This window comes from Galeopterus variegatus, unplaced genomic scaffold (assembly GCF_000696425.1).
Source record: "Galeopterus variegatus unplaced genomic scaffold, G_variegatus-3.0.2 Scaffold1367, whole genome shotgun sequence".
Classification (NCBI taxonomy): domain Eukaryota; kingdom Metazoa; phylum Chordata; class Mammalia; order Dermoptera; family Cynocephalidae; genus Galeopterus; species Galeopterus variegatus.
In genome coordinates, this window is record NW_007727478.1 from 17,726 (window position 1) to 70,862 (window position 53,137).

Below are 53,137 nucleotides of genomic sequence, written 5' to 3' on the forward strand. Positions count from 1 at the left end.
TGTGGAGCTAGGTATGGGGGTTCCAGTAACATAGCTTCACTGACCCCTGGCCCCAGCATGCAGTCACCGTCTTCCTACCAGAACAACTGTGGGTTCAACATGACCAGCCCCCCTCATGGGAGTTCTGGTCTTGGCTCCAATCAGCAGAATATCATGGTTTCTCCCCATGATCACGGGAGTCCAAAGACGGCCTCACATCGGTTTTCTCCTGCTGCAAATGTGCACTCTCCCATGGGATCTTCTGGTTACCAGCAGAATGGAACCTATGAGTCCAAACTCCATGGGAAGACCAGGAGGAGATTACAATGCTTCTTTACCCAGACCTGCAATGGGTGGCTCTAAGCCCTCCTTGCCTCTTCAGTCTAATGGCATACCAGGTGCAAGACAATATTGCAGCAGCAGCAACAGCAGCAGCAGATGCTTCAAAGGAGGCCTGGTGAGATTCCCATGTGAATGAGGGTCAATCCCTATGGCCAAGCAGCACCATCTAACCAACCAGGCTCCTGGCCAGATGCTGTCTATGGAACAAGGCCCTCATGGAACTCAAAATAGGCCCCTTCTTAGGAATTCTCTGAATGATCTCCTCGGGCCACCTTTGAACCTGGAAAGACAGAGTGATGAGAGAGCATTATTGGACCACGTGCACACTCTCCTGAGCAATACAGATGCGACAGGCTTGGAAGAAGTTGACAGACCTTTGGGAATCCCTGAACTTGTAAATCGGGAACAAGCTTTGGAGCCCAAATAGGATGCTTTCCAAGGCCAAGAATCAGCAGTAATGATGAATCAGAAGGCAGCATTGTATGGACAGATATACCCAGCACTAGGGCCTCCAATGCAAGGCAGCCTTAATCTTCAGCAACAATCACCATCTTTTAACTCTATGATGAATCAGATGAGCCAGCAAAGCAATTTTTCTCTCCAACAACTGCACCTTATGGCCAACATCATTAGACCGCAGACAGATACCCCCAAGTGCCTTAGGATGCAGCTTCAGCAGAGAAGGCAGGGCCAGCAGTTTTTGAATCCAAGCCGGCAGGCACTTGAAATGAAAATGGAAACCCCACTGCTGGCAGTGCTGCAGTGATGAGGCCCATGATGCGGCCCCAGGAGAGCTCCCAACAGGGATTTCTTAATGCCCAGATGGTTGCCCATCACAGCAGAGAGCTGCTAAGTCATCACTTCCGACAGCAGAGGGTAGCAATGATGATGGAGCAGCAGCAGCAGCCCCAGGCCTCAGCTCACCCCCTTATGTGACCGTGTCCCCCAGCATGGATGGGGTTTTGGAAGGACCTGCAATGCCACAAGCTCCAGCACAGCAATTTCCATATCCACCAAATTAAGGAATAGGACAACAACCAGATCCAGCCTTTGGTCGAGTGTCTAGTCCTCCTAATGCAATGATGTCATCAAGAATGGGTCCCTCCCAGAACCCCACGATGCAACACCCTCAAACTGTACCCACGTAGGGCCGGCCCGGTGGCGCACTGGAGAGTGTGCCACTTGGGAGCATGGTGGCGCTCCCGCCGAGGGTTCAGATCCCATGTGGAGACCGGTTCCCGCTCACTGGCTGAGCGCGGTGCGGGCGCAACACCGAGGGTTGTGATCCCGTTACCGGTCAGTAAAAAAGACAAAAAGGAAAAAAAAAACTGTACCCATGTAGCAGTCAGCAGAAATGAAGGGCTGGCCATCAGGAAACTTGGCCAGGAACAGCTCCTTTTCCCAGCGGCAGTTTGCCCACCAGGGAAATCCTGCAGCATATAGTATGGTGCACATGAATGGCAGCAGTGGTCACATGGGACAGATGAACATGAACTCCGTGCCCATGTCTGGCATGTCTATGGGTCCTAATCATAAATACTGCTGACATGTCTACACCAGAACCTCTAAGGAAATCAGTGTATAAATGACACTGCACTAGGATTTGGGGGAGGTAAAGAATCATTGTTCCAGGCATCCAGCTTTAAAGAAAGGACCAGCTTCGATCTAAGACAAGGGTATTCCAAGTGATGTTATTTGAACAGGACTGGATTTTAAGCTGAAACACAATATCTACCTGTTTTTTCTCCCTCCCGTGTATCATGGTGTTTAGAACAGTTCAAAAATATTTTCAGCATTCCACTTCCTCGGGATGTGTTTTTGGAGGTATGGAGTGTTACTGGTCACAAAACTCTTCTGTGTCACTTTTTTCTGCCTTGATAGCCAAAGTCCTTCAAATTAATGTAGGTGGGCCAGAGAACAGTGGAGAAATCAACAGATTAGAACGTCTGGTTTCTCCAGTTGCAGAACTGGACCAAGAGCATAGTCCCACCCTTCAAGTGTTTTTGGCACTACCAAGTAGTTCTCTGCTGACCCTTTGTCCAGTAGAACTGGCATTTCTGAGTTCTTGTCCTTTACTGATGGTGTTGAGTTGCTCTGTCCCTATTCTTTGTTGTCCTAGGCTTTCTCCTAATGAAGATTTTCATTTGTCCCTACTGTCCTGTAATACTTCACCTCCAGGAATTGTCATTGATGTCAAATGGCTTTACAGAAGGGAAAATGAGATGACAGGATTTAATTGCAGCAGTAGCAAATTTTTAATATGCTGATATGCAGCCAAATGCACTTTATTTAAAAAGTAATGGAAAAATGCAGTATTCTTGAGGTCTTGAGGAATGGTGAATCACATTACTGGTTTTTTTCTACACTAATCTGTTGGACAAAAACTATGATTTTTTTTTTTTAAGTACTGGTGTCACCCTTTGCCTATATGGTAGAGTAATAACAATTTTTGAAAGTAATCTTCTGCAAACCCAAGGCCAGTTACTGAATTCTGAATCAGAATTTTGCAGTGCTTCTGTAAATAATTTTTTTTTGTAAATATGACCTTTAAGATATGGTATTAGGTAAAATATGTACATACATTTTTTATACGTCACAACAACTCATTTCCATAGAGTTTATGAAGCTAAATATTCAACATTGCTGATTTCAGTAAGCTCAGTGTGAGGAGGCTACAACAGAAGAGACATCCCCTGAATTTTGTGGCCTGGGGGGAGGGACAGAGCTTCTTCTCCCCCAGCCTTAGATAGATGCCTCACTCTTTTCAATCTCTTAATCTAAATACTTTTAAACAAGATCATTTGTTTAGATGTAGGCACTTTTTTTTTTTTTTTTTCTCTACCAGAACTAAGCACTTTGTTAATTTGTGGGCAAAGAACAGGTATGGAGAAAAAACTTAAAAAAAAAAAGATACAAGGAATTTTTAAAAAATCAAACAATTTAATTAAAAACAAAAACTTTGGGATTTTAAGCAGTCCATAATTAAACAGTAGCAATTCGTGTTTTATTTTGCTTTTAAGTTGAGTATGAGCACATCCATTTAGGAGTGCTCTAAGATTTTGGTTGCTAGGACCTGAATCCCGCACTGAGATCTCAGTAGAATCCTTGCTGTGTGACTTCTGGAATGTGCTCAGCAGTCTTGTTATTCTGCTAATAAGATTTTTCACTGTGTCCCTGTGAGTTAGGACAGGAGCCTGGTACCCAGAACAGCCAGTTGTAATGCGGTTCAGAGCCATAGCCTGAGCACCTTTGCTCCCCTTCCTTCTGTCCCCTGCCACTTTCTGCTGTTACCTCTCCTCGACACCTGTTCTAGCCAGTTGGGAGTAGGGGGAAAAATCAAATTTAATTCCCTTTATCTGGGTTACTTTATTAGGTTCAAACTAATAAATGAATGAAATTGGGTTTTTGCAATATCTATGAATTTCAAATGTCTCTGCTAGCCTTCGTGTCATTTTCTAGCAATAACCAATAGTCAGTTACTTTTTTTTTTATTTCACACATTTAGCCAATCTTTCTAGATGTCTCTGAAGGTTATGTCATCTCATTTCTTTGACATGTTTATGAATAAGTGAAGCCTGATATTTCCAGAACCACCACTAGAGTGGATTTTATTTTCCTAACAGTGTATAGACCATTTTGTGTTTGTCCCTCTTACTGCATCCCCTTCACCCTCCCCCCACCCCATGTTCGAAATAAATCTAAGACTGTAAATCTGTAAACTTCCATCGTAGTGTCCTGTACTCTTCAGGTAACGTAGTTCGTTTAGAGACAGAGGCGCAGCTGAGTAAGTCTCTGTCTTTCTCAACTCAGTTGTGTCAAGTGCTCTGAGCCTTCCTTGTTTAAGCTGTGAGTATGGGGAGAAACAGAACGGTGCTCTTACCCTTCTTGACTTTTAAAAATTATTAAAAGCAAAACAAAAAATTAAGTTTTTTGATTCTTTCCTCAGTCCTGACTCCAGGCTAACTGGAAAGCAGCATCCCTTTTTTATGCGGAAAAAATGTTTTTATGTTTTCTACTCGTTCATTTTATTGGTGCAAACTCAAGATTTTGACTTCCTTTTAATAGATGCAGTCTTTGAGGTAATTTGTTGTTTTTACATTTATTGTCCTCTTTTCCCTTTTTTTTTTCATTTTTTTAGATAATTATCTTTCTATTCCCACTGCCTACCTCTCCCCTCACCCACCCATTGCCCCCATTTTATAAACTTTGGTATCTGTTGGGTGAATAGTATAAGTAAACATTTCATCTGCTTTTAGAATGCGGTATATTTCCAGGACTTACTTTTTTGCTGAATCCAAAGATTTATAAATACAAAAATATATATTTTATAAAGATCAAATGATACAAAGGAGATACATATTTATTCCTTCAAAAAATAAATAGAAGTTGCATTGTTAATGTTCATATTATGATGGCACTTTTCTAAATTGTGCATCTGGATATAGAAGTGTAACTATCAATACTCAGTTTATCAGTATGTAATGTCTAAGGTGAATTGGGGGTATAGAAGGGTGGGGTACTACAGAAGATAATTGGCTTGATGTCTTACAAGTTTTCTGATTCAGAGATAGATGCTGCTGGAAAGTGAACAGAATGGACTGCCAGTTAGTTACTCATATGCCTCTAGTTCCCTCTTTATTTGCAGAAGCCGTGAGTTTTATCCACAAGTAGGAAATTCACAGGAGAAAAACCTCCAGGATGGATGAAATTCTCCCCCAGCTGCAAAGGAACAAGGGTTGTTTTCAACCCTAAGGCAAACTATCTAATAATGAGCAGGGTGTTTTTTCTTTCCTCCTTTCTCTCTTTCTCCAATATACAGAATTCTGAAGAGGGCAGAAATGTCATTCTGAGAGCAATATTTAAATTCTCAGGAATTGACTTATAGTATTGAGAATGTATTCAATTTCAATCACATTTACACTAAATGTTGCATTAAAAATCAAAACCATTCTTTACACAGCAAAGAGTCAAAACCATGTGGGGTGACATGAGATGGGGATGGTGAGCTATGACTGCTTTGCTGACTGTTCTGGACATCATTGTAAATAAAGTTTTCTATTTTAAAGAAGAAAATTGATCTAGTAACATGTTGCATGTGGCTTACTCTGGATATATCTAAGCCCTTCTGCATGTCTAAACTTAGATGGAGTTGGTCAAATGAGGGAACATCAGGTTTATGCCTTTTTTTAAGCTAGTTTTATTTAGAAACTGTCAGCATGTTTGTTGTTGAAGTGTGGAGTTGTAACTCTGCATGGACTGTGGACAGTCAACAATATGTACTTAAAAGCTGTACTATTGCAAAACAGGGGTATTATCCAGGTACTTGTACACTACTTTTTTCATACTGTTGGTTCAGTACCAGAAACATTTTCTTTTATTTTTACTTACTTTTTAAACTTTGTTTAGCCACTTAAAGAAAATCTGCTTATGGCACAATTTGCCTCAAATCCATTCCAAGTTGTACGTTTGTTTTCCAATAAAAATAATTACAAATAAAAAGAAAAAAGAAATGAAAGAGGAGACATTATAACTGATACCACAAAAAATACAAAGGATTGTAGGAGACTACTATGAACAATTATATGCCAAAAAAATTGGGTATCCTAGAAGAACTGGATAAAATCCCAGAAATATGCAATTTACCAAGACTGAATCACAAAGAAAGAGAAATTCTGACCAGACCAATAATGAGAAAGAAGATTGAATATGGAATAAAAAGTCTCCCATCAAAGAAAAGCCCAGGACCTGATGGTTTTACTGCTGAATTCTACCAAACATTTAAAGAACTAATACCAATCCTTCTCAAGATCTTCCAAAAATTGAAGAGGAGGAAATATTTCCAAACTCATTTTATGAAGCCAACATTACCTGATACCAAAGCCAGACAAGGACACTACAAGAAAAGAAAATTAGAAAATTATAGGCCAATATCCCTGATGAACATAGAAGCAAAAATCCTCAACAAAATACAATCAAACCAAATTCAATAGCACATTAAAAGGATTAATAGTCATTATCAAGTGGGATTTATCCCTGGGATGCAAGGATGTTTCAACATATGCAAATCAATAAAGGGCAAACAGAATAAAGGGCAAAAAACATATGAGAATCTCAATAGATGCAGAAAAAGCATTTGACAAAATTCAACATTCTTTTGTGATAAAAAAAAACTCTCAACAAATTAAGTATAGGAAGAAGGTACCCCAACATGATAAAGGCTATATATATAACAAGCCCACAGCTAACATCATACTCAACGGTGAAAAGCTGAAAGCTTTTCCTGTAAGATCAGGAACAAGACAAAAATGCCCACTGTTACCACTTCTATTCCACAGTACTGTAAGTCCTAACCAGAGAAATTAGGCAAGGGAAAGAAATAAAAGACATCCAAGTTGGAAAGGAAGAAGTTAAATTGTCCTTGTTTGCAGATGACATGACCTTATATATAAGAAACCCTAAAGGCTACACTACAAACCTGCTAAAACTAATAAACAAATTCAACATACAAAAATCACTATTGTTTCTATACATCAACAATAAACTATCTGGAAAAAAAAATCAAGAAAACAATCCCATTTACAATAGCTACCCTGAAAATTAAATACTTAGTTAAAAAATTTAACCAAGGATGTGAAAGATCTGCACACTGTAAACTATAAAACACTGATGATAGAAATTGAAGACAACCCAAATAAATAGGAAAATACCCCATGTCCACGAATTGATAGAATTGTTATTAAAATCCAAAGTGTTCTACAGATTCAATGCAATCCCTATCAACATTCCAATGGTATTTTTCACAGAAATAGAAAAAACAATCCTAAAATTCATATGGAATAATAAAAGACCCCAAATAGCCAAAGCAATCTTGAGCAAAAAAAAAAAAAAGCTGGAGGCATCACACTACCTATTTCAAAATATACTATAAAGCTATAGCATTTAAAATAGCATGGTACTGGATAGAAACAGACACACAGACCAGTGGAACAGAATAGAGAGCCCAGAAATAAACCTGTGCATTTACAGTCAATTAATTTTCAACAAAAATGCCAAAAACACACAATGGGGGAAAGGACAGTCTTTTCAATAAATAGTCTTTGGAAAACTGGATATCCACATACAGAGAAGAATGAAATTTTATAAACACTTACCTCATACCATATACAAAAATTAACTCAAAATGGATTATATACTTAAACATAAGACCTAAAACTGTAAAACTGCTAGAAGAACACATCGGGGAAAAAGCTCCATGGTATTGGTCTGGGCAATGATTTTTTTGGATATGATCCCAAAAGCATAGGCAACAAGATCAAAATTAGACAAATGGGAATACATCAAACTAAAAAGCTTCTGCACAGCAAAGGAAACAATAAAAAAAAAGTGAAGAGACAACCTATAGGATAGGAGAAAATACTTGAAAACCATACATCTGATAAGGGGTTAATATCTAAAATATATAAGGAACTCAAACAACTCAATACCAAGAAAACAAATAATCCATTTAAAAAATGGCCCAGGACCTGAATAGACATTTCTCAAAAGAAGACATATAAATGACCAACAGATACATGAAAAAATGTTCAACATCACTAATAATTAGGAAAATGCAAATTAAAACTACAATGACATACTGGCCAGCCGCCAAAAATAAAGAATAAAACCGCAATAAGATATTACCTCACACCTGTTAGATGGCTATCATCAAAAACATGAAAGATAACAATGTTGGCAAGGATGTGGGGAAAAGGGAATGCTTGCACACCGTTGGTGGGAACATAAATTAGTACAGCCATACGGAAAACAGTATGGAGGTTTCTCAAAAAATTAAAAATAGAACTACCATATGAAAAGGAGGAATTGGTAAAGGGACACGAAAATCAACTACATTGCATATTGGTAAATTAAAATCTAAAAAAAAAAATTTTAAAAAGAACTATCATATGATCCAGCAATCCCACTACTGAGTTTATGTCCAAAGGAAATGAAGTCGGTATGATGAAGAGACATCTGCACTCCCATGTTCATTGCAGCAATACTCACAACTGCCAAGATATGGAATGAACGTAGGTGTCCATCAGTGGATGAATGGATAAAGAAAATGTGGTATAGATACACAGTGGAATACTATTCGGCCTTTAATGAGAAGGAAAACCTGACATTTGCAACAACATGGATGAATCTGGAGGACATTAATTGAAATAAACCAGGCACAGAAAGACAAGTACCATATGATCTCACTTACATTTGGAATCTAAAAAAGTCATAGAAACAGAGTAGAATGGTGGTGACTGAAGGCGGCAAAGGGTGGGAATGGGGAGAGGGGAGGGACTGGGGATATGTTGGTCAAGGATTTCAGCTAGAGAGGAGGAGTAAGTTCAAGAGATCTATCGCACAACATGCGGAATATAATTAATAACAATGCATTGTACACTCGAAAATTGCTAAAAGCAGATTTTAAGTGTTCTCGCCACAAAAAAATGTGAGTAGTGCATGTGTTTAATTAGCCTAATGTAGCCATTCCACAATGTATACATATTTCAAAATATGTTGTACATCATAAACATATATAACTCTTCTTTGCCAATTAACAATAAATGAATATTGCACTGTTGCTTATTATTAAAAAGAGAGAAAAATAAGTAAATAAATAAAAAGTTAGAAATTTTTAAAGTATAAAAATAGAAAGAATATGAAACAGCATTTTAGTCCTACCTATGAGGAATTAAACTTCTGTCTACCAGCAAAATAGAAGATATCATCAGTAACAAGATGGATGCACTTGAATAGGCAAAAATAAAAACTTTATGTATATGGAGTATGATAAAGTAAATATTTAAAAAACACCAAGAGCTTAATTTCAATCTAATCATGAGATAACAGCAGACAAATCCAGATTGTAGGACATTTACAAAACACCTGACCAGTACTCTTCCAGGTATCAAGGTCATAAAAGACAATGAAAGACTGAGGAACTATACCATTTGGTGTAGACCGGACAACTAAACGCCATTGTGGGATCCCGGATTGAATCCTGAGCCTGAAAAAGGACATTAGTGAGAAAACTGGCAAAACTCAATGTGCAATAAAGCATGAACTCAGCAGTATTTTAAACCATGCACATTCCAAAGAAAGGACTGGCCCTTGACAGCTCTTGGGGGATAACCTCTAAGTTCCTGGAGTATCCTGCCCGAAAAGAGTGCCTTTGTATACCTGGGGCTTTTGGCCACCCCAGGCAGTTTATATGGACAATGTTATTTACAGTGGGTGCTTGGGCCACGCTATATCAATTTGGCCTCTGGAGGGCCTGGAGACTGAATAACTCAGGTCAGCCACACCAGCCTCCCATGCCTCTGTGACAGACCATAATGACTCTGGACACCAAGGCTCAGATGAGCTTCCCTGGTTGTCAGTACTTCAAGTGTGTTGTCACACGTCACTGCTGAGAGCATTAAATGCTGTCCATACCACTCCACTGGGAGGAGACAACTGGAAGCTCTGGCCTTCTCTCTCCTGGACTCCACAGTATGCCCCTCTTTCCTTTCCTGATTTTAATCTGTGTTCTCTTGCTGTAATAAACCATAGCCACTAGTACAACAGTTTCTGAGTTCTGTGAGTCTTTCCAGCAAATCATTGTACCTGAGGTCAATCTTGGAGACCCTCTGATACACTCAAGTAAGTTCTGAAGGTAAATTAATAGAATTTCTTGGTTTCACAACTATGCCATGGTTCTGTAAGATGTTAACATGAGACAAAGCTGAGCAAAGGGTATACAGGAATTCTGTACAATTTTTTGCAACTTTCTGAAAGTCTAAAGTTATTTCAAAATAAAAAGTTAAAAACAAAGAACAAGGAGACATGAGATGATAATTATTAAAGCTGGGTGTTAGGTACATGTGGGTTCACTACATTGTTCTCTCCACTTCTGGACAGGTTTGAAACTTTTCGTAATAAAAAAAAAAAACCTTCTTAAGCCACAGAATTCAATAGTTCAGTGCAACAAATCAAGATGATCACATCCAAAGCACACAGAGCAAAGCCAGTTCCAAAGTTCATGAAGAAGCTACTTAAACATGGGAGTTTGTTAAGATGTGGAAACTACAGCAAAGAGAAATTAGTTGGTCAGTGATCCTGGCAGAGGCCAGATTGGAAGCCAGAATGTCCACCTCCAAACAGAGGGGTCAGGGCCACCTTCCCTGAAGCCACCACCCTGTGTAGCCACTGCCAACAGCAATAGGGGTTGCCAGGAGTCCAGGCCCCACGATCCCAGCAGGACCTGCTAGATGATGTCTCAAAGTCTACGTCACAGGTTCTGCCTCTTCATGCAGACAGAAGCTAGACACTACCTTGAGGACATGGTGCGGAGCTGCAAGGCCCCTTAGTGAGCAAACACCCCATATCACAGATGCGAAGGTTGAGGCCCAGAAGGGGAGGACACCTGCCCAGAGTCACCACATCTGAGAAGTCCTGCCAAGACAGGAGCCCCAGTCTCCTACCAGGCTGTGAACATCTCCTGATTTCTTTCCCCATCTTGCACAGATGGGTTAGGAGCCCATGTTTTTCATTAAAGACCTGGTTCATATTCCAGCTCTGTAACCTACTTATTGTGCAAACCCAGGCAAGTACCACCACCTCCCTGAGGCTGTTTCCTCACCTTTAAAGTGGGGAGCTGCACCCTACTTCCCAGCGTTGTTATGCATTTCATCACTCAGTATCCTCTGAGCATCCCATCCCACTCACCAAGACCTGCTCCCTGCTTGTCCTCCCCAGCACGATGCCCAGCGCACCACAGGCGCTCTACAAATACTCGTCCAAGGAATGTCAGGGAGGGCCATATGAATACTAACGCTAAGCAGAAACACAGGGAGGGAGAAAAATCATCCACCTTACAGAGCAATCTTTTCACACAAGGGCCATCTGAGGGGAGCCTTTGAAGCTCCTGTGCTATTAACAGCTTGAGTCCCTATATGGTAGGAGCCCTCAGGAAAGACCAGGAAAGGCAACGAAGACAGCATTTCACTTTGGGAACACAGCCGGGTACACAGCTTTTTGGTTTACAAGTAGTCTCAAAAAAATCCCACTCTGAGGTTGGAGGGCTGTATCCTTGCAGCACTCCTCCCTGGGCAGCCCCAGCACCTGGCAGGGCACTTCACAGCAGCTCAGGGGGGACAGGGTGGGGGAGAGACTCCCCAAGCGGGTCAGCTGAGAGCACGCACAGCCGCGCCTGTGGCTTCCATGTCCCTCCCCGCAGGGAGGAGGAAGGGGCTGGGCCACGCGGGGAGAGGCTCTGGCTCGCAGGCAGGGGAGGCCGGGCCTGCAGTGCCTGCGGGGGACACAGGTGAGTCTGGTGGCAGGAGGGGGCAGGGGAGGGACTGGGAGACCCCTGAGGATCCAGTGCTGACGCTCAGGGCAGCTGCTAAGGACTCTGAGTACTTTCTTCTACTCACACTTATTTACTGGGCACCTCCTGTAGGTCAGGCCCTGCACTAAGTGTTATTGTCACAGCATGAAGGGGACAAGGATCATCCCTGCCCACTTGCACTTTACATTGAGTAACACGTTTTAGTGCAGGGTCGGGGGTGGGGGGAGACAGCAACAAACAAAACCATAGCAAGTGAGTAAATGACCTTGTATGTGAGAAGGTGATAAGTGAAAAGAGAAAAGCAGAGCAGAGTGAAGGGGATTGGGAACGGCCAGGAGGGAGCTTGGGACTTTAAAGAGGGAGTCACTGAGAGGTGGGCCTCGCTGAGAGGTGACACTGAGGTGAAGTGAACGGAGCCGTGGTGACAGCAGAGGATAGGGTGTTCTGAGCAGAGGGCACAGCACCAGCAAAAGCTGGCAGTGCGGAGAAGCCTGGAGTGTTCAGGAACAGCGAGGAGACAGGGCAGCTGGAGTGGAGGGGCAAAGGGCAGAGAAGCGACGGGGCAGGGAGAGAGGAACTGGGCTAGGTGCCTTGCAGGAAGCCAGAGGGCAGACAATGGGGGCTCCTGCAATGTGTCCGGCCCCTTGCCAGCACCCCCACAGCCCTGCTGGGGTATTGGTTTGGAAGCCTGAGGATGAATCCCACTTGCTGCCTGTGGATGCGTGACCTTACAAAGTCGCCTCCCTTCCCAAGGCTCATGTCCTCTCTACAGAACCCTAATAATAGTAGCACATCCCTAGGATTGAGGAGAGGAAGAAGGAGAATCGAAAGAATGGCAGCCTGCAGACCAGATCTGCAGCATGCCTATTACAAGCTAGGCTCCTGGGACCCAAAAAACATGCAGAGCCAGCCTCAGCCCAGCCACTCACTGCCTGGGGGGAGGGACATGTGAGTAAATAAGAACTTGTCCCTAACACTAGTGGTACCCAGTGGGGCACCCAAGAGGTGCTCAGTTCTCCCAGGGGCACTGCTGTCAGGAGGGCTTCCTGCAGGAGGGGTTCCGGGAAGCTGGGGCTCACTAGAACACCAGGGAGCTGATGGTGGCCAGAGGAGACAGCGAGGGCAAAGGGCAGGAAGAGACTGAGAGGGTTGGGATGGGGGGAGAAGGCTGATATAGGAGACGTGCAAGAGCGGGGTGGGGAGGGGGAACGGCAGGGACTCCATTCCACACACAGTAGGCACCAAGGGGCAAACTCCAGGCAGGGGAGGAAAACGATGTGATGTGCAGGTTAAAGAGCTTATCCTGGCAGCAGGGAGAACAGACAGAGAGACACTGAGGCCAGGTGAGAGACAACAGTGGCCTGGAGTGGTAGCCAAGGAGATGGCAAGGAGCAAATGGATTTGAGAGACTCAAGAAGTAGGACGGGCCACACCTGGAAGCTGCCTCACTGTGGAGAAACGGGGGCTTCTAAAAGGCCGAGGGTTTGCCATCAGGAGGCAGGGTCCACTCTGGCTATGGTGGACATGCAACAGATGGAGCATGAACTTCATGGTCAGACCCTGTCCAAATCTCACCTGACGCGTATGGAACTAGCATGCACTGAGCAGTGACTGCATACAATGCCTAGGCAGTGCCCAGTCCACAGACAGTGCCTACAGGGTGTGGAGTGGCATGCAGACACTCGAGGGAGGGCTACTTCTCCTCCACCAAGCAGCCCCTGGCTGATGCTCAGCCCTGGGCAGTTCCTCCTGCACACAGGTTCTTTGTACTGTCCAACGCTCAGAGTAGACCATCAGAGCAGCCAGGCCAGAAGTGACTCTGCTCAGACATCAGGCTGGTCCAAGGGAGGATGGGCAGCCCAGTGCACCGAGTGTCACTGGGGGATACCTGGAGCAGGCAAGTGCACCCCGACATAGAGAGCGAGAGGAATGCACCGTCCTTTGACGTGGAACGGCTCACCCACATCCTTGATGGAGGTGCCGAGAACTCTGCACTCCGCAGGAAAGTAGGTAAGAGGAGGCTGGGGAATGGAGCGCCTGCTTTGTGCTACACATGCTTTCTTGGAAGAAGAGCTCTACACTAGCAGTCCCACCTTCAAATAACAAACTTTCCCCTCAAAATTCCACTGTCAGAGAGAGATTTATTCCTTTGGGCTATGAAGGCACTTTTAATGTGCCGATATTCCCTGAGCCCATCTGAGGGAGAGAAGAGTCCTAGGCAGCAGAATATCTGAATACTGGTCCTAATTCTGCCACTGATAGCTTTGTAACCTTGGGCAAGTCACTTTTCCCACCTCTGGGCCTCAGTTTTCCCATCTGTTAAATGGAAATAATGTCTGACTTCTTTTCCAAGTCCATGATGCAAGTCGGTGGGAAGATTTGAAGGTGACAGAACCTTCACCCAGGTCCCTAAGCCCTCTGTTCTCTATCCCCTGCAGAGAGGATCATCCACAGTGACCCAGAGTTTAGCTGTCAGGACAATTATTTCATGACCCAGAATGAGCGTTATGAAGCTGCCATGCGGAAGAGATTCCACATCCAGATGATAGCACAGCGCCTGGGATGGCTGGAAGGTGGTCGTGAATTACTCTACGCTTACAGGTGCTCACTCCTGGGGTAGCCCCACCAGAGAGGAATCTACCTAGGATCACTTGGAAATCCCCCAGCCCCATGAGCCATTTTCCCCAACAAGGAAGCCAGGATGCCAGGTGCCCCTTCCTTCCTGCACTCTGCCCAGGCTGAGGGTATCAGGACCCCTGTCTCCAACAGGCTACTCACCCACAGCATTTCTCCCCCACAGAGCCGTTTCTGGAGACCTGGCATTAAGTTTACACTACATCTTCATGAACGCTCTCAAAAGCCTGGGCTCAGAGGAGCAGATTGCCAAATGGGAACCACTCTGCAAAGAGTTCCAGATCATCACAACATATGCCCAAACAGAACTGGGACATGGTGAGCCAGGGCTGTTGCTTGCAGTATTCAGGTTACGCACTGCACAACTCCAGAGGGCCCATTCACATCTCAGTGTCATAGATTTATATATTTAATATAAAAATATTCCAGCAGATGACAGTCAAGAATCTTGAGGAAGGGGTGCCTTTTTTTCTAATTTGCACAAACATATTGTACCATCTCCTACTTGCCTATGGGGCAAGTCATTCCTTCTCAAAACAACAGCATCTGCCCCTTGTCATAGACTGGCTACAGGGGACTGTGTGTCCCCCATGCAGCCCATGGATGAAAGGGGAGAAATTCCTGTGAGTACAGCTGGGAGCTGACCCCCACTCCATACTGGATTGCTGACCACCCTAGAAGCTGCTCCCCAGATAAGAACCCTGATGTGGCCCAATGTCTAATACTTGTCCTTGATCCCAAGGGACATACCTTCAGGGCCTGGAGACTGAAGCCACCTATGATGCAGCCACCCAGGAGTTTGTGATTCACAGCCCCACAGTGACTGCCACCAAATGGTGGCCTGGGGACCGTGAGTATCCATGCAACCACCTTTACTATCTCTCCCCAGGGAGAACAAAGTTGGAGGGCACAGTAGCACTGGCTTTGAAGTCCACCAGACCTCAGATTGATTTCCTGTTCTAGATGGTGACCTTGGGCAAGTCAATTCACCTCCCTGAGCCTCAGGCTCTTACTCTCTCTATAAAGTAGGTGAGATGTTAAAAATTTCATTAGCAAGTGGCTGGGAGGTCCCCAAGGGAACTTTATTTTTTTTTAAATTAATTAATTAATTTATTTATTTCAAATATTCATGAGATACAAAACTGATTGTCCCCCCTCCTGCCCATGATGTAGGGGCCAGATTCATATTGGAGACATACCCATTACCAGAAATTGCTTTTGTACCCTTGGTCCCCTTCCAATTATCCCCAACCTCTCTCCTCTTCCCCCTCTCCCCTCAACTTCAATTTGTAGCCCTAGGACTGTTCCCTCCCTCTGTTGGATCATGGGACTACTGTGGTCTTTCTTTCCTGCCTTCCTTTCTCTCTTAGCTCCCACAAATGAGTGAGCACATGAGATATTTATCCCTCTATCCTTTGCTTGTTTCACTCAACATAAGTTTCTCCAAGTTCATCCAGGCTGTTGCAAATGGGAATATTTCATTCTTTTTTATGGCAGAGTAGTAGTCCACAGTATATATATACCACACTTTCCTTATCCAATCATCCATTGATGGACATTTAGGTTGGTTCCATATCTTGGCTATTGTAAACAGAGCTGCGATAAACATGGGAGTGCAGGTATCTCTTCAACATGATGATTTCCATCCCTCTGGATATATACCCAGAAGAGGGATTGCTGGATCATATGGAAGATCTATCTGTAGTTGTTTGAGAAACCTCCAAATTGTTTTCCAAAGTGGTTGTACTAATTTACATTCCCACCAACAGTGCAGTAGTGTTCCCTTCTCTCCACACCACTTTAAAGTAGAGAGGAAATTGACCCAGCCTTTGGGGGAGGAAGGACAAGACCTCACACTCACACACTGCCCCCACACAGACACATGTGTGTGTGTACACAACACATGCACACATACGCACTTGGCCTAGTCCCAGGCACTTTCCACAACCCCAGTTTCTCTCTCCTCCCGAGTTAATGATTAAGCTTGCCACCAGCCAGAGCACAGGCCCTGTGGTTACACAGTTAGTGACAAAAACACCCCTCCCTGCCACTGCTACAGTCACCCAGAAAGGTGCACACCCACCACCAGCACCAATCAGACCACCTACGCCGTACCTCCCCCTGTGACCACCAGGTGGCGGCCACACCAAGCATCCCCAATGCTCAGTGATTTGCCAAGCCATAAGGAGGGGGTCCCATCAAGGCCCCCTTCTTCGTACTTGAGAATTCACCTTGGAGGACACACCTGTGGCACTTGGGGACCTAGTCAGTGAATGACTTTGTGTAGGAAAAAAACAAAACAAATATGAGGTGTCCAACTAAAGCAGAAGGAAAGTGACAGAGAGGGAGATTTAGAGAGGGAAAGACAAGTGAGAGAGAGACCACTGTCAAGACTGTAGGGAAATGAAACCAGCCTTTAAGATAGGGCAGACCAAGGTTCAAATCCCAGCTCTGCCTCCTCCAGGCCAGTGACCTTCAGCATGTCACTCCACTGTAAGCCTCAGTTTCCTTATCTGGAAAATGCGACTTATCATACCACACTGAAGAACTAGAAAAGCATCAGCAGAGGGTCTGGCACCACCTGGATTTTGATAATTGGTAACTATCTGTATTCATTATTATGAAGTTGATGACAGAGTGATTCATTAATAGTTTGGGGGGCAAAAATTAAAAAAAAATAAAAGCTTGCTCATTTCACAGTGCCTTTGCTGAGTCACTGCTGGGTTTGTTAGGTTCTTTGGGGGCAATTCCCCCTCTCTGTAATCAGTGACTTTTCAGGCCCCAAAGGTGCCCATCAGCAACCCCAGCCCCAGGACACTGGGTTGGGGAGCAGCAAGGAAGATCTGTGCCTCATCTCTCATCTCTCTGCCCTCAGTGGGACGGTCCACCACTCACGCCCTAGTCCAGGCCCAACTAATCTGCTCAGGGGCGCGGCGGGGCATGCACGCCTTTATCGTGCCCATCCGGAGCCTCCAGGACCACACCCCACTGCCAGGTAAGCCCATGCTGCTCCTTCAAGGACCTCTACCAGGAGGAGATCCCCCCCCTCACCGAAGGCCTCCCTGTCCTGAGGCCCCAGAGGTCCATGGGAGAAGCTGGGACAAGACTCCCTTGGGCAGGGAGGGATATAGTTGGACAGACTTGGTGCTAACTTGCTTGTTGACCTTAAGCAAGATTCAGCATCTATCTGACCTCAAAACAGGTGTAATAACTCCAGTGTCACGGGCTTCTGTGAGCTGGAATGTGTGCGTGGTACCGGGCACACAGCCAACACTTGACCAATGGACATTCTCATCTCCATCTCCTTCTAGGAATCACTGTTGGGGACATTGGGCCCAAGATGGACTTTGAACACATAGACAATGGCTTCCTGAGACTAGACCACGTGCGGGTCCCCAGGGAGAACATGCTGAGTCGCTTTGCACAGGTCGAGGGCCTGGGGAGGCTACAGAAATGTACTGCCTGCAGGAGGGACCTGTGCTTTGCACAGGCTGCTGCTGACTCTGGGTCCTTCTCCACTGAGCTAAGTTTGGGCCACACAGACCCACAGAGAGGCTCTGGGGTCCCACAGATAAGGGTAAAAACCCCCAGCTTAGGAGCAGTGTGATCTCAGGCAAGTCACTTTGCCTCTCTGAGCCTCAGATTTCTCATGTGTAAATGCTCATCACACGGGGTGCACAGCAATCTCAGGAGAGGGATGGGGCTGAGGGTGATATACTTAACAATTACCCAGTGAGGCCTGGACACAACTAATCACTGAACAGAGGCCAGCTGGGGTGCTGGCGGAAGTGTGGGAGTCCCCGTCTTGCCAGCCTTACCGCTTTAGTTGTGGTTGGGGGAGGTCCGGGCTGTCCCAGGAGAGGAGCTGTGAGCCAGGCCACTTGGGGAAGTGGCTAGTTAGCAGTGAGCACAAGCGTTCTGGTATTTTCACACACACGTGGCCACACCAGCGTGTTTCAGTGGGGAATCTGCTCCAGAGGAGAGGTGGAGGCCCACAGTCCAGGGGTCAAGGAGGAGGGAAGGCTGGGGAGCCTGGGCTCGGAGCCAGAGCCTGTGCTTGTTCCACACAGGTCTTGCCAGATGGCACCTACATCAAGCTGGGGATGGCACAGAGCAACTATCTGGCCATGGTGGTATCGCGGGTGCACGTGGTCCAGGGCGAGGTCCTGCAACTGCTGCAGAAGGCTTGCGTGATCGCCGTGCGCTACTCGGTCATCCGCCGCCAATCCCGGCTCCGGCCCAGGCAAGAGCATCCGGGGCTGATGGCCTCGGACACAGCTACCTCTCAGTCCCACAGTGCCCCAGACACCTCCCCACTGTCAGAGCCAGGGCACGGGGAGCAGGCATCACCCGCCACCCACCCACCCACCCTTCTACCTGCCCACACACACAAAATCTGCCCAGACCCAGCCCCAGCTGGCCGTATTGGTGGACTCTCTCCGGCTCCCTCTAACCTGGCTAACCACTGGCCCAACCTGTGTCTGCCCAGCCCCATCGGGTAGGGCTCTGTGTGATCGGATGTCTTTGGCCCTGTACCACCAGATCTAACTCAGTGTGTGTCTGTCTGAGTCCGACTGTGTTCTATACAGCTGTGACTGGCTGAGTGAGTCTGTGTTAGCCAGTGGCCAAGCCACATCTGACAGTGTCTGGCAAAGCCCAGTTGTCACATCAGATTGTATGTGGCTGACTCCTTCTGTCTGGCTGTGACTGTCAGCATTTGATTATGGTATGTCTAAGTCTGGGTCCCTTTTGTTGAACCTGGTTGTGTCTGGCTACCGTTCCCTCCACTCCAGGGCTCAGAACAGCAAGGGCTGACTGCTCCCTCTGTTTTAACCTGTGTACACACACACACACAGGGTTTCCACATATGGGATGCCCAGTTAGGTTTGAATTTGGGGTAAACAACGAATAGTTTTTTAGAATAAACATGTCCCAAATATCAGGATGCAGCAAAATGGATGACAGCAGAAATAGAGTGCAGAGTTGATCACAGTACAACTGAACTGTGGCACTGAGGAACAGGCTTCAGCTGGCAGTTCTCATCCCAGCTTTACTGACTGACCCCCTCTAGGCCTCAGTTTTCTCACCTGTAAGATAGAGTGAGATCACCAGGACTGAAACTTGAGAACCTGCAGCCCTAGAATCTAGTGGTGTTTCATGACATGGGCTCAGGTCCAGAATGAGTCTGATGCAAAATGGACTGAGGGTTGGATGCCAGGCAGACCTGGGTGCCACACTCAGCTCAGCCACTTCACCTCTTTGTCCCTCAGCTTCCAAAATGGGTGTGAGAGGAGCAGTCTTTCAGGGTGGTGTTGAGGGTGAAATCCAGTCAGGAATGCCAGGACCTCGTCCCGGGGTCCTTTCCTCTGGCAAACCCAGGGCTCCCTCAGTCAGCCTGGGCTTCAGAATCCTGGGCTGAGAGAGTGTTCTCTGGAGGACAGGGGTGCTGGGAGGAAGCTTCTGCTACTGTGAATGTCCTGCCCACAGCCCATTTATCTGGGTTGCAGAAGTGTCCCAAGGATGGTTACAAGAAGTACATGTCAGGTGAGACGCTGCTGCCACAGAGAGGAGACCCCAGGTTCCTGCCAGCTATGGGAGGCTTCTCATAATCACACCCTCTTTCAATCCCATTATTGCAGCCCCTACATGCTGGACACAGCCTTGGGCACTGAGGACATAGCAATGGATGAGGCAGATGCAGTCCCTTCCTCAGGTTTCATGGGACCCGAGTTCACATCCTAAGAGTCACTGTTTAGGCTCCAGCATTTCCCAGTACTTGGCAAGTGCTTGTGGGCAGTGAAAGGTCACAGGTGCAAATCACCAGTGGTGCAGGGGCACAACCCTTCACCCGAAATCTGAGGACCAGACATGTTGGAATTCAGAACTTTTCAGATTTTGACATATGGTGTGTATGCTGCAATTTTGTAAACCTCCCTCCACAAGGGCAGTACCCACAAACACATCAATATTTCTGCAGGGGAATGTATGGATTTTCATGTTAGATGGGGTCTTAAAAGATTATTAATAGCTTCATGTCAGTTCTAATCAAGTTTTGTAATGAGTTATAAAAAACTGTTTTTGAGGCTCTTATGATGTTGAGAATGTGGACATGGTACATAGCAATCTTCTAGATCCCCCACTTCTTTTCCCCTCAGTGACCAAGAGGCAAAAGTCCTGGACTACCAGACGCAGCAGCAGAAACTCTTTCCTCCACTGGCCATGAGTTATGCCTTCCATTTCCTGGCATTGAGCCTCTTGGAATTCTTCCAGCACTCCTACGATGCCATTCTGGACAGAGACTTCAGCCTCCTGCCTGAGGTACCTGCTGTCTGCTGGGGGCAGGTGCTGGGATGGCGGCTAGGATTATTCTACCCACTGGGTGTCAGCCACAGCGCCACTCCCATGGCCTTCCCCCCCTCTCCCTAGCCTTCCAACATCTACATAAATTCACCCAGACCTGGCCCTCAGAGAGCTCCAAAAATGTCAGAGGAAATAACCACACATAGTAGAGAACACTGGTCCACAATCCCCTTTGAAACCCAAAAAGCTCTGAGAACCAAAAGTCATTTGGAACACATTTGGTGGCACAGTTTATCCTGAACTGACTTGATTTATCCCACTGAGCTTGAATACTTTCTGTAGCCAAATATTAATGTGTTGAATCATTAAGCCTGCCCCAAACCTCACTGGGGGGTACCATCTGTAATATACTTTAAATGCCCTGCTTTACCTTTCTAAAATCCAGAAATTATTCTGATTCTATCTGGCCCAAGAGTCTCAGATAAAGCACCATGTATATCCCAATTTTACAGGTGAGGGAACTTCAGCACAGGGAAGTGAAGTCACATAACCTTCCTCCCAAGTACTTGAAAGCTCGAGAAATGGGTATAGGGGCTTTCAAGAGCCAAAATCTCAAACCAGGCCTGCTGCCTGGCAGTCCCTCTGTCTGAGTCTGCATGGGCTGCTGTAACAAAATACCGTAAACTGGGTGGCTCGTAAGCAACAGAAATTGATTTCTAACAGTTCTGGAGGTTGGGAAGTCCAAGATCAAGGCACTAGCAGATTTGGTGTCTGGTGAGGGCCCATGTCCTAGTTCATGGATGGCTTCTTACTGTGTCCTCATATGGTAGAAGGGACGGGGGGTCTCTCTCGGGGTCCATTTATTATAATCCCCCTAATGAGGGCTCCACCCTCATGACCTAGTCACTTCCCCAAGGCCCCACCTCCTAATATCACTCTAACCTCCCAAATAACACTGGGGGGTTAGAATTTTGACATATGAATTTTCAGGGGACACAAACATTCAGACCATAGGACCCTCCTACAACCCAGGAAGTGGGTTGACAGTGGACACCCATCCTCACAGGCCAGCTTTCCAAAACCTCTCCCTGTCAGCAAAATCCATAACTCCTGGAGGATGGTGGGCAATCCAGGCAGCACCTCCTAAGATCCTGGAGACACTAGCTGAGACAGGTTTTCCTTTGCTCTTCTTGCCCCTGCAGCCACATTGTGTAATTGTGTGATTTGGGTGAGTCACATAACCTCTCTTAGTCTCAGCCTTCTCATTCATAAGCTCAGTGAAATCCTTCTTTCCTCGCCGAGATGTGCTCAGCATGCAGTAAATGTTCATTTAGTGGGAAGCATGGCCCTTACACAACCTGAGCCCCAATTCCTGTTCTCCCAGCTCCACGCACTGAGCTCAGGTATGAAGGCCCTGGTGACGGACTTCTGCACCCAGGGAGCCGAGCTGTGCCGCAGGGCCTGTGGAGGACATGGCTACTCAAAGCTGAGTGGCCTGCCATCACTGGTCACCAAAGTGACAGGCTCCTGCACCTATGAGGGCGAGAACACAGTGCTGTACTTACAGGTGGCCAGGTAAGGTCCGGACTGGCCCAGGCTTCTCCCAACCCCTCGGGGACCCTCCAAGCTTCTGCTTGAGCTGAGGCTTCTGTCTGATGCCCACAAAGGGAGTAGGCTTTGGGAAACACCATTTGGGGGCTGTTCAATTCCGACAATACGACTCTAAGCCATCCACTTCTCCCCAGATCCACCGCAGCTCCCAGCCAGGCCACCGTCTTCTCTCACCTAGACAACAGCACCAGTCTCCTCACTGGGCTCCTGTCTACCATGCCCCACTTCTCCACAGGCAGTCAGAGGGATCTTGTCAAACCTAGAGAAGACCACATCTTTCTCTTGCTTAAAATTCTTCACTGGCTTCTTACGGCTCATAGGAAAACGCCACACTCCATGCTATGGCCTACGGACTCCTTACGACCCAGCCCCTGCCTCCCTGTCCTCCCTGTCCTCACAGCTCCCTGCTTCTGCTCACTTATACCAGCCACAGACTTCCTTTCCACCACAGGCCTCCGCTCTTGCTTTGCTCCCACGCCGCACTGCCTTGTTTCCTTGGAGCAGTTGTTATAATCTATCATTGCCTCATCTGGGTTTGTTTACTTTTTTAGCCCTGTGCCCCAACTAGACCAGGAGCTCCTTGAGGGCAGGGACTACCCCTGCCTTGCTCCCTGCGGAATCACGCAGGCTTTGCACAGAGCCTGCATGTAAGAGGTTCCAACCTGACAGGCAGGAAGGAACAGCCAAGTCTGCTGCCTCCTCTGTTTCCTTTCATTCCTCTCATGTCTGCAGGGCCTCATGGCTGGTCATGTCTCTCACACTCCCCTATTCTCAGGTGACTAAGCAAGGCAAATTCTTCCCTATGCCCAGAGAAAGGGGTTCACTGGCAAATGGGATATATGACATTTATGGGATTTTTTTTTTTCCTTTTTGTCTTTTTTCGTGTCCGGCAACGGATCGCAACCCTCAGTGTCGCGCCCGTACCGGACCGGGACCGGCAACGGGATCGCAACCCTCGGCGTCGCGCCCGCACCTCGCTCGGCCAGTGAGCGGGAACCGGTCTGTATGTGGGATCCGAACCCTTGGCGGGAGCGCCACCAGTGCGCCACCAGGCCGGCCCGGGATTTTTAAAAAATATATAACGTTAAGATTTTTTTTCAAATTATGAAAGGAATATAATAGCATGTTCTAGACACTCTGCACTCAGCACTGTGCCAAGCCTTCATGAACACTGTCTCATTCCGTTTCCACAACCCCCTATCAGCTGAGTATTATCATCTCCATCTAGAGGTGGAGAAACTGAGGCTTAGGGAATGAAGCTACTTCTGCAGTGTCACACAGGTCTCGGTGAAGCCGCTTGTGAATCCAGGGTTGTCTGAGCCCAGAACCTATAACCGCTGGATTATCATAAGCAAGCGGCTAAGAGTCACCTGTAATCCCATCGCTCATGTCAGCATTCTTGCATCTTTTTTCAGCTAAGAAAATTTAATTTCCACATAGTCACTGTACAAGTAATTACAAATCCCCAAATCGGAAGATCCTGACAGAAAAGATTCTGTTTGCTCAGATCTCAGAAAGGTTTATGTGCAGGATCTCAGCGTCTGCCCCAGCTCCACCACCCCCTTTCATTGTTGAAGAAACTATAGCCTCAGGGTGCGCCTCACTGAGGGCCTGGCAGGAGGATGGCATGCAGGGGGCTCTGGAGGAGGGGCACCGATCAGGAGCGAGGCTGGGCCCAGCGTAAGAGTGCGTGTCTCTGGGAAGGAGTGCTGGGCTGTCCCACAGAGTCCCTCACCATCTCACCTGTCTCCAACTCCACCCTCCAGGTTTCTGGTGAAGAGCTACCTGCAGACTCAGGTGTCCCCAGGCTCCACATTGCAGAAGTCTCTCCCTCAGTCTGTCGCATATCTCGCCAAGCCTGATCTGGCCAGGTGCCCAGCCCAGAGGGCAGCCGACTTCCTCTGCCCAGAGCTCTACACTACAGCCTGGGCACACGTGGCAGCCAGGTGAGCCAGCACTGAGAAAGCAGTCATCCCACCTGGGGATAAGCTCCTTCCCACACAATGGCCTTTGGATTGGTCAGTTGAACATTCGTGGATACACTTCTAAAAGCCACCCCCATCCCTAGCCTCCCTAAGTCCTCTCAGCTCCTGCCACCGTGGGCACAGAGAAGAGAAAGTCCCATACATCAGCCATGGACCACTGTCATTTCCCCATCCTGGTCATGGCATCTCTCTGGCCAATGAGAAGAATTTTTAAAATATTTAGGTTCCTATGGTGATTTATAATACAATGAATGTACCCATATGTAAATATAGTCATCCATCACTTAACAAAGGGAATACATTCTGAGGTTAGGCAATTTCATTATTGTGGGACCATCAGAGTGTAACCTAGATGGTCTAGCCTACTGCACACCTAGGCTATATGGTATAGCCTATGGCCCCCAGGTACAAACCTGTACAGCATGTTACTGTACTGAATACTGTAGGCAACTGTAACACAATGGTATCTGTGTATCTAAATATATCTAAACACAGAAAAGATACAGTAAAAATATGGTATAAAGGATAAAAAATGGTACACCTGCCATAGTGGATTGAATTATGTTCCCCCAAAACTCACTGAAGCTTGAATTGTGTCCCCCACATTTTATGTATCAGAAACTTAGCCCCCACTGTGACTGTTAAGAGGGTGGGAAATCCTATTACAGTGACTGAAAGGTGGAGCCTTGAAGTGGTGATTGGATTGTAGGGCCGTGCAGTAGTGAATGGATTAGAAATGGTGGTCAGGGGTGTGGTTCCGAGGGCTTCAAAAGAAGAGGAGAGTCTGTCTGTCTGCTCTCTCTGCTCCGCCATTTTCACAATGTGATACCCTGCCATCTCTGAAGTCATCACCAAAGAAAGCCTTCACCAGCTGTGTTCCCTGGACCCTGAACTTCCCAGCCTCTGAAACTGTAAGCAATAAGTTTGTTTTCTTATAAATTACCCAGTTCCAGGTATTTTGTTATAAGCAACAGAAACAGACTAATACACCTGTGCAGGACACTTACCGTGCATGGGGCTTGCAGGACTGGCAGGTGCTGTGTGTGAGGCAGTGAGTGGGTGGTGAGTGAGTGTGAATATCTAGCACATCATTGTGCACTGCTGTAAACTTTATACACACTCATCACTTAGGCTATGCTAAATTTATTTTTAAAAATTTCTTCTTCAATAATAAATTAACCTTAGCTTACTATAACGTGTTTACTTTATAAACTTTAAACTTTTAAAAATTTTGTGACTCTTATAACACTTAGCTTAAAACACACATCACATTGTACAGCTGTATAAAATATGTTCTTTCTTTATATCCTTTTTCTATTTCTAAAGTTTTTATTTTTATTTTTTTACATTTTAAACTTTTTTGTTAAAAACTAAGATACAAACACACACATTTGCCTAGGCCTATGCAGGATCAGGTTCATGAATATTACTGTCTTCCACCTCTAAATCTTGTCACACTAGAAGGTCTTCAGGGACAATAACACACATGGAACTATCATCTCCTATGATAACAGTGTCTTCTTCTGGAATGCTTCCTGAAGAACCTGCCTGAGGTTGTTTTACAGTAAACTTTTTTTATGTATAAGTAGAAGTACACCCTACAATAACAAAAGTACAGTAAATACATAAAACAGTAACATAGTCATTTATTATCAAGTATTACCTACTGTACATAATTATGTGCTACATGTTTACATGACTCACAGCACATTAGGTTTACACCAGCATCCCCACAACCACCTGAGTGATGCATTGCACCAGGACATTACGAGGGCTACAACATCACTAGGTGACAGGGATTTCTCAGCTCCACATAATATGGGGACCACGTCATATATGCTGTCCCACATTGACTGAAATGTTATAAGGCACGTAACTGTACTACAAATGTATTGGTATGCAAATACCAATAAATAAAGCAATATCCATATTTTTGAAATATCTCATAATCTAAAAAGAATTTTCAAAAATATGACTATACCAAGGGATAGAATTAGTTTATTTCCAGGGTCTAGTAGGCTCCAGGGAACGTGAGCAAAAGCAAGGACTCATCCATTCTGTCATTCAATAACTATTGTCAGATACTGGATTAATCCATTGTCTGTTGCTTATAACAGAATATCTGAAACTGGGTAATTTATTAAAAACTAAAATTTATTTCTTACAGTTTTGGAGGCTGGGAAGTCCAAGGTCCCAGGAGCCTTCTTGGTGAGGACTCTGGAGTCCCGCAGCAATGCAGGGCATCACGTGTTTAAAGGGGGAAGAGCACCTGTTAATGTGCTCACTTGCTTTCCTTATGAAACCATCAGTCCACACCCATGATAACCCATTAAACCATTAGCTCATTGACCCATGAATGGATTAATTCTTTTCATGAAAGCATAGTCCTCCCTATCCAGTCACCTCTTAAAGGCCCCACCTTTCAACACTGCCACACTGGAAATCAAGCTTCCACATGAGATGTGGCGGGGACAAACATTCAATCCATATGAGGCACCTGCTATGTGTCAGGAATGACCAAACATGCTAGGGCTGGGAGTAAAGAGAGGTGCTGGCCAGACACAGACACCAACACAGAAAAGACGGAGAGATTTAACTACCCAGAAAAGAAACTTTCTGAACCCTGCCCCAAATTAAACACCAAAAACAAACTGGAAAAAAGCATTTTCAGTATATAATAAGAAGTCTTATATCCCAGCCTGTGGTCCCAGGAATAGTTAATAGTTATTTCAAGATTACAAGCAACTTGGGACATTCATTATTTATCCCACGAATACTTACTAAGTACTTACAGTATGCCAGGCACTGTTCTAGATACTGGGGATCTATCAATAATCCAGTCTGATAAAAAGCCCCGGGCCTCACAGAGATAACATTTCAGTTGGGGGAATTGAGCAGGGGAAAATAAGGCTGCTCAGGGTAATTAAAATGCCATTATATTTCTCTTTGCTTGGAACTCAAATGTGACATCTGCTTAACTATTCCCTGACAAAGCAAAGTAAATATTGCTTAATAAACAGTTTGCTTTACACGAAAATGCCAAGGGTCATGGGTAGACTGGCAAGGAACAGAAAATAAAAGGAGATTAAAGGTTAACAAAATGACAAATGACTAATTTAGTGGTTTGGAAGGCAAAGGTTGATTTTCCGTTTTTGTTTTTAGGTCCTTCAGGTAGAACTTGCTGGGTAAAACAGTTGTCTTTGCTCTGGTCATAGGAAGTCAGGCAACAAAATGGCCCGAAAACACCAGTACTGGGATGGAATCTGCATTAGAAAGCGGGGTCAGGCCATGGTCTGTGGCCCTGAGGCCTTACAACATGGTGGTTAAGGACAAGTCCAACTCCTGACTCTACTCCTTACTAGCTGCGTGAGCAGGACAAGTTCATTAACCTCTCTGGGACTCAGTTTCCCCCACCGTAAATAGGGAATGCCCACCCTTAAAAGGATTAAAGATAATGTATTTCCAGCATTTAGCTTTATGACACGTAAGTGGTCAAAAAACAGAAATTATTTCCACTTCTGAGGGAGCCCAGGCAGTCCATCAGACATCTTTTCCATGCAGTTAGGAAGCTAATCCTTTTTTTTTTTTCCCTCAGGCTCATAAAGGACTCAGTGCATCATTTGCAGACCTTGATGCAATCCGGGGCTGACCAGCATGAGGCCTGGAACCAGACCACTGTCATACACCTCCAGGCTGCAAAGGTGAGCTGCTGTCAGCTGAAGCTGAAAGGGACCCATTTTGTTTCCCAGGCAGGCTACCCTGCTGGGAAATTCTGAGCTCTGCCATTATTCCCCAGCCCTGCTCGGCGGCTGCCCTCATTTCACTTCCACGGCTTTAGTCCAGGGTATTTTAATTAAAGGACTTAACTCCAAAGCAATCTTGCTGGCAGCTCTTAAGGGAAAAGGTAATGAGGCAATGTTATTGGATTTGCTTCAGGTTGTTCAAATATTTCCTCCCAGACAGAAAAGCAGGTCAAGTCTCCCCTTAGCCCACAGGCAGTCGTTGGATGTCTGATTCAATTTCCACTATGTTTTGTGTTTGTGCATAATTCACAGTCAGTTGGTAAATATTTGAGCACCCACTCTGCACCAGGCACTGGGCTGGGTGCTCAACAGTGAAGCCATGCCCTTACACAGCTACAATCAAGCGGGCAGCGTGATGGGGAAATATAGGCTACTCTGAGACCCCAGAACCTAAGGAGTCCGAGAGGCTTCCCAGAAGAAGAGGCATATAGGCTAAGACTTCAAGGACGAGGTGAAATTAGCTGGCCAAAGGGTAGAGGGAGCAGTTTTGGAGAGGAAGGTTTCCAGATGAAGGGAACAGCAAGTGCAAAATGAGGGAGTAAGGTGAGGCATGGTGCTTGGGAGGAAATTCAGACACTCCCAAGGAGGACCTAAAGCACGACAACTGAAACAAGAACAGGGAGGAAAGTGGGAGGAGAGAGAAGAGACAAAGGCAAGGCCTGGGACCTCTGCACCACTGTGAGAAGTTTGGGTTTTGTTTTCATTGCCATGAAGAGCCTTTGCCCAGTTGGTATCAGGGGAGTGATCGGTGTTTCATTCTGGAAGGATCCTGAAGGCTGCAGGAGGAGAAATGGACTAGAGGCTGGAGGCCAATAAGGAGGAAGCAGAAGCAGTCTGACCAGAGCTGAGGTGGTCCCAACTACGAGCTTGACAGAGAGCATGGAGAGAAGTGGGTAGATGCAGAGATATTAAGGGGGTAGATGGAAGGGACAGGCCTCAGAGAGTGATGGGGGATGAGAAAGAGGTAAGAATGACTCCTGAGCTCTAGCTTAGGCAGCTGGGACTCTGGCCTTACCACAACTGGAAAGCTAAAGCAATCACTCCAATCCTCAGGCCCAGAAAATGGCAGCCTTAGAACAGGAGAGCCCTGGAGGACTGCAGAGGCCCTTGTGGAGCAGGGGTGTTTGGGCAAGCTGGGCATGAGCATCACCTGGTGACCCACCATCCCCACCACACCTGCCAGTACTGGTGTTAACTGCAACCCTCAGCTCAGCTCAGTCCACCCAAGGGGGACTCCCTCCTGCACCAAATGTCCTATCAACATTGAGGGTTAGCCAAGTCTTCATGCTCTCACCAGATTACCAAAAAAGGAACCATAGCCACCCACTGTTTCTTTGTCCACTTTCCAAACCTATGCCCTGCCTTCAAATGGACCAGATGCTGCTTGCCAGGGTTACTTCATTTAATACACACAATTCTGTGAGGGAGACTAGCATAATCGCCATTATAAGGGTGAGGAAAGAGAATTCAGAAAGTTAATTGCCAGTCATAGGAAATAGCTGAGTCAAGACGCTTTCCTCTCCCACACACTATGGAGGGTATGATGAGTGACTGAGATGAGCCCCAAGCTCTGGGGCACCAAAGGCGAGAAGTTCAGCCAGCCAGGGGAGAGGAGCAAGTCCGTGACAGCTTCCTGGGGAGGTGGTGCCCAAGCTGAGTCTCCAAGGTCATAATGGGTAGGGCATTCTGTACTTTCTGTGCTTTGTGGGAATCATCTACTCTACAGAAACCTCAAGCACCCAACTGGGTCTCAGCTGGAAACCATAAATGTGCAGGCAGAAAATGAATGCAAAAGTGGGGGAGAGGGTGGGAACAGCATTGGCAGAGTAGACAAGGAGGAGCTGTGGACTAAGTTCTGGTCCCAACTCTGTGTGTGACATGCCGTGTGACCTCAAGCAGTCCCTTCCCTCTCTGGGTTTTAACTTCCCTGTCTGTAAAACAAAGGGGCATGGAAGAGCCCTTTAGACTCTGGTCCTATAATCTCAGACTCTTTCCAGGAGAGATATCAGTCCCCAGGACCACTGTAGCAGATGCTGGTAGTCATTATAAGCCCGCTTCAGTCTCTGGTGGCTTTGGCAACATAGGAGTGGTGAAGAGTACTGGGTTTGGACCTCATTGCTATCACTTACTAGCTATATGACCTTGGGTGAGGAACTTAGAATCTCTCAGAACCTCAGTCTCTTCATCTGAAAAATGGAGCTAATAACAGTACCTACTTTGTAGGATTATTATAAAGATTAAATGAGTTAATACATGTGAAACTTAGAAAGGCACCTAGCATTTCAGTGCTACACCTCCAACTCCCACCCCCAAATTGTTAAAGAGGAGGCAAGGTTAAAAGCAACACACACACACAAAGTAAATAAAGTTCATTGTGCTCAGAGCGTGGTGGCCAGGTTTGGCTCAGCCTTTCCCAAAGTGTAGAGGCCCCCTTCTCTCTCTGGTCCTCATCCTGCTATGAAGGCAGAAGCCCAGGCCATCGGGCAGCTCTCCATCACTCCACTCCTCAACCTTGAGCCTTGACAATATGAGGATGTGGTCCTCAGGTTAGAACAGGAAAAGCAGGGCCTTGCAGAAGAAAGAGCGGGTCTCCAGCATTGCCAGGCTAGACCCAGTGTGAGCATGGAAGGCTGGCACAGCAAGCAGGGCAGCTCAGCACACCTGCTCGTCTTCCACATCCCTGTGCTGCAAACCCATCTAGGGTGTGAGCACACCAGGTCTAAGTGGCTAAGTGGAGTTGTCAGCACCTGTGTGAGGCCTACCTAAGAAAGGCAGGCTCTTTTCAGTTGAGAAACCTCATCAGGCCACTGCCCTACTGAAAACCATGATGACTCCCTGACCCACAGAATAAAATCCCGCCCCTATCATTCACAGCCCTTCACTACCTGGGCCCCTGGTATGGGTCCTCCCTAACTTACACAGTCCCCCATCATCACCTTGTTGTACACCAGTGCTTTAGGCCCATTCAATTGTCTGTAGCTTCCTAAAAGTCAGCACTTTGTACACAAAACTCCCCTTGCCTGAAATGACCTCTCTCCCATCCCCTGCCCCTTGGGTGAAACCCTTTTAACTCTCATGACACTCTAAGTCTTGCTACTTAAAGTCACTACCAGCAGCATGGGCATCACAGGGGAGCTTTTTAGAAATTCACAGTCTCTGGCTCCACCCTGCAACCTGCATTTTGACAAGATCCCTAGATGATCTGTATGTACATAACAACTCGAGACACACTGCTTTATACTCTTTCTTCCTCCCCCTCCCTCATGGAACTCATATCCTACCTGATAAAATAATTATGTGAGCTTGTCTTGGGGGGAGAAAGAATATTCAAAATATTTAACAAGCAATAGGACAGGGGCACTGACCAATCAAAAAGAACTTCAGGCCAGGGAAAGCAGGGTCATGAAGGCCTCTGGCTGGGTCAGGAATTAACACTTTAGTTACTGGGCTGTGGGGAGAGAGAGGTGGTCCCAGGAAAGGAGCCCATCTGGCAGAGGGGAGTCTCACCAGGCTGATGGCAGTGGTCACTTACCAACAGGCACCAAAGTATTATTTTAACAACTGACACAGACAGTTGCATATGGGCTAAATAACAGCATTGCTTACATCAAGGAGTTTATACTCTAGCTGGGATATATTTTGTATATATCTTGAACTCTCACTTTCTCACCCCAAGGTGCACACGCCTGTGCAGGCACACACGCATGCACACCACACACACATCCTCATGACTGCCTTGAACATGGCAGACAGTAAATAGCTATTTTCTTAAGAAAAGTAGTGTCATCTTCTTTCCCCAGGCAGCCTTCAATACTCCTGTATTCTTTCTCTCCACTATCAAACCTACTTGAAATTGCCCCAAGCAAAATGAGGAAACCAAGGGCCAAGTTTTAAAGCCCATCAGCCCCAACACACACACGTGCACATACACACACCATCAAAAAAAGCTGTCAGACCTAGAGTGAGCTGAGGGAAAAGGTGGCTGCTTGTCAGCCTGCTGGGAAACACATGGCTGTGGCAAGTTTATTCCAGCAGTCTTGCCAGCCTTCTAGAATGACTCCTGGAGTTGGAAGTCAGAATCAATGGCTAACACACCTTCGTGTTTTTGTAGGCACACTGCTACTATGTCACTGTGAAGAGTTTTAGGGAAGCTCTGGAGAAACTAGACAATGAACCAGCAATTCAGCAGGTGCTCAAACGCCTGGGTGACCTCTACGCCTTACATGGTATCTTGACTAACTCAGGCGACTTTCTCCATGATGGCTTCCTGACTGGGGCCCAAGTAGACATGGCAAGAACAGTCTACCTGGACCTGCTCCTCTTGATCCGGTGAGTGGCTGGGCCTTCAAACCACATTAACCTTCAGAGAATAACCCTAGACCCTTGTTCACAGGTCACTTCAAACTCCAAAATCTTGCTACGTGGGGGCTGACAAAAGCTGCCCTGGAGAGATTTATACCCTAGCATTATTACACCAACACAAAGCATTAATGAAAGCAAAAAAATGGGAAATAATTAGTCATAAAAATGCTTAAGAATGAAGTAGCTACCTCAATTCAACTCTTGAACATTGTTAAGGAAACAGGAATAGAATCTAAGGAATATGAATAAAATGAAGCATACTGCCTATGAATAATATGTGTTAATAACAATAGCCTTAAATGCTCCTTAAATGTTAACTTTGATTAGGTGCCAGGCATTGTGCCAAAAGCTTTTACGTACATCATCTCATTTAATCCTTATAGCCCTTTGAAATGGATACTACTAATCTCGCCGTTTTACTAAGGAAGAAATTCAGTCTTTATGGAAATTAACTTGCCCAGTGTCACACAATTAGTCAGAGGAGGAGCCAGGTACAATCTCAGGCCAGTCTAACCCTTGAGCATGTGCTCTTAACCTGTATGTTAAGATTAAGGTATTATTTATTTCAAACATAACTCTGTCTTTGTTGAATGTACTTAAGCAAATTCTTACCAAGTTTAGTAAACTTACTTTAATCCTCCCTCAGCTTCAAGATAAATTTTATTTAAAACTCAGTAATTCGTATATTGATTTGTAAAACAATAATACAGTTTTTAAATGCAGATTAATGCAGTGCAATTTAAAGTTATGAAATACTGATGCAATGCTTTCATCCACTTATTTTAAATGTAACCTAAATAATTGCTTTACAAACATATCAAACCCAAAGCCCAACCTGGCCAGGGTACTGGAAGAGACAAAAATTAAAATAATACAAATTATTTACCATTGTCAATAAGATAGAAAATATGCTGAGAACACAGCCTTTTTGAGACCTCACATGACAAAAAATATGATGCCTATTGTATAGGGATTGTGGTGTGACTTTTCCCCTAGAATGTCCAATAGTTCTTATTATCAACAAGACTGAGAATAAAAAGAAAAAAAGTTTTGGAATTTTTTTTAAAATAAGATTTTCAGGGTTGGCTAACCAGCTCAGTTGGTTAGACACGGTGTTATAACAGCAAGTTCAAGGGTTTGGATCCCCTTACCAGCCAGCTGCCAAAAAAATTTTTTTTAATAAAATTAAAAAATAAGATTTTCATGACAGACATTAAAAAAACTAGACCAAATTATTTTTATTTTTAACAATATGTTTGTTATATGTCATTTATGACTATACATAAGCACCTAACAGATACTTGGTGGTCAGCAAATATTTTTTCAATTAAATTATCAAAAATTGTCAAAAATATATCTGATACAATTATGCCCCAGGTATTAAACTTTCCCTAATATAGGAAATCCAGTGGTAGAAACCATTAAGAGTATAATTAAGTACAGCACAGTATGAGCCCAACTGTGTCTAACTTTCTGAAATGCTTGGCATTTAAGAGCACATGAAGAAAATAACATTCTAACCCTGGTTGGCAGTGATAATAAAATATAAAAGATCACCTTAATACCTCATAAGCATTTTTTTTTAATCTGCAAATAGCATTTCTAAGTGCTTGCCTTAGCTCCAGAGACTTACAATTCAAGACGAGACAGACAGCACTGATGCAAGCTGCCAACTTACGCATGCATCAAACCCACAAATTGATTTACTTACATTATGACTCCTAAGTAACCTTACTACTGTAGGGTAATTAGGTATGTAACAGATTCCATGCTTTTAACAGTTCTGTGTCATAGTTCCATGCCTTGATTAGTCATTATCTCCCTCAGATTTCTGAGATGACAAATGGCACACTCTTCTAAGTGACACCAAGAACCAGCTTTCTGTGTAATATTAATTAGTTAAGTGGTCATAAAATCTCAGCTGGGGGACTTCCAGGTAAAGATGGTAGATTGAACATATGCATTTACTTTTGTTCCTTCCTGAAACCCTATTAAAACATCAGTAAATGGATTAAATTTTTTTAAAAGGCACAAACCCACAAAGAGAAAGAGAACAGGAGAGGAATCATGCAAGCTGAAGAGTAGATGGATATATAATGACTTAACAGAAAAGTCACCCAAGAGAACCCCAGGAACTAGCAGCACTATGCATCTCTGGCAATGTGGGTGAAGGTGAGACTGACAGGATGGTTGAAAGTCTATTTCAGAAGGAATTGGATCTCCAGTTCCTCTCCTCCTCTGCGAGTAGTTTTAAGACTTTCCTTGACCCTGCCCTGGCAGAAGGATAAACAGAGGGTCTGTGGACTAGGGAACATGAGACATAGTTGAAGATGAGGCTACCCTAAAAAAAACAAGGAGCTTTATATGCCAAATGCTGATACCACCCTCCCCCAGCCCTCTTTTCTCACTGGTTCCTAGAGAATTGGCAGACAGACTAGCACACTGCAGGAAGACAATAAGACGATCCTTCTCTAGAGTGTCTGATCTGCCAAAGGAGGAGCTAAAGATACTGACACCAGAGTTCCCCAACTGTCCACCCAATTCACCCCACAGTGAACCCACATTAACAAGCCTGCCCACAGTCTCACCAGCTAGTTAATGTCCCACTCTTTGCTATGATCACTCAGGGATCACCAGACACCTGAGGAAAGCCCTTAACATAAAAGAAGACCAAAACAAGCCAGAACAAGGCAACTCAGAGAACTGATGAGAATCTGCAGGGAGAAGAAAATTTTTTTTTAAAAAATCTGTAATATCTTCAAAGAGCTAAGAGGAGATACTGCAACCACAAAATAAGCACCAGAATGTCGTTATTTAAAAAGTAATATTCAGAGAACAAAAAAAGAGCTCCTTAAAATTAAAAAGTGATAGTGGAAATGAAAAACAACTTAAGGATTGGAAGATAACGTTGCAGAAATCAGGCAGAAAAAAAGCAAAAAGACAGAGACAAAATAGGAGAGAAAAAAATGTTTGAAAGTAAGTAGACTGATCTAGCTGTCCATCATCTGAAAAACAGGTCTAGAAAGAGAAGACAGAGAAAACAGAAGAGAGCAAATCATTAATAAAATAATTCAAGACAATATCCCTCAAATAAAGGATATGAGTTTCAGATTGAAAAGGGCCACAAATGCCTACAGATTAGAGGAGAAAAGCACACGCACACGCACACACATGCACTAAATCAAACATATACTGTATGAAATGGTAATAAGTGCTATGAAGAAACGAATAGCAGGAATGGGGGATAAGAAATGCTGGGATGGAGGTGGGGCTGCAGTTTTAAATAGGTCACAGAAGGCTTCCCTGGTACAGTGACATTTGAGGAAATACCTGAGGGTGGGGGAAGAGGGTAGGGTGAGAGAAGACGTGTGGCTGTTAGGAACAGAGGATTCCAGGCAGAGCATGAGTACAAATATTAGAGGCCAAAGTGTGCTTTGCACATCCATCCAGAGAGCAGAGGAGAAGCCACAGAGGTGGGAGTGCGGGATTAAAGTGGAGAGTGAGAGCAGAGGTCAGAAAGTTCAGGGTGTATAGGGAGGGGCAAGAGAGGGTAGGTAGATCATTGCAAAGACTGAACTTTACTTTGTGTAAGAATGAGAGGGTCCACGTGCAGACGTTAGTAAGCAGGTAAGTGACAATGGAGGATAAATTTGGAAGTCATTGGCGTATGGTTGATATTCAAATCCATGAGAGGGATGAGTGCAAGGAGAAAGATAATAAGGAGCTGACCTTGACAAGAGCTACTTCAAGTGGAGTGGCGGGAGTGAAAACCTGAATGGATCCAGTTCGGGAGAGAATGGGAGGATGGGAAATAGCAAGCATAAGTGGTCATAACACTTTCAAGGATTTCCGTCATTAAGGGGAGCCAAATATGAGGTAGATGATGATAAGGGAAATAGAGTCAAAAGCTTGTCTTTAAGATGGGAGAAATGATAGCACATTTGTACACTGACGAAAGTGATCCAGTAGAGAGAGGAACTTTCATATTGTAGGGAAAAGGCAGGAGAGTTTCTGAAACATTGTTCTCCAGTAGGCATTGTTTTCTAGTAGACAAGGAAGGGCTGACTAGACTAAGCTGGGAGTCTGGACAGTTGTCCTGTACTAAGAAGAGAGAAGGCACTGTATATGTAAATGAAGGCATGGAAACTCGTGGAAATTCTTACTGCTTCCACTTTACCAGTGAAACAGGATGCAGAGTCATCCAGGTAAGAGAGATGCGGAGGCAAGTAGTGTGGATTTGAGGATCAAAGAAAAGATATGAAGAATCACCTAAGAATGTAAAACTCGTGGAAATTCTTACTGCTTCCACTTTACCAGTGAAACAGGATGCAGAGTCATCCAGGTAAGAGAGATGGGGAGGCAAGTAGTGTGGATTTGAGGATCAAAGAAAAGATATGAAGAATCACCTAAGAATGTAAGAGCGAATGAAAGAGTAAACAAACTACAGCAATGTAATAGGCTTGCTGAGCAGCCATCAAGGCCCAGTGAACCCTTATTATACCAGTCAGGATTGGTTTTTCCAGCCACACATAGCTACAAAGGTGGTAGCATGAAGTCACTGGAAAATTGGAGATAATGAGGGATGGGTTCTGGGCCCAGTGAACCCTTATTATACCAGTCAGGATTGGTTTTTCCAGCCACAGATAGCTACAAAGGTGGTAGCATGAAGTCACTGGAAAATTGGAGATAATGAGGGATGGGTTCTGCTAAACTAGTATGACAAAGCAAGAAAAACTGAATATTTTTGAGGAAGTGAATATAATGGATCATGGAATTTCAGCTAGATAAGGAGGGACATGAGACCACAAGGGGGAGAAAGTACATTGAATAGGTGGTAGGGCTCCTAATGATGATAAGGGGTTATCTAGAAAGGAGTAAATTGGGTACAGTATCCCAGTCATCTCAAATGCTTTGATGACATATAGTCATGATGTTTACACTGAATATTGGTCTGGCCAAAATTATAACTATATTGGGAGGCAGGAAGCCAAGCGGAGGAAGCAGCAGGGTGGGGGAGATAGGGATAAAGAGAGGAGTGCTAAAAACAAACCCTTACCATTTGTAATAGAGAGTCAACAGATATCCAAAACTGAACTATCAAGAAGTGTCAGTACAAACAAGATATTCAGAGGCATTCAGGTAATACCAAAATATCAGCTAAAAGATTGAAACTGATAACCTCTGGGGAGAGGGAAGTAGGGGTGAGAGACAGGGATATGCTGTTTTTTAAATAACGATCCTTAAGGAACTCTTTGACTTTTTATACTATGCAAATATAGCTAATTAAAAAATAAAAACTAAAAAATAAATAAAGCTGAATTGCTTGAAAAGTGAATAATGATGCAACCTCTAATTAGGTGGTGTTATTCACCATCCCAGATTAATTAGATTCATAAGAGCAATCTAAAATACTCACAAACTCTTGTTTCTTCTCTTAGGAAGGATGCCATCTTGTTAACTGATGCTTTTGACTTCACCGATCAGAGTTTAAATTCAGCACTTGGCTGTTATGATGGAAATGTCTATGAACGTCTCTTCCAGTGGGCTCAGAAGTCACCAACCAATACTCAGGTAGAGTGGAACGCATCATAAATTATGTAAGAAAGCAGAGAACAAGCAGTGAATACACCTCCATGTTTTCCCATTTCAATTGATTCCCATTAGGTTGGAAATCACTTGGCATAGCGTGTCTGTTTAAAATATTTTTAGAGAATGCATAAAGAAACCAGGAGTGGGGGTGTGCCCGGGACGGAACTCCGAGCCTAGACTGTAATCAGCAAAATGCACCACTCAGAACTTGGTAAAGGGAATTAGGAGGAAGGCCCAAGCTCTAAATCATGGCTTGACATACCCAAGGGCATATACACATAGTTGCAAACTGGCTTTTAAGTAACAAAAATAAGATAAATCACAGCAGTGATTTAACCATACTATTTTCAGCCTTTAACTCAGTTTTTTATAGATAAAAGTGGGTATTCAGAGGTGATAGAAAGCTTGTAGGGTGTCTGTATCAGACCTGACTGCCTGCTAGAAATACCTCCCTCCTTTTCGTTCTAACATACACAATCCCAGGAGCAAATCAGCCCAGGAAAGCCATATAAATGACAATTAAAGGGTTATGGCAAAAAGATTCCCCGCTGTCCTAGGAGAGAATACCAGAACTCTATCTCATTAACCACGGGAAGAGGGAGAGAACTTTTAAAATCCCAACATTCTAGGGCCAGGGTCCCAGACTTTCTGCTATGAGCCTCATTGGGAAAAGTTACGAATGTTAATAAATACATTAACTGGAGTGAAGAAATAAACCCTGTACTCAGAATTTGGGGAACCAACATTTAATAGCAGAATAACAGAGGACCAAAACAAAGAGTCTGTAGGTACACAACAAATTATTTTAAGTTGTATAATGTAAATGTTATTCAGATGGTGAAACTTTTATATCCTCAGTCCAATTTCAGAAAAGGTGTCTTAACACCTCATCAAATTGGCAACTCTCAGGCTTTCATTCACACTTAGCATTGTGTTAGACTCACTCTTAACAATTTGCATCCTGTCATACCTCATAGCTTAATTTAACATGATTATCCAGTTATATCACAATCAGTTACCCCCAAGATGGTTTTCAGATAGAAGGCCAATCCCCTGTGGCCATTCTCTGCCCCCAGGAAGGCATCCTTTTAACTCAACAAGGAAATACGAACAACTTACCTAAAGAAGGCATACGTTTACTGCCTAGTATAGTTAACCTACTTCTAGTGTTTTACTTTTTCTAATGATTAAAGCTCTCTACTTTCTAACATTTAAATCCTGGCATGAAAATACAGCAGTCCTCCTACTCCAGACTACCGCCCATGGTCTAAAGATAAATGTATGCCCTTTGATGCTGCAGAGAAAAAGCCACCCTGCTATAACACCTGTCGAGAAATGCTGACATATATAGCTCAAACCTGTTTTACTGGCAACACAGGAAACATTCGTTCTCCCACCCCTCATCTTCACTAAAGAACATAGGGAGTAATCTGGATACCATATGAGAGCAGGCTTATCTAAATGAGTAGCATGACTGACCCACAGCATCAATAGATTTGATAAAATGTTGATGCATTTCATCCCATTCATTTTTCTCTATCTCCTTCCACTTGACTGTGAAAAAGGATGGACTCTTCACCTCCTAAGTCCAGGATCTAACACAGAGTAGACGCTCAACATTTACAGAATAAACAATCATGGTTTTATGACCTCAATGGTGAGATAAAGGAACCTGCTGCATACACAATGCCACAGACCTCATCATCCTAGCTTACATTACCTTGCTAAAAAGGTGACAGGTACAGCAATGTGGCTCTTTCATGCATGGCAGTTTAGGAATGTGAGGTTACAAATAACCTTGGAGAACTGTTTCCAGTTAGTTAAAATGACACTTGGTTGACTGCTAATATGTAGCTACATGATCTTACAACACATTTCTGGCTCCTTTAGAGAACACTAAAATAGCACTTCTAAAGTGTATTTTTCTAACCTTTGGTGGATAATTTTGAAGATGTAATAAAAGACACTTTTCCTCATTTGCACTAGTAGAAGGAGGCACACTACAGGTGTTTCAAATAAATTAAAACAGCAGCAATGTTGAAACATGCCCTGCAGACACAAAAGTACAAAAGGGAATATATTTAACCTGATATCTGTCTACAAAAAGAAAAATGCTATGCTAAGTTAAACTATGCTATGATTCTCCTAGAATCATAGGAGAGCATCTTTTCTATCTGGGACAGGTTGTGTTGCGCTTTCTCCATAGGCAGGATGATGTGTTCTCTCTCGGTTTACTCTAGCCATTATGTCCGCTTTTTGGCCTTTTTCTTGATCTGGATGCTATTTCAAGCCAGTTTCTTTCTAAGATGAACTGCAAAAGACTGTTTCCCTTCCCCACATGAACTCATATCTAAGCGATTCCCTATAAATGCAAGTAGTAGAGGAACCACTGGGATAATTTCAAAACAAGAATCCTATTGCCCCCCAATTATTCTATTGTTAAAATTTGTCTAAATGGTAGTTAGATGTCTTAAACACATTTACTGATTCATTCATTCAGTCATTCAACAATTGTTTACTGAGCACATGCTACGTGCTAGAAATTGTTTTAGGCACTGAGGATACAGTGAAAAACAAGTTGTAGACCCTGTGGTTCAAGGAGCTTACAGTTTTAGTGCAGACAGGCAAAAAAAGTAAATAAACAAGTAAGTATTATAAAAGATGAGGCTAGAGCTGTGAAAAAAAGAACCAAGACATTGCATTAGGGAATAATGGAGATAACCTATTCTGATATAGAATACTGCTTTCCTGATTCCACTTTCTGGTTCCTTGCTTTGTGGTTAGTGTTCAGTTTCAAAGAGCCTAAAAGAGTCACGCCCTTTATTTGTATTCCAAGACATTGCATTAGGGAATAATGGAGATAACCTATTCTGATATAGAATACTGCTTTCCTGATTCCACTTTCTGGTTCTTTGCTTTGTGGTTAGTGTTCAGTTTCAAAGAGCCTAAAAGAGTCACGCCCTTTATTTGTATTAAGTTCCAAAAGTAAATGATAAGCTGTGTTTTTAATTAGCCACCTGCATCACAATTTAAAATCTGCAGGAGAAAAGAAAGGATGCCCTTTGGAAAAAATGTTTCTCCATATGTTCACACAAAATGAATTTTTAAAATAATCAAAAAAATTAAGAATTTTATGTAATGTTATTTTTTTGAAGCTAACGACTTCATTTGAAAGTGATTAATCCTAGCAGAAATATTGTCTTAATAATGCATTTCTTTCTACAAACAGGGGAACCCTGCCTATGAGAAATACATAAGACCACTATTACAAAGTTGGAGGTCCAAGCTATGAAATAACCAACAGTATTCAAGAAGCAAGCAGTACCACTATGTGATAATGGTACTATGGCATAAATATAAAATTAAAATTTTAAATTATATACGTATTTTTTTAGAGAGTTATGTTTTAGACAGTCTGAAGTAATACGTATCTGTGAAATAATGTCTGTGATTTACTTCAAAATAATCCACAGGAGGAAAAAGGGTGAGTGAATAATTGTTGAAGTTGGTCAATGGGTAGGTACCTGGGTGTTCATGACACTATTCTCTGTACTTCTGAATATGTTTGAAATTCCCCACAATAAAAAACACTACTACTATCCAAATGTAGCATCTATTTTGGTTAAATACGAGGATTTTGTTTTAGATCTAGCAAAAGCCAGTAGATTCATTAGTCATCACTTGTCTTTAGCATTTATCCTTGGGTTTAAACAGACTCACACACATGCACACACACAGTCCTCCAAAAATGCCTATAGTTGGTGTAATCGAAATAAAATAGAGAGCCCTAAGAATGCAACTAAGTATCCATTTTTAAAAATCAATTCTTCCAGAGTTAAAATAATTTAAACTTTCATAAAAACAGATATAATTGTCTCAAATTACCCAAAAACAATCAATCTAAAATTTTCATATCATCTTCAATTATCCAACTAGATAAAACACTCAAAATTAAATATCACTAAATTAAATTGCAAAAATATCTCAGCTGGCTACTTTTCTTACTTTACTCCTATAAACAATCATTTAGTTGTTAATAATTAGTAAATCTGAGAAAATCTACCAAAAGCAAACTTATCTCCAGTAAACTGAGCAAGGAAGAGACTTTGAAAGTTTTTAACTTTTAAAAACTTGGAACAACTAGTAGTATCACTCCTATTTCTACACCTGTTTTCAACCCAAATCATCTTACTTCATATAGACCTCGGCTAGCTCAACACATACCTGGTTGGGGTTTTTTTTTTTTTTTTTTTAGGTAACCATCAATTAACTTGAAATAGGAGACGATTTTCTAAAATAATAACCTCATACTAGTACACTGATTTACTGAAACCTGTCGATAACATTAAGGGATCTTGGTTTGAAGATGGTAAAATGAGGTAATTACAGGTTTCTGGATGTTGGTCATTTATCAGATCTTAAATTTTCAGAGACATGGGCAGAAATAGATGTTAAGTGTTCTCATCTTCTTTCAGAGACAGAATCTCAGAATCTTCTCACAGAGAGGAGAAAAGGAATGGCCTGCCTGCCCCAAGGCACATGGCCTCAGAGCTCCACTGTTCCCTTAGAAAACAAAGAAGAAATCATGGGACTTACTTCTATAAGGTGTTCTAGCAAACTAGGAAGTCTCACTATAATTAACATAATCCTCCCTGTAACTTTCAAAAAATAGAATCAAACTATGCATGACTACAGTGACTACAATAAAATAAAGTACATACATTTCCCCAACTGTTCCAGATTCTTCATTCACTGTACTTTATTTCTTCTCATAAACATATTTGTGGGTCACCACAATACACTAGAAAAAAGTAGCTAAAGAGTAAATTTGTCCCTGTGCTTATCACAAAGCTGAAATAATGGTCACATTCAGAGCTATGACAATTGAAGAAAAATCTATAATCTTCAACATTAAGTCCTATTTGAAAAGATTTGTCAAACTGTATATTAACCACTCAAATATGCATTCTTTTAGACAAAATTCTAGCCCCCCCTGCTTCAATGACACCATAGCATTCTTATTAACTGCAACCTAAGGTCCTCTCAAATCAAATACAAATGCACTATAGGCAGTATATATATATATATATTGGGACATAAAACAACGTATACTTTAGACAAGAAGTAAGATTTTCCCCCTTAAGTAATAATAAATACAAACCTAATATTCATATTTCATTTTTTTATTAGTTTTTTTTTTTTTTTTCCTGGTAGACAGTACACTTGGGAATTATACTGCACCAGGCATAAGAAGTAAGATTTCTACCACAGGGACATTTTGTATTCAGAATCCAATATAAATATTTCTAGTCAGACATTTCCATGGCTACAGATATTTGGTTGCTTGATTTATATGCATAGAAAGAAACAGTTATAATAACTGTAAAAAGCAGTACTTAACAAGTACTTTTAAATGATAGGAACAGTTTTCCTTTAATATTACAATACTTCTTATTGGTTTGAAAACCAGGTCACCCTACATGATGTTTTGATTGTTCTCAAAGGCATCATGAGTACTCTGCTTATTCTTTCATGCTTGTATCTTTAGCCTTCTAGCTGAGTTAGGGACCTTTTTATCAGAAATCATTTTAGCACTGTAATAAAAAAAGCTCCGTTAAGGGCAGATTATATACCATAATGATTCTTTTTATAAAAAAGGTATCTGGAAACTCTGTACAGGCACATGCATACTCAGGGTGAAGGGAACAAAACATGGAGTCTGCTAAGCACAAAACTTTCTTCTGGTCCTCAATGTCTTCAAATAAATACAAATAATGATTAAAAAAGAATCCCACACTGTGATTTAAAGAAAAAAAAAGTCTCTTCCATTTCCTGGAGAGTCAGTTTCCAAGAACTTCTCTCAGGGTTGGAGATCAGTCATCTGTCTTCCGGGCCAGTCTACAGAAAGTCCAGTTGTGCTCCACTGTGTTCTCATTGGCCCGCTCACTCATGTGATGCACTCGGGTGTTGCGGATTGTGAAACCTTGCTTTGTAATGTATTCCATCAGGTGGACCCGGAGAGAAACTTCCTGGTGATAATCACAGGGTCCAAAAGTAAAGGAAACCTGGCAGTCTCTGGTGTCCATCATGTGCTTATTCCACTTGGTAAAATAATTTGAGATGCCTTCTAGTAAGGAATGGACCTTGGTGGTGATGGTTAGTTGGGTTATGATGACAGCCACTGGGTTGGAGTACTTAGAAAGCTTCCGAGTACTAGAGAGCTCCACAACTTCTTCAAAAGTATCCATAGGATACAAAGGCTTAGGGTCATTGAGACACTGAATCAGGGGCTCAATCTGGTAAAAATCTGCCTCTTTCCGAAGCAGGTCAAATTCCTTAAAGTCCAGGGGTAAGGTTAACTCTGAAGTTCTTAAGAAGTTGAGGACATATCGGAAAAGAGGTCCATCTCGATCAATGAAGTAATTGCCTTGAGGGTCTCGAGCTGTTGGGAAGTCCCCCCCAAACATAGCTCCAAGCATGGAATCCGGGTAACGTGTCAATGTGGTGAGAGACGTTGTATACAAGTGTCCACCTACATTTAACGTGACTGGGTCAGTCATCTGAAAATTTAAAAAAAAAAAAAAATCAGTTATCTGAAATCTTTTAAATTTGTCACTTTGACAAATTAAAAAAAATAACAGTAATGAGCAAAGCACAAGATTCCTTCAGGCTGTAACAAACGTATTTAGCAATCCTATAATGCAAAATGGCTTCACTTTCAGTGATAAGCCACCCAGATGAAGGGATCTAATGTTTGCTTTCAAGAGAGAAAAAGAAGGATAAATCCAATTCTTTAAAGACCTACTCTAAGAATGGAGGGCATGACTTCAAAAGCCATATAGTTTCAGGCCCAGTACCTACAGAGTTTTCAGGTCAGAGTATATTATGGGAAGAAAAAGCCAAACTAAAATAGAGATGCTCCTTGATTTACAATATGGTTACGGCCTAATAAACACACCATAAATTCAAAATAATCTAAATGGAAAATACATTGAACATACCTAATCTACCAAATATCATAGCTTGGCCTAGTCTAGCTTAAGGGTGCTCAGAACCCGTACATTAGCCTATAGTTGGGCAAAATCACCTAACAAAGCCTATTTTATAATAAAGTATTGAATATGTCATGTAATTTATTGAATACTATAGTGAAAGTGAACAGAATGGTTGTATGGGTAATCAAAGTACGGTTTCTACTGAATGCATATCGCTTTCACACTATCATAAAGCCAATAAATCCTAAGTCAAATCATTGAAAGTCAGGGACCATCTATATACTCTTTAAAGTTTTTTTCTGATTTTTAAAAATAGACTTCATTTCTCTTAACTCAATTTAACATAAGACAGAATAAAAATATCTGAAAATATAAAGATATCTACTTTCTTTTTTTTTTTTCCTTTTTGTCTTTTTTCGTGTCCGGCAACGGATCGCAACCCTCAGTGTCGCGCCCGGACCGGGACCGGCAACGGAATCGCAACCCTCGGTGTTGCGCCCGCACCTCGCTCAGCCAGTGAGCGGCCGATCTAGTATGTGGGATCCGAACCCTCGGCGGGAGCGCCGCCGCACTCTCAAGCAGCGCACTGTAGCAATCTAGTATGTGGGATCCGAACCCTCGGTGGGAGCGCCGCCGCACTCTCAAGCAGCGCACTGTAGCAGTGCGCCACCGGGCCGACCCAAGATATCTACTTTCAATATTTCTTTGGGTTTTTTTCCTCCTCAAAAAAGGGGAACAAATCATGAAATTTATTTTAAAAATAAAAAACTGAGCAGACCTAATATTGATAACTATTTCATAAAAATAATAGTTTCAAATACTAAGAAACAACATCCATTTAGTCAACACAACCTAGCCACAAAACCATCAGATATCCTGAGACTCAACAGCAGCTTTAAAATTTCATAATCTGAAAGTGTATTCACTTTTGTAACATTAATGTTACAATCTGGCCTTTAATTTTGAGAAGGAAGCTTATCTAAATAACACATACTTTCGGTTTTAGGAATCATGTTTAAAAATAAATAAATAGATAGACTTCAGGTACTAGGCAAAGTAAAATATTTCTTACCAAAGGAACAGAAAAATAGAGAGACATATGCATACACAAAAAAGGGCAAGGGGGAGAAAAGGCACCTTCTCAGCCAGTAATCTCCCTAACCACAAGAAAATGTCGTATATACCATCTACTAGACCCTTTTAGTAGTCACCACTCCATGAAGAAAGAGTTTTAAGAGCAACATAAAGACCAAAAAATTGTTATTGCTCAAAAGAATGATTACAAAAACTGAGTTTGCTTCCATTAAAACACCAAATGAAACAAACCCCCTCCCTCAAAGAAATCTAAACTAATTAGAAGGGGGAAAGGGTTGCATAAATGCATAATTTTTATTCTTATAAGATATATTATACCTAAGAATACATAGGGGAAAAAGACATGCAAAAATAATTTGCCTGCCTTCAACATGCAACTTCAAGAAGCACTCACCATATAGCCCCAGTCTCCATTATCCATCTGCTCCAGCGCTGCGTCTTCAGGAGCCCAGGTGCCAGAAAAACTTGAGGAGGAGAAAAACAGACATATGATAGCACATGGAACCAGAGAAGAAAGGTTTTCCCACCGAACACAGTAGGCCAAACACCAGAAAAACTACTCATCTTTGCTCAACTAAAACCTACTACAGGGCAAAGATATGGGGAAGAAAGCATTCCTCTGGGGCCTTCCACATGTCCACTATCCTTACCACAGGGAGCCCACGCAGAACAGTCACCTGAGACCAAAGACCTTTACAGAGAAAGAACTATCCTACGCTTAGGGAGGGAGGAAGAGCCTAGGAAGTAAACCAGTCATTCAAATTCTATCTCTCTTCTCTGAAAATCCAATTTTTAGAATTACTATAGGAGAATAATAAGATTAACCTTATAACTATTCTGGTACAAACCTATGATGCTAACAGAAAGGGAGAAAAGGAAAACTTTTCATCAGCATTTCAGCTATACAAATTAAATATCTCCATAAAAGGGCCGGCCCAGTGGCGCACTGGATAGTGCGCCACTTGGGAAGCGCGGTGGCGCTCCCGCCCGAGGGTTCGGATCCCACATACAGACCGGTTCCTGCTCACTGGTTGAGTGAGGCGCGGGAGCAGCGCAGAGGGTTGCGATCCCGTTGCCGGTCCCCGGTCCGGTGCGGGGGCGGCACTGAGGGTTGCGATCCGTTGCCGGACACGGAAAAAGACAAAAAGACAAAAAAAAAAAAAAAAAAAATCTCCATAAAAGCATCAAAAATCATAAACCTCCCAACACCAGCATCACTTTCCAAGAGAAATACATCAGAAAGGTATTTTACAATATAAAAAAAACTAGGGCTGGCTCCTTAGCTCAGTTGGTTAGAGCATGGTGTTACAACACCGAGGCCAAGGGTTCAGATCCCCTTACTGGTCAGCTGCCAAAAACATTTTTTAAATTAATCACATTTTTAATAATGATGTATTTCTCTTTATATAATAATCAAAACAAACAGAAACAATTTAAATGCCAAAACATTAGAGCACAATTCAGGGCAAAAAGAACCTTACCAGTCTGGCTGAGGGTCAATCAGCCAGCACTCACGGAGAGGAGCCTTAAGACACTGATAAACGCCTAGATACTACTGATGCCAGTTTGAGTTTATTTTTATCCACAATTCAAAAGTACTTAAAGAAACAGTTTCCCAGCTACTGAAATGCCTTAGTCAGTTCCCTCTCACACACTTCATTGCAAAGCAAACTGCAGAGCAAATTTCAAAAGCACTGGCAAGAGATGGTAAAAAACATGGACTTATCGGTATTCATCCAGGAAAAGCATTGGCTTTTCTACATAGCTGTTGAACAGATCCACTTTTCCCACTTTTAGAAGAATCTGGCACACAATTTCCAGAACAAGCCCTGGCTACAGAAGATCACAAAGGCTCTTTCTCAAAAGGTCACTCAGGCATGTAGAGAACATTTGCATAGCACAGCATGGGCTGAAATCAGAGCCTGAAGCACATCTATTTCTCCACCTTGCAAATTCTTCAAAGCAAACAAGCAAAAATGTGGGCTAAAGGATGTGCAGTCATTTTTTATTCTTTACACTAGGCAGTTGAATGCAGATAGGCATCCACATGCCACAGGGCGAGGAACGGAACAAATGTCAAATTCAGGGCTGTTGTGACAACGTTTCGCTCCTCTAACTTGCTTCACAAAAACTATCTGAAGTCAACAAAAGCAAGAAATGGGCCTTTTACCAGAGTTTGTCTTGCCAGCATCTGATTCAATTACCGATAACGACAGATTAGCAACTGAGCAATTTAAAAGGCTAGTCATCCAAAAGTTCTCGTAAGATGCTCATCTTTGTCATTCTCCCATCTCCCAAAGCATTCCTTTCTGACAGCCTCAATAATCATTCATTCAACCAACATTCATTGTGGGTCAACTATGAGGGAGAAAAGAAAGTCTATGTGAAATGTGGATACACAGATACAGGAAAGGTGCAATCCTTGCCTTCATGGAGCTTTCACTCAATGAAGGAAGGTAACATACAACAACTAAAGTACAGAAGAGAATTCAAAAGTGCTGTGTAAGAGATCAACCGGCACAGGCCTACAGGAGGAAAAGAACAAGATTCCAAATGGGAAAATGGAGGACCCCTGGAAATATGAAGGAAGGTAACATACAACAACTAAAGTACAGAAGAGAATTCAAAAGTGCTGTGTAAGAGATCAACCCGCACAGGCCTACAGGAGGAAAAGAACAAGATTCCAAATGGGAAAATGGAGGACCCCTGGAAATAGCTTACTCAGTTGAACCCTGACAGAAAATTTGGACAACAGAAGGGATTCTAGAATGAAGAAACAATTTAAGTAGACAGGAATATGAAAGCTTTTTTTCCCTTACAACATTCCCAATACAGTAAACTGAGCATGGATTACTGTCCCCATTTTAGAGATGCAAAATAGAGAAACAAGGCAGATTAAGTGACTTGCTCAAGACCCCACAGCTGGGAAGTAACTAAATAAAAATTTGGGTTTCCTGACTCCTAGTCTAGATCTTTCCATAAGTCCCTTCCTAGGGTAGAAATTAAAAGAACAGAATCCAAGAAACAAGAAATTTAAAAGGATTAATTTTAGACTCCCTACAGCCATCTCTTAATCCTATCCACCAAGTAGGAACTGACTTACAAATTTTACAATAACTTGGCCTAACTAAGCAGTTATAATGGGTTTGTAAAAATGCCCAAGTCTAAAAAAAATGGCAGGAACCTACTCACTAATGTGAATAATGGCTGCTGTCCTCTGTCTTAAGTGACATAAAGAACTCCGGTCCACGAATATTCAAATGGGTAAATGAGAAATGGAAGACCAAAGACAAGGGAAAAAAGAGACATCAATATTACAGCTGTCATGCAAGGTGTGTCCACCATTAATCCTTTTTTTCTTTTCTACTGCTAAATCAAAACAAGGTAACTTCTTGAGCACTCATAAAAAGAAAATTAGATACCCCTAAATCCGTTCCACAGAAAAAGCCAGGGTTCAGTAGAAAGATATAATGAAACCTCAAGCTTAATAATTCAGGAAAGCAATTATGGGAATTTATATAAACCCATGTTTCTTAAAAAGCACCCAAAAGCCTTCCCATACTTGTGTATAAGATACATCAAAATAAACTGAATTCAGCAAAGTGACTGTCACTTTCAATAATGACTAAACTGTCTTAAAAATCAAATTGTTCATTAAAGAATTCAAAGAGCAAAAAAATATTATTGATTAAATTTTATCTCTACTCCTTGCTTCTAAACATCCTCTGTGGAGATCAAGAACCACCCCCCCCAAAAAAAAAGGCAGAAAGATTCTTGGTTATTCAATAGCTGGGTAATCAGCCTCCAAATTCTGAATTCTATCTCAGAGACAATGCAGATGAATGAAATAAAATGTAATCCAAAAGAATTTCCGGAATAGCTTGTCTCTTCTACTAAATCATTTTTCAGAGCTGCTAACAATTAGAAAATGATTCATTTGCTTTTCATCTTCTCTCCCTTCTGGCACAGTCTCCAGTGGGGGGCTTAAAGAGAAGTTAAATGACCACAAGACAGCAAGGATAGGAAAGATCTTGAAATAGGTATCAATGGGCCTGTTTTACCTGCTGAAGGTAAAGAAATATCTAATATTTCAGAAAATTTGCCAGTAATGGAGATTATGAAGGTGACAGTGAAAAAAAATTTAAAGTGACTGTCCTTGCTAAAGATCGTTTTAAATAAAAGACTGCGAATGCAACCAGGCACAATTACAAAATTCAAAGAAAGGCTTCTGACCCTGTAAAATCAGTTCACCTGAAAAGATCTGACCTCTGATGCAAATAAAATTCTTGTGAAAACAATGCTGACCATTCCCAAAGAATATAAAGCAGTACTGCAAATTATGTTTAAGTTTCAAAGACTATTGTGACTCATATATAAATTCTGACAATGTAATGTTAGCAGATGATTAAGGAAAACACATTCTAAAGAATTTAAGGGTTCTTACATTACTTTTTAAGTTATTAACTTATTCTTCAGATTTGCTACTTTAGAAATTCTTTTAAGGCCATTTTCCTCATCACTGCAGAACCGAAGTTACAGACTCAACAGTTATGATGAACGAATTTAACACAAATATTCTGGGTTTATCATTTCTGCTACAAAGGCTAAGAACTCCCTAGGGCAAAAGTGCTACTCCTATATAACAACCTGAAAATTGCAGTATAAATCCATAACTACTGCATTCCCAGAGTTTCCGTGTAGCCCTTTAAGATGCTTTTCTACTGAAACCTTTGTGTCTGGCATTCAGAAAAGAAGACTCAATAAATTCCCTCCATCTACACTTAACCTTCAGAACTGCCTTTGTACTGAGTTCTCTGCTCTTGAAATGTGGGAGTTTGAAAGTGAAATACTTTTTATAGTAACTAGTTCAGCGACATCTAAAGGAGTCTTTTGGGTTAACATTCACACACAGGCCAGCACAAGTAGCCAGCATATAAGGATAATGTGATTATAGTGATAGATTATACTTAACCACACCATTGCAGAAATCGACTTTTTCTAAAAGTAATTTTTTTCCTCTCTCCTCTCTCAACCATGTGGTCTAGACGAAAAGAGTTACAGTTCGAAAAGTGACTTTAAAACTAAAGAGCTGTCACAAATAGTCACAAAATCATAAAATTCCTCTTACCCTCATTTTCCACAAGACAAAAGGGGTAATATCTCCTTCCCACAAGCAATTATATCATTTAAGCACTATACAAAGGCAAAAACTGGCCTACAGGGTAAGAGATTAGGACTAGGGTTCTGAAGTCACATGCAGGTGAGTGCAGAGGAAAGAGAACTCGTTACCGGGGAGGATCCGTATCCCGACTGTGCTCAGTTACTAATTATGAGACCCTGAGTAAATCACTCTTTATGCCCAGCTTCTTCTTTGGGGAAATGGAGAAAATAAGTGAGATCATGAATATAAAGCCATCTGTAAACTGGCAAGTACTATATAAATGTGAAAATACTAGTACCAGTAGCATAAACAAAATTTCTGTAGTAAACTGAGAAACTTGAGAGTGTGAACACAAGTAATTGCGAGCACTGGCATGGAGACAGGGCAAACATGGAGGAGAAGGCCTCAATTTGCTTCCAACTTCCCCAGGTCCTCCTTTTCCCAGAGGTCTAGATAGCAGAACTACAGGTTAATGGCGAGGAGGGGGGTGGCGGGGTGGGGGGGGAGGACTTGCATCCCGTTTTTACAGAGACCAACAGACATCTGAGCTCTTGATCTCAGAAGGAAGAGCACTGGCATGGAGACAGGGCAAACATGGAGGAGAAGGCCTCAATTTGCTTCCAACTTCCCCAGGTCCTCCTTTTCCCAGAGGTCTAGATAACAGAACTACAGGTTAATGGCGAGGAGGGGGGTGGCGGGGTGGGGGGGCAGGACTTGCATCCCGTTTTTACAGAGACCAACAGACATCTGAGCTCTTGATCTCAGAAGGAACTTCTCTAAAGCATGACTCAGGATTATCTCCAAGGTGAAGCCAAATCCAAATAAATGATATGTATTCCATTTTAAATAGATCCTAAAGATCAAAATTTAAGATACCTTGAGGGATTCACAGGATTCACCCCAGGACTCCTTTATGTAGTAATGCTTTGGTTAAGATATGACTTGGGAAAATTCAAATCACAAAACTTAGGAATAGCATCTATGGCTAGCCTGACCATTCAAACCTTCATATATCTAAGGCATGCCACAAAATCAAGCATCAGCAGGGGCTGATGGTTTTCAACCAAAAAGCAAGTTCTCTCAACCTACCAACCCTGCTGACAAAAACATTTTCCTTTTTCTAGCTACACCTTTCTTCATTTGAAAACATCTCAATTTTGGGCTCAGGCCTGTGCTAAACGCTATCCCCTGGCTCCTTTTCTAATCCAGGATCATTCATGTACTAGGGCATTAGTGACAGCGAAAAATAAACATGCCAGAGGGATATGGAAGGGATACTTAGGCTACGCCAAACGTTCTTAGCCAAACCAGCTCATCCTTGTCCTCTCTGCCACCCAAACCTCTTCTATCACAGAGTCCTATAACTGGATTTATCAACTTGTTCTAGACTGGTATACTTGAACAGAAATATAACTTCCGCAGAATATCTAAACAGGATCTCTGTCACGTTTCATTTCCCCGTCCCACCCCCAGACACAGCCTCCACCACCGTCAGCCCAGCAGGTGCTGCAGGGGCTCCCTATTACCACGGCCATTTATCACCTCTGACATCAGGCATTAAAAATGCCACGACATGCACAAATCTGAGCATAAAGAACTCAGCTGCAATCTGAGTGTCTCTTCGGAGCAGAAAATCCCAAAGGTAGGGCTCAGAAGCCCTGCTGTACGCTTTAAACTAGGGCAAGCGGCGGCTAATAAGCGCCACCGCAAAAACAATCATTTTCTTGTGTCTCCGTCCCGGCCACGCTTCGCTGTTGCCCCACAAGCGAAGCCCCCCAACCCGGACCGGCCCCGGCGTGTGACGGGTGATTCTCCGGGCTCGGGGTGGGGACGCGCACCGGTGCCCCGAACCTGGGCCCCCCGAAACCACGCGTCCCAGCCGGGCGGGCCCAGGAACCCCCGCCCAGGCCCGGCCACGG

General features: G+C 43.2%; 2 protein-coding genes and 1 pseudogene across 4 annotated transcripts; 2 read left to right on the top strand and 1 right to left on the bottom strand.

Annotated features, from left to right (window-relative positions):
* Positions 1-256: 256 nt before the first annotated feature.
* Positions 257-1,257, top strand: LOC103593559 (annotated as a pseudogene).
* A 12,276-nt stretch (positions 1,258-13,533) lies between these two features.
* On the top strand, positions 13,534-41,347 carry ACOX2 (acyl-CoA oxidase 2, branched chain). The gene is made up of 14 exons (XM_008576556.1): positions 13,534-13,693; positions 14,122-14,284; positions 14,484-14,635; positions 15,060-15,167; positions 17,193-17,312; positions 17,629-17,744; positions 18,388-18,560; positions 20,473-20,635; positions 22,002-22,192; positions 23,995-24,174; positions 27,809-27,914; positions 32,128-32,345; positions 37,817-37,949; positions 41,197-41,347. Exons 1-14 carry the CDS (start codon positions 13,534-13,536, stop codon positions 41,257-41,259), a joined length of 2,046 nt encoding a protein of 681 aa, XP_008574778.1. The 3' UTR covers positions 41,260-41,347.
* A 1,354-nt stretch (positions 41,348-42,701) lies between these two features.
* Positions 42,702-52,543, bottom strand: KCTD6 (potassium channel tetramerization domain containing 6). Of its 3 annotated transcripts, none has more exons than XM_008576559.1 (3): positions 52,095-52,543; positions 46,452-46,521; positions 42,702-44,527 (listed from the first exon to the last, which is right to left on the bottom strand). In XM_008576559.1, exons 2-3 carry the CDS (start codon positions 46,476-46,478, stop codon positions 43,841-43,843), a joined length of 714 nt encoding a protein of 237 aa, XP_008574781.1. In that variant the 5' UTR covers positions 46,479-46,521; positions 52,095-52,543; the 3' UTR covers positions 42,702-43,840. The 3 variants fall into 3 exon arrangements, with proteins under 3 accessions (XP_008574781.1, XP_008574782.1, XP_008574779.1); XM_008576560.1 differs by lacking the exon at positions 52,095-52,543 and adding an exon at positions 49,250-49,273; XM_008576557.1 differs by lacking the exon at positions 52,095-52,543 and adding an exon at positions 47,539-48,141.
* Between the last annotated feature and the right edge of the window lie 594 nt (positions 52,544-53,137).

Bases quoted from the DNA above. Each gene is read 5' to 3' on its own strand.
- ACOX2 (XM_008576556.1), top strand. From the start codon at position 13,534: ATGGGCAGCCCAGTGCACCGAGTGTCACTGGGGGATACCTGGAGCAGG. The intron at 22,193-23,994 runs GTAAGGTCCGGA...TCCACCCTCCAG, and splicing joins CTGTACTTACAGGTGGCCAG to GTTTCTGGTGAAGAGCTACC. The intron at 37,950-41,196 runs GTAGAGTGGAAC...TTCTACAAACAG, and splicing joins AGTCACCAACCAATACTCAG to GGGAACCCTGCCTATGAGAA.
- KCTD6 (XM_008576559.1), bottom strand. From the start codon at position 46,478: ATGGATAATGGAGACTGGGGCTATATG. The intron at 44,528-46,451 runs GTGAGTGCTTCT...TTAAATTTTCAG, and splicing joins ATGGAGACTGGGGCTATATG to ATGACTGACCCAGTCACGTT.